Source organism: Triplophysa dalaica, chromosome 4 (genome assembly GCF_015846415.1).
Source record: "Triplophysa dalaica isolate WHDGS20190420 chromosome 4, ASM1584641v1, whole genome shotgun sequence".
NCBI classification, from domain to species: Eukaryota; Metazoa; Chordata; class Actinopteri; order Cypriniformes; family Nemacheilidae; genus Triplophysa; species Triplophysa dalaica.
In genome coordinates this window covers 3,717,657-3,778,604 of record NC_079545.1, presented here as the reverse complement: position 1 = coordinate 3,778,604, position 60,948 = coordinate 3,717,657, and the positions used below count along the sequence as shown (strand labels likewise).

At 37.3% G+C, this 60,948-nt stretch overlaps 1 protein-coding gene and 1 long non-coding RNA gene across 3 annotated transcripts; one reads left to right on the top strand and one right to left on the bottom strand.

Annotated features, from left to right (window-relative positions):
* Positions 1–523: 523 nt before the first annotated feature.
* Positions 524–27,485, bottom strand: hip1rb (huntingtin interacting protein 1 related b). The gene is made up of 32 exons (XM_056746763.1): positions 27,102–27,485; positions 14,544–14,607; positions 14,186–14,328; positions 13,055–13,111; positions 12,713–12,799; positions 12,318–12,394; positions 11,081–11,142; positions 10,503–10,643; positions 9,501–9,558; positions 8,881–8,956; positions 8,621–8,779; positions 8,403–8,455; positions 8,202–8,274; positions 7,179–7,362; positions 7,012–7,100; positions 6,799–6,915; positions 6,612–6,713; positions 6,309–6,503; positions 6,060–6,207; positions 5,883–5,969; positions 5,668–5,775; positions 4,536–4,672; positions 4,121–4,231; positions 3,920–3,978; positions 3,750–3,780; positions 3,514–3,576; positions 3,211–3,311; positions 2,871–2,976; positions 2,001–2,124; positions 1,809–1,870; positions 1,491–1,718; positions 524–1,408 (listed from the first exon to the last, which is right to left on the bottom strand). Exons 1-32 carry the CDS (start codon positions 27,192–27,194, stop codon positions 1,400–1,402), a joined length of 3,204 nt encoding a protein of 1,067 aa, XP_056602741.1. The 5' UTR covers positions 27,195–27,485; the 3' UTR covers positions 524–1,399.
* A 13,167-nt stretch (positions 27,486–40,652) lies between these two features.
* On the top strand, positions 40,653–42,579 carry LOC130419867 (uncharacterized). Of its 2 annotated transcripts, none has more exons than XR_008906553.1 (4): positions 40,653–41,856; positions 42,059–42,205; positions 42,287–42,378; positions 42,468–42,579. It is a non-coding gene; the product is annotated as an uncharacterized LOC130419867 (long non-coding RNA). The 2 variants fall into 2 exon arrangements; XR_008906554.1 differs by having other exon boundaries at positions 42,465–42,577.
* The last annotated feature ends 18,369 nt before the right edge of the window (positions 42,580–60,948 follow it).

The window sequence follows — 60,948 nt, the reverse complement described above, 5'->3', positions numbered from 1 at the left end:
TGAAGGTTTTCTGAACAGTTGAATTAAATTGATTTATACACAGTATGCTTATACTGCTGAAACTGTATCGTAGTACGGTAATGGAGGGTCAGGTGAAATCATGCTTCATCACGAGTGCGGTTGTTCCTGTAAACAGCCCCGTAAAAATGTAACAAAAGTGAAACCATTGCGCACAACAATAGAATAGATCTTTATATTGTTAGATAAATATGAACAAGAACATCAAGGGTGCAGTTGCGTTCATTGACAAAGTGAAATGTGAAAAATGAATTGAACTATGCCACGTCATACTTTGAAGTAGGCTATACGGTCTGTAACTTACATTTGATATTTGTAAGAAATATACTCATCACAGAGTGTTTAGTATACTGTTTTAATCCACATAAGCGTAAAAACTACTGCAGCTATAAAAGACACAATGTATATTTTTTAAGTTTAATAGGTGCACCTTTAATGGCAATACTGATCAATAACTGTACTCAATGAACTGTAGCACTTACTAATGTTGAGATGAATAACCTCATTTAATCCGAATAATCTATTTATTCAAATTTAGAGTAAAGCATATAACACATTTCACATTAAATACAATCTGTGCTACAGTGTCCACACATCTAACATTTATTGTTCATTTTACATTTATTACAAGGAACAGTCGAACATGAGTAAAATATAATCTATAGATGTGAAGAAAGAGACATTTCACCCCGATTCAATGAAAAACCTCCCAATTAAAAAGGCTCAACATATACAGTACTCTGTAGATATACACATAGTGTGGCAGAATTCATTTCATACCATATTACCCTTATGTTTATTGTAACACGAATACGTTTTAAACACTTTATAAGAATCACACATAAAACAATGTATGCGAGAACACTTACAGATTAAAAATGTATTGCAATGATGTTGTTGCTGACCTGAAGTCAGAAAGCTACTCACTATTTACCCGAGTACATTCTATGTGCTATTTAAATAAGACAGTTAATAATATCTGTAATCTAAAAACAAGAAGGGTTTGAACATTGAGGGGATCTCAGGGGGACTGACTCCAGGGAGTGAACTGCAAGGTGGATTGAGTTTCAGTTCAAAATCTATGTGCAATGTCAAACGCTCTGTTATTTCTTACATAAATATAGTGGGATTCTATGCATCTAAATATACCCCTAATCCCCGTGCAAATCTCGGCTACTTCCACCAAACAATAGTGTAGCTCCACATCTAAGATAAAAAGGCACAAGTAACCCTCAAATGTACAATGACCTGTAGGCTACGGCAGCACATTTCAATGAGCAGTCACAGAAAGGGTTAAAAGTGGGGGGGGGGGGGCTGCAAGAGGAGGATAAAAATGACCATGATTTCACGCAAGTCTTCAAATATCTTCGTCAAGACATGCTCACCTGAACTGTAGGCAAGAGACAGAAAATATTAGTCGAGGTGCCAATGAAAATCAAGATTTCTGGTATGTTGACCTAACCTATAGTTACCATGCTTTTAGAAGGGATGTTGGGTTTCTGTGCGAAAGCTGGTTTCTTCATTAGAGTGGGTTTAGATGGTTTGGGAGATGATGGGGTAGCATATGAGGAGGTCTGTAGACCGTTGTCCTGAGCCATCGGCTCCAGCGGGACACCTGCGATCTCATAGTGCTTCTTCCTGAGCTCACCCAAACGCAGACGCTCATTACCCAGCATGGACTCCAGCTCTAAAACCTTTACCTGTACGTTAAAATGATATACATCATATCAGGTGAACACACAGAAACATTGCTTTTATTTGGTTTGTCACTATGAATCAAATAATCAAACCTGTGTCTCCATTTCTTCTCTTCTCAGCTTGATCAAAGACATGCCGGAGAAGTTCATGGTGTCTTAACATTAACACAAGAGCAGAGAACAACTATTAATTTAGTGCAATTAACTTCAACGTTGTCATAGCATTGCACTCTATTTCTTAATGAAGAGGAAACAGGAAGTATGACCCTGTGACATCACACTGACCCTTGTCCTCGATTTGTTCCAGTCCCGTCCTGGTGGACGCCACCACATTAGCAGCCATTTCATTAACATGACGCGAGGCCTGTTGCAGCACACCCAGCCTCTTACTGCTCGGTTCTGCTTTCACCTGCAGGGACACATAGATGTATTCACGCCTTTATTTACTTATTATTATTATTTTAATATACTACTATATCAAAATACTTCTGTTTTGTTTTTTTGTGACTCCATTGTTTAAGTAGTTTTCTTTCAGAGTTTAGCTGTCTAAATTCCATTTTTGATTTTTAATTTAGTTAAAATTCCATTTTATTTTTGAGACCCATTAAATTTTTATTATTCTACATACAGAAGGAATAATTAAACCTTGAATGTTGTGAATTCTATAACAAGTATAAAAAAGGTTATTGAAAATGGTTAATGTTTTGGAAATTAATTATATGTTTATCTTTTTATTTTGTTAAAAATATTTTATCATGAACCCTGTATTGTATCAAATTGTAATCTGATAATTAGTATATCGCTGCTGTCCTTTTGAATCCTTGCATCTCCATATTTTGTGATTTCTATTTTATGGCATAAATCATTATAATTATTCACCCTTTGTATTTTTCACGGGGTTTTGCAAATATTTAACTAATAAAAAGTATTTTAAAGGGCTTGTAAGCTTTGACAGCACAGTATTTAAATTTAATGTTTAATGTTTTTTCCATTTAATGAAAATCTGCAAAATCTGAAGGATTTTCTGACTTCTGTTTCGAAAGGACAGCGACGATATCATAAATATAAATCTTGAGTTTTATTTTCTAATACTTCAAACCCTAACTCTACTTCACAGGGAGGTCAAATCACTGATATTATGATTAAAAGTGAAACCTTGGAAGCTGCAACAAGTTGTGCCGTGCTGGCAGCGATCTCATGAGAGCACACGATCAGCTCCTCATATTTCCCCGTGTGTAACACCACCTTATCTGCAGAATCCCTGTGAACAAATCATTCAAACATACACTATGAATTGTACTGTGACCAACCTCATAAATATTCATTACATCACACTTCCACGTACACTAACACTACATGCAATATGAGCTTAATGTGGGACATGCTGAAAAATAATTATGGTCAGACATAATGTCCAATATTTTGTTAACCCTGATGCTTAACATTTTTTTTTTCTTAGCAAAATTTACAATTAAAACATAATTTTTATACATACACCATCTGTGTCGCACCCCATCCTACGGCTTTAGAAGCAGATATAAGACCTTCTGTCCAGCGAGAGTTACGAGCGTAAAAATCTTTCACTGTTGCACCGCCCTGTAACAAGAAATAAATCTGTTAACTGAACAGTGAATGTTACACATACAACCAACAGTTTAATGATACGTTATAGTAATATTAGCCCCACACCCTTTTATAAATATCTTCAATATAAGCGTTTATTGTATAAATACTGTGGGTCAATTTCAGACAGTATAAATGGAGATTATAGATTATAAAATAAAATCCAAGCCTTTACCCTTCCACTTTCAACAATCTCCTTCTGCAGATCTGTGGATGCTATCACTAGCATACGGATGGCCTGAAAGAAACAACATTTTTAATGTGATGATACAATAATACAAGTTAGTAATAATAGCTATTTGCATTCTTTATTCTTATAGGACACTAGATGTTATTTATTCATATTCCTGCTAATCTACTGTCTGACTGTATAAATAATCTGCGGGACAGTTGAATTTTTTTTTTAGTTACCTTCATAAGATCAGTGCAGCTAAACAGAATTCTGAAAGAAAAATATGAATACAACATTAATATAAACAGTGAATATATTTTAGAGCAATACAGATGAATGCACATATACAAACACTTATTACTAAACAATTTGTAGCTGTCAACAAAACAAGGACATCAAACCCACTGACCTCTCATTAACTTCCAATTTAACTCCTGTTGTGTCCTTCCTGGCTTGATTCATCATTTCCTACAAAACCACAATTCACATCAGGACCAAAACATCAGCAAAGGCCAAAACGTGCAGTGTGTGTAGAAGCATCAGTAACACATTATAAATATTATTATAAATTTGATAGATTTATGTGTGTAATGAACGGCCGTGTACTCACATCTATCCTCCTAACAGCCTCTTCGATAGCAGCAGAGGTAGCAGCCATTTCTTTCTCCACCACGTCACCCAACTCATCTTTCCCTACATCCATTCCTTTTGGCCTCAAATCCTGAAGCAGAGAGAGTATAAGATAAAGTTATTAACAATGAATGTAAGCAATATAATTTATGAGCATTTTAAAGAGAATGTTTGACAGGAATTTAGAGAAAACAGTATTTATTGCTGATAGATTTTTGTTTTGCCCAGAAGCACTACCGCAATGTCCTGTATGCCAGTAAATTACCATCAAAATTGCTGTCTATGTAAAGCTTCTGAAAGGGTTCACTGGTGATTTTTACATTTATTTTAAAGGTATCTGCATTAATAGACTGTAGACAGCAATGCAACCACCAAAATGTGGGGGCATTTCTCACCTGTCCTATTCTGAGGATCTTCTGAACCGCTGCTCGAATCGAGGCGGGATCGGCTCCCCTCAGAGATGATTTTGATTTAAGGTCTCTAAGAAAGTGCAGACTCTGTGTGGCACAACCCCTACAGTGCTCTGTCAAACCTGCACAAACACACAGAAGCGTTGAAAATAAGCCAGCACTCGACATTAATAACATTTGTTATGAATTTGTTTCTGCATGAAGCATTACTGTAGAACGTAAGATAGTAAACTATAGTAATATTCCTAGATACTGTAGTGTTTTTGAACAACACTAAATATTAGTGTAAATACAAGTACACAAGAGTATCTACTACAATCTACTGTGGTTTTCGATGGTTAATACTAGAATACTTTAGTATGCTTCGGTTTACTATGGTTTGAAATTGACTATGGTTAATACTAAAGAATACCATAGTGTACTGCAACTATAGTATACTACGGATTACTAAATACTATGGTTTATACCACAGAATACAATAGCATAATACAGTTTGCTGCGGTTTGCAATTTACCATGGTTGATACTATAGAACACTATAGTATAGAATCGTTTACAGTTTAGTATGGTTTACACCACAGAATACTATGACAGTTCGGTGAGGTTTGCAATATACTATGATTAATGCAACCGAATACTATAGTATACTACAACTATAGTTGTACTATGGTTTACCGTTTACTATGGTTAATACCACAGATTATATGATATAATACAGCTTACAATTTTCTATGGTAAATACTAAAGAATACCGTAGTGTACTTAAACTAAGGTATACTACGGTTTACTGCTGTTTACAATTTACTATGGTTAATACCACAGAATGCAATAGTATGATAAAGTTTGCGGAGATTTGCAATTAACTAAAGTTGATACTATAGAAAACTAAAGTATAGCACGGTTCACAATTTCTTATGGTTAACACCACAGAATACAATACTATACTACAGTTTACTGCGGTTTGCCATGTACCATGGTTAATAATACTATAGTATAGTAACCCACACCATAATTCCATCTGTGTGGGTAAATAGTTTTGATAAATCCATAAATAAAAAAGAGAGTAGGCCTGTCCAGAGTTTTGCTCGTCCAGACTATCAAAGAAAGTGTGTATTTACGGTCAGCTTGGTCGGTAGGGGCCATGTTTGCCGTGGCGCTTCCGTTGGTTATTGTGTCCGCCGCGAGATGAGAGAACTTAGTAAGAGCCCTAACCAGACCGCCAGCATCTAAACCATAAACAAAGTGAATATGAATTAACACACACCCCCAAAAAACACAAATGCATACAGTACAATTACACAACCAAAATGCTGAGAGAGCTAGTAAAAATTACCCTTCATATTCTTCACAAACTCGGAGTGGCCGGCTTGAACTTTATCAACGGAAGAAAGCGTGGCCTCGGCCCGGCTGATGAGGTAATCTGCAGAGAGGTGGTCAGGTTTAGGAAACCATCCAAAAATAGTTCTTTCTGGGTAAAAGTTTGTGGACAAAGTAGACAGGGTCACATTACCTGGGGAACTGGCACATCGGATATGCAGCGGGTCATCAAGTTTGGCCACAGCGTCCTGAATGATGTTCTCAGCCTCAGTGACGGTGGCCTGAAGGAGAGAGAACTGCTCCTCCAACAACTTCTGCTGGAGCTGTTCCTCACGACTTGACTGCAACCACACACCCACAAATACACCAGCAAGCACTTTAAAACTCAGACCTTGCTTCAAAAACACATGAAAACATTCTATGTTTTTAATGCAGGTCGTACATTCTCTTTGAGTTTGCCCTGCAGTTCTCCCAGCTCCCTGATGCTTCTGTCCCGTTCCTGCAGGAGCGATGACTCTTTCAACTGAGCCGCCTGCTTCAGAGACGAGAGTTCAGCATCCTTCTCGCTCACAGAGCGCATCAATCTCTCTTTCTCTGCCTGTAGAGCAGCCATAGAGCTGTTCATCCTCTCTCCGGTCTGAAAGAGGAAAGCACAATGACGTATTTTGACATAAAATTAAGCATCTTTGTTTACCAAAAGTATTACAGACGTTTGAACCGGTTGAACCTGAAAGATGTGTCTTACCTTCTCAGTGGACTGCAGTGAAGCTTTGACTCTGTAAATCTCAGAGTTTTTCTCTTCGAGTTCTCGTCGCAGTTTTTCCATATCAAACTTCTGCTCTTCCATCTGAACACAAACACAATATTTAATTCAATCCTTTGGGATTTTGCTCAGTTCGTGTAAATAAGGATTTTTGTGTGCGCTTTCTTACCTTGATGTCAGCCTCCTGTCTCACACTCTCGATCTCAAATGCTAACTGTTGTTTGGTTCGTTCCACTTCCTCTTGAGTCTGCTGTGTGGCTGACAGCATCTTTACAGTATCTGCGCTCTTCACAAGACAAAAATACCACGTTTACATAGTCCATATAGTTCATGAGTCTTTAAAGTGCTCATATTCACGTAACCATAGTAACCATAGTCATACCTTTCGGAGAAGTTCAGCATGGTTGGCGACCAGTTCGGCGTGTTTCTCCTTCAGTTTATTGTAGCGCATATCTGTTGCTTGTGCTCTCTCTGTGTGTGAGAGAGTCGTGGGATTTAGTTTGTGTTTGAGTTTGTTGAATCCGGTGTGTTTATGTTCGTGTGACTCACTCTCGGCTTCTGTAAACGTGGCCTGTAGGCTCTCGTGCTCAACGCTGCGGTGGTGGTATGACTCCAGCTCTATCCGCAGCTGTTCGTTCTCCACCAGCGCTCGCTGTTTCTGCATGCGCTGCTCCTCCAGCTCAGCCTCCAGACTGTTGATCTGTGACTTCAGCTGCGTGATGTATCGCTGAGCCTAAAACACATGAACAATACGGACAGACATTTCAAAATTATTTTCAGTAGATGAATTTACTATTAATAGGCATGTGTTAAGCTAAAGTGGTCGTTTCGGTTTCGTTCTGTGAACTAGTAACAAAATTTCTTCCCAAAAGTTAAATAAAAGTATTGTTTCCGTTTGCATTGATTTGCCAAAAAAGTAAACTGGAGAAACAAGATAACAAAAAAGATGCCCTGTATTTTTTAAGACCTCAAATACTGCAAGCAAACAAGTTCATGTTCACTTTGATAAAATTTGTTTGTGTATTTAGAAAAAGTTCAAAATTCTTTTTCAATATGATAACCTGGATTTTGATGACAGATTTTATGTGCCTTGTCATGCTGTCAATCATTCACATTGTTTTTGGATGACTTTATGTCACTCCTGAGGTTTGAATTTGTTGAAACTTGAGCGACCACAATCCATATGGAAATGCTGATGAAATTTAATTTGGAATGGTTTCTTAATTTTTCCGTAGCTGTTATAAAAACGTTGTGGTCAGATGAAAAAAGGAACATCTGGGATGACACGAGGGTTAATAAAATTTGGAGAGAATTCATATTTTTGATTGAACTATTTCTTTAAAGGTTATTTAATGTATAAAGCTATTCTGGTCCTGTAAAATCGGTCACACAGACATGGATAAACTCGAATGTTGTGGACATGCAGGTTGGTGTTCCTCTCAAATTCCAAACCAATCATTCAAAATTCGGTCTCACACATACATGTTAATAAACTGAAGAGAAAAAATCTGCTGTGTAGATTACACCGTTGGTCAGAGGCGTGTTATGGTACTTTAATCTCATTCCTCTCACCTCTCCTTTGATTTTCTCCAGCTCGGCTTGTAGCAATTCAATTTCTCGCTTCAGACGTTCGATTTGCAGGTCACTGTGAAGGAGAAAACACACTCTGCTTATTATTTTTAAAACTTTTGTCTACCTCATATATAAAACATATCATTGACAATTCATCTCAAACACCGTTTTGCAAAAAGTTCATATTTGAATGTTTCCTACCGATCATCAAATCCATTATTGGGTGGTCCGAATGCCTGATCAAATATGTCAGCCTTTAAAACATATAAAAAAAAGAAAATATTAGAGAAGGAGCAACTGCAGCCATATTAAAAGTGGAAACAAGAATACACATATAAGAAAACAGTCAGACAAGTAAACCGTCCTATAATCCTCAAAATGTGAACGGAAAGAAGCCGTTATTTAACTCGTGATCTTACCATTGGCTGAGAGTTTGTGATGGTCGCTGCTTCACTAACATCTATCAGAGGCTCGGGATCATCCTCCTCCAGTTCTTCAGGCTCCTCGTTATCTGGGATGACAACCATGGGTTTAACGTGCTCCGCTAGAGCCGAAGCACGCAGAAAATTTGGCGGAGACTAAAAAATAAAGAAAACGGTCATTTAAAAGTTTGAATAACCATTAAGCTTACTGTGAATTAAAAACAAAAAATACAAAACCAGATCAAGTGTTTCCTTACTTCAGGCAGTCTGGGGATCTGGATGAGCCTCTTGAAGTACATCATGTCTCGTGCTTTATTCAGGAACGTTTTTAAGCTACAAATAATCATATATTTAATAAGTAGTATTAAACGTAAAATAGTAATTAACAGATTTTTCTCTTAAAGGAATAGTTCACGCAAAAAATGAAAATTCTGTCAACATTACTCCCCTTTGAGTTATCTGTATAAATGTATTTGTTCTGATGAACACAGAGAAAGATATTTGGAAGAATGCTTATAACCAGACAGATTTTGCCCCCCATTGACTACCACAGTTGGAACTAAATACAATGGTAGTTACAAGTGCCCAGAACTGTTTGCTGTCCTTGTGTTAAACAGAACAAAAAAAATGATAACATTTTTTTTACTACTATCTGAGTCAATTGGTGAAAGATCTGTTTGGTTATAAGCATTCTTCCAAATATCTTTCTCTATGTTCATCAGAACAAGATGTTTATACAGATTTGGAACAATACGAAGGTGAGTAAATGATGACAGAATTTTCCTTTTTGGACACCACCTGTTGTATCTAATGTGTGAAACATAGAACAACTCTAAAGAAAAAATTCTCAGTGTTATGTGGAAGTCCCTAAATGTACCTGTGAAACTGATCATGGAAGCGTTCGCGGTGCCCTTGAAGTGTGTCTGCTGGTAAACCTGCCAATTTCAAATGTTACAAATGTCAGTTACAAATGTAACACCGTGTTTACAACAGACGCTCTGCGATGCGACGCATCACTAGGATTGTTCTAATGGGATTGCCGCGCCACGTCCAGTGTGGACAAAATGTTAAATTATAATAGGTTCTAATGGGTTCTATTGTCTCTTGTCGCGTCCCATCACACTGCAGCCGGTGTAGACACGGTGTTAAGGGTTAAAAATGAACAAAAACTGTTATTGAGCAAGCAAATTAAAAACATTACTTGAATACTGTCACAATATGAAAACCATAAGCTCATAATGATTTTATAATTTATAATGATTTTATAGGAAATATCAGTTTGAATTTATTTGAATTTATTTGACTTCAATCCATATAAAAAATACCTAAAGTAACCTGCAATGTTTCAAACAGAGATGGCGATAGAGATGCTAAAGTTTGCAGCTTTCTATATTATGACTCCTAATGGCAGTGTAATGATATAGAGAAATGAGACACCACACAATCAAAATTTGTAATGTATTTTATCAAGCTTTTTTTACTATGTCTGTCTTTCTCAATTGTAATTTAAAGATCGGGCAACATGCTATTCAAGGCATTCTGACTTCTTTACACTGTTAAACATGCTTGCTTCATGCTACATGGTCAACTTGTTAAATTGACTTGGACATATGATGCAGTATTTCTGTGCTTTATACACTCCCCTAGCACTCCAACGTGTTATAGTAATACTGTAATAATCCTACAGTTGTATCTCTTTTACAAATTTGATCAAACTAAATACTTTTCGAAGATACAACGAATGCAATACAACTGTATAGGTCTTCAAAATTAATATGAGATTTTCAGAAACTGTGTGTTACCCGATCTTTAGACAAATGATTTAGTACATTATTGGCAGAAAAATTGAGGTAAACACAAAAATAACGGAGACACTTACAGGCATGGAGTTTGAAGAGCAGTTTGACAGTATAGTGATACAGATGACTGCAGTCCTGGATGACCTGGATGAGAGGAGCTAGCTTACACTGACCTGATGTCAGTGTTGAAATTGCAATAGACATATTGAGCTGGCGAATCACTAAAAACAAAATACAGAACGTAAAATTACTCTCAGACTAGCATGCATGAACAAGCCAGTATTATCCATGAGATGCAAACTGTAAATAAATACATAGACTGACGGACCGTGATTCATTCTGAAAGGCATGGTTCACCCAAAAGTAAAAATTCTGTAAGCATTTATTTAACATCATGTTGTGCAAAATCTGTAGATGACTTTTCTTTCAATATTTGTTACATGAACAAATAAAGATAAACGCATACAAATGCGCACACATAAACAAGAGCTTTGGGGCTAAAACCCTGGTACCGTATCATCAAAATAACTGACTTCAGGTCATTACATTATTGAAAATCAACACAGCTATGCAGAAACAGGAACATCGTGTGTATCATGTTGAGTGCGTGTTAAATCAAATAAAGCAATGTTCTATTGAAAAGCCGAATGCCACTCACCTGCTTCTGCTAATCGAAGTTCGGTGTCCATGTAATCAAAGACTTCAACAGTAAGCTGGAACCTGGAGACACAGAAAAAACAACTTTTATAAGTTCATGTCTTAAATATAATAAATGGCCTGTAGAAAATAAAGTGCCAAAAAACCTGGAAAGATTATCTATCCCCCTTCATTGGACCATAAGAGGTAAAGAAGACACGTACACAAATTAGGTTTAAAGTTAGTTTAAATGGCTTAAAAACATTTTTTTGTAAATGTCATATGTTTTTTATTTTTTTGTTATTGTTTGTAGTATTTTTAGTAGGGCTGTCAATAGATTCAAATTTTAATTGCGATTAATTGCACACTTTTCGTGCAAATAACTGTGATTAATCACACACATATATTGAAATTAAAGATACAGTAGGGCTAGGCGATCTGTTTAAAAGCATTATTGATAATCGACTTAAAAATCATCGCGATATACGATAATATCTGGGAATTTGTTCCAGACCCGCCAAGTGCTAAACAAACACACACACACATGCGCGCCAAGCACACAAACAGGTAGGAAAAAAACAGAAAAGAAATAAACTCCTCAAACACTTGACAGTCTTTACTACTAAATACATGAAATACAAAAGAATCCTCATTAAAGCTACAAAATCACATTGATTTCTTCTTTTCTTTTGTTCATTGATTTACATAAGAGACAGGAGTCACAGCAGCACGTTTAAGAACGTGGCCCGTTTAAGAGCTGCCACTATAAGCAGGTCTAATGCGCTTCCTATTTTCACAAACACATACTACTTTATTTAACGCGTTGAAGACTGTACTTGCGAAAATACCAGACAAAATGTGCTTGCTGGCATAATCTTGTGTGTTTATGTTAATAAAAGAAAAGTTAATACTGGTGCTTTGTCTGACAGATTTTGACAGAGCCTTAAACCCATGTGTGCACCAGACAGGACCGATGTCGCCTTGAGCCGTTATCCACAGCCAGAGGCTGTCAATCTATACCGAACGTGTCAATACAACCATTTCAAATCGCACCTAAATAGTTTAAAGGAAAAACAGATGTTGCGTTAATGGCGTTAAACATTTTTAACGTGTTAATCTAAAAAGATTAATCGCCTACGTTAACTAATTTTTTGCAAATGCAATCATGTCTAGAGCACTGTAGCATTTCTAAAATCTACATGTTGAAATATAAGACAAACAAAAACAACCAGAAAAGTAATGTAAGAGATGTAATGTACACGTTATTGATGTCTGTTCCTGCCGTACGCTCCAGGAGTTCATCTGTGACCTCTAAACTGCATGGGATTTCCGAATGCTGCAAAATGAACCAATATAGTAACACATGAATGTTGTGTTCATGCAATTTTTGCACTTTTGTGCAATACTCTATAGCACAAATTAGAAGTAGTATTAAAAGGTAATTTGATTATGAGCCGTTTCAGACTACAGACAAGTGGGCCTTTAAAGGCAATACATGCATTGTTCTATATCAATTTGATGTCAAGTTATTCATGTGGTTTCTAATATTTAGTTATGAATTACTACAATTCATCTCAGCTCTAAGATCTGCATGTATACACTGAATAATCAAAGAACATAATCAGAGAAATGTGTAAAGACATTTATAATTTACCTTAGTGTGAAACTCCATTTTGTTGCAGAGGAGCTTAGAATATACAGAAACCAGCTGTGCATATCCATGTCTGTCTCTGATATTATTCTGAACACAGAAATGGATGATCAGACATCAGTCTTTCTTTTTTTTTAAATCCACAACATGAACTTAAATATTATGTTTTTGCATTAAAAGTCAATTGTTGTTGTCAAGGGGAAACCTTGTATCTCCATATTTGATCATTTTCTTCATAAAAACGTTTTATTGACCCCCCTTCTTCAGGGTCTGTTAATATTTTAATCTGACAGCGATCATATACTCTTAATTTATATGTGAAGGTTTACATGCAGCCTGACTTACCCAGAGCAACCCTGTTTCAGCAACCCCGCTGTAGTGTCTCATACAGTCTTGTAAACTCTGAATGAGACAAAATGACACACTGAATCCTGAACAACAAAGTGTGTTCCAAACAACAAATGCATTCATTCATTCAAGGCAAAAAAAATTGTGATAGAAGCTTAATGTAATAACAGTAATTTTAACATTGCACATAAAACTTTCCTGTAGCTCAGTGGTAAGAGCATTGCGTTAACAATGCAAGGTTGTGGGTTCGATCCCAGGGGATTGCAAATACCTATGTAAAATGTATAGGATAATGCAATGTAAGTCGCTTTGGATAAAAGCGTCTGGCAAATGGCTAAATGTAAAACTAAGTTGGTACTGTATTTTAATGACTACGAAAAAAATTGAAATAATTGAAGTCTGTAAAATAATCTGTATTTATTATTCTGGACAGAGATAAATTCCGTGCAATTGTTTAAATGCGCTTAAATCTATGCAAGTCTATTATTGTGGTAATCAACCATAACCCCGCCCCTAAATTGCCTTTTAAATCGAATAGTGATTGGTCGATATTCATGCAAATCTGACAGACATTTCCTGTCTAAACAAGTGGAGCAGAAAACCAGACCTAATGCTGATGGTATCTGCATGAAACTGTCCATTTACAATTCGCCATGGTTTAAATGACAATGGTTTAAAAAGAACAGGTTTGCTGTTGGTGAAACAGAGAAATACTGATGGTGTGCTACAGATAACCGCTGTGACTGGTTGTCTGTTCGGTTACAAACTTCAATGTCTTTAAAAAATGTATCACAAGTCAAGCCTGGAGGCCAAACATGCTTTGTTGATTGTGGTCAAAATAACAGAACTTCATGTAGCTGTGCATCTCCTGTTAAACAGCCAGTCGAGCCAACTACAACGAACAAAGTTATATATATTTTTTTGTTGAGAAACAGACCATTATGTAGCTGAATGTACAGAAAAGCAAAAGCATTTTATAGCCTTCAAATATGTATGGCCTGTACATTACTGAACTCACTAACACTGTTCACTTTGAATCCTAAGTAGGTAAAAGAAAATAAGATGTCAAAAGTGAGGGATAAAAGACAGAAACGAGCGAATTTAAGTTTGAAATAAAAGCATGCTTACGTTGCGATGGCCATCTCGCAGGATTTTGTGTACTACATGACAGAACTTCCAGCTGAGGATGGAACTGCTGGGCAGGGGCAGGCCCATGGCGTAGGACCAGAAGGTGTACGCCCCCTTCTGTCTGTGAGTTCCCAAAATAATTCCTGAAAATGTTGCTGAGGAAAAGACCTGACACGTTTCTGAGAAACACATAACATTCTTCCTCAGGTCTCTGTTATTTAAAAAAAAAAATTAAACTGAAGACAAATAAGGGCTAGTTCAAACAAAAATAAACAGGTCTTCATTTCAAACCAGGTTCTGCATAAACCCTCTTTTGAAGAAAATGAAAGAAAACAGTTAACAGATTCATTAAGGATACTGCGAGCATGTTTCTCCTTCAGCGGTGTCTCTGTAGAATTGATGGCCTTACTGATACTGCTGAGCTATTGAGAAAACCAAAAGAGAAAAATACAGGGTTATACTGACATAAAACTTCACATTTTTTCTTTGCATTATCCCCTGCATCAGAATTACAAACACATAAGTAAACACACAACAGATAGACACACTTGTCTCAATACGCTCCAATGCAGACTTCCAGGACATCAGATTAATTTATAGGGCCCAGTCTTTTCCTGTCTAAGAGGCTTTCATTGTGTATTTGGGTGGTTTAACAATGGATGTTCATGTTTCTAATAAAATAAATGCTTTATATTTCTTCTCTTCTCACAATAGGTCTGGATTTCTTCCTGTCAATGTAAAGTCCCTCCTTCCGAAACGCTATAATTGGTAGAAGTCCCGGTTTAGAGCATGTGTGTGAAGATGTCCCACCAATACCATATCAGCGAGCTTCCGCTTCTCAGACTGTTGTGATTGGTCGTTCCCCCTCTCTGTGCTTCATCAGTTAAAAACATGCGGATCGATGAAAATGTAACGGAGGTATGCTAGTGCATGTGTAAACGTCAATCTTTGTAAGAGATCGCACATTTTCTTCCTACTATGGCGAGGGAAATGACACCTGACAGAATGGTGTCAGACCGGTTATATTAATTTACACTAATAACAGAAGCGTTTGTTTTGCCTTTTTATGTTGGACCCGAGTTAGATAATACGATAATAACTTCTCCAGCGGCTCTTCCTCTTCTCTAAGGAAGACCTCGTCTATTTTTTGACGTATTCCTGTGGGCGGAGTTTATTAAAAACATTCGGAATGGAGACATCTTGTACCCGGGAAGTAGAGGGCTATAGTCTGATCCAGCCGTTCTCTGTAGTCCTTGAAAAGCGAATTCTGTTAAAGACAATATCTCAATTGGCACTGAACTTTGAGCTTTATCATTCTGCAGGTATTGTTTGCGCTCTAACAGCAACATTACACACTAACTAAAGGTTGAAAATGTGATTGCGGGGAATGTGGCCTATAAGAACAGGCATATCAACTTAGAATACCAAAATAGCTAAATTAATAGTAATGTTGCTTAAAACAATGTAGTGTAAAAACATTAGAAGCTCATTTTAATATCCTAAAACTACATGCCCTAGGGTTCTTTAAACAGATTCCTAGCTGGTTAAAATAAGCAAGCTTGTACTGGGTGCGTCTTATGATGACTCAAGTACACGCACAGTAAAACCAGACAGACACAGGGTGTGACATGTTACCTCTTTTGTATTCTCTGTGCTTGCAGAATTTGTTTTCAATTAGCAAACCAGATTTATGAAAGGAAACAAGTGAAACTGTTCCCTAACAGCTGCATTCAAATGAATTCTTTAGCTTTTTCAAATTCCAATGATGTAAAAAATGTTTGCATAAGCAACTTTGCCTAAAAAGTGAGTCCTGTTATATGTAAATCTGGTAAACAAACAGACGGTCAAGAATAGCAGTTAAATAAAACATTCAAGCCAAAATAACAAAGTCTCTCGTCTTTTCCATTCTTAAGTTCAACACAAAAATCCTTATTTAGTGCGCAAATGAAGAAGGGAGCTTCAAATATATTTAGTTGTTGCATGCTTTGTAATATGTGACGTCCTCATGTTCATTATGTTACCATCTCCTTTGAATTATTTAACAAAGTGCTGTCCCGCATTCAACTGCTTGGGCTGTTCTTGAGTAAACTCAGTAAACACTGTGTTTTTCAAATGCATTTTGTCATGCAAAAGCATTTTTACTGTTACAACGCTCACATACGGAAGCCAAGGGATGGCATACTCGTGGATTTAAGAGTGTTTGAATGCAACATCTGTCAGTCTTTGGCTCATTAACGTGCTGGTGAGATAGTGCTGCTCGGACACAGAACGGGGGGGGGGGAGGGTTGGTTGGTGGGGTGAATGAAAGCACGGGGTGGCACAAAGGGGGAACTGTGTCGAAAGAAGCCTGTCAGTGAAGCTGAAGAATCGGCCTGGATCAATGCCCAACACTGGCACTAAATCTCAGACAGATGGTCAATGAGAGCACTGCCTAATGGCAAAATCTTATATAGTTTGATGAAACAGTAAGAATAGACAGGGCTCATGCACATTTGAATAATTTGTATAGATTGCATAAAATACGGAACAAAATTCTATATTTAGATACACTTGTCCATGTGTGCTATTTCAAACCGGTTAAGTGACAGATTCAAAACCACCCTATTAAATAAATAATGTTTCTACTTTATCAGTTCCAAAGCTTGGGCCGTCTGTTTTTGCAAAGTTGACCTAAGAACTTTGACCTTAACAACACACCTACAGAAATTATCATGTAAACCATTCGTCTCAATCGCTCTTTCATTAAATCTGAGAATTCTGCCCTTTCTCAATATCTGTCACTATCTAGATTAAAGTTTTTTATAAACAGGAGTCTAAACTAAAGAGAAAGTTAGAATGCACAGAAACATTCACCATTCGATTAGATTCTTAGTACGACCAATGAAGTGATATTTGCACACATGCAAGTCAAATCTAAGCCATCAACATGTCTTTAAAACCAAATTAAGCTCTATACGGACACTAGATGTTTTATATGGATACATGGGTTTCTATGGGTTAGTTAGCGATTTTCCTTCCATCTGAACCTAAAATGTTGGTGTTTTGTCAGCTGAATTACCTACGGTCTCTCGAACGAACACCAAGATCATGTGGAAATTTAACAGTTGTTAAATTCCATACCGTTGAATTTGTAAAAAGTGTTCAATCCAAAATTAATTTAGTAAATGTGATCTCCAAAGGCACCGTTACTGTTCGATAGCTGTTACACTCAGAAAAGAACATTTTCATGCATTTTAAAGCTGGATTTAAAACCAAAATGATGGAAAAGTCCTTTCGAAATAGTTCAGCACCTCTCCAATAAAGCAACCAAACTAACATGTTCTAAAAACGTTAGGGGAATATTTAGAAAACATCTTTAAATCTTAAAAAGAGAATGTTAACTAAACGTTTTTAGAATGTTTACCAATGATATATGTAATGTTGATTAAGTGCACTTTTAAAGGAAAGTTTTTGATAACCTTGAGAGAAAGAAAAGTTCTGAGAACGTTCCCTGTTATGTGCGAAGTGGGAGCTGATAAGAACAAAATAAAGAAAGAGCAGAAAGACAATAACATCTTAATGGGCCATTATCAGTTCAGAAATATATCTATATACAGTACATACATTATAAAATTGTACAAATGTACAATTATTGTATTCATGTAAATTATCATGACTGACTATGTGAGAGGAGGTTTGGGTAACAATTACTGTAAGAATACATCTTTTTAATCCAAAAAAGTTATATTCTCTGATAGCTCATTCTCAGTATGCTCTACCAGTGGAAATCGCAACACAATCTACTAAAAATCAGAAAACTACAGAATTTTACACAGTATACAACTTGAAAAGATCAAGAACAATTCTGAGATACAGCAAACGCAAAACAACTTCATGTTTCTCATGTGACCCAAGTTAGTAATAAAATAAATGGCATCATACAAAGCTCTACAAAAAGGGACACGTCTACTCTGTTATGTGCTCTATAAACACATAACACAGGACCATACACAGAATCGTGACTGAAAAGGTGATATAAGACACTTGAGTCTTACTGTACCTGCTCATCCCTCGTCTTTACCAGTCGGTCCGTGTGCTTGCTGGTGCCTGTCGGGTACATGTTCAGACTGACGGAGGTTTCTGCTGTGTGGTGTCGAACACTACCAGTTTACTGCTGCTCTCTATCAGCTTAATTCAACAGACTGAAGCTATGTGTGGCGGTGAAGGTCAGAGGAAAAAACTAAATAAACACTATAAAACAAAGAACACCGCTCAAACTACAGACTGAAGGAAGTACACACTTACAAAACTATGGATGAATAATGATGCATTAGCGGAAAGTTTCTTGCACTTGATTTGGCAAAAACAACAGTGTACAACAAAAAGCAAACGTTTATAAAATGTCTGAAACAATCTGGGACCTATATTTGTATGTTGAAAAGATATTTCAGCCCAAAATAAAAAAAATCTGTCAGCATTTATTCAGCTTCACGACGTTCAAAAGCTTTATATGACTCTTTTCTTCTATGGAAATCAAAAGAAGATATTTTAAGTCAACAAAATAATATTCTAGTTACTCCCCTGCATGTCTCTGACTATTTCTTTATTGAGTTCACTATTACACTTCCTGTAATCTCACCTCCCACGTCTAACCCTGTTGCTTTCCGTTGTAATCTTACCTCCCTCCCTCCTTCTTTTCATCTATGGTGTCTTCCTCCCTACCCACCAAAACCCTTTACTCATCTCTCAATCTTGAGGAAGCTCCTGATAGTCTCTGTACAACCTTTAACATCCTGTCTTGACAATGTCTGCCCTCTTACCTCTAGGCCTTCACGTGCTACACTCTCTTGCCCCTGGCATTCTGAGACTATTTGCAACCATCGGACCAAGCTCAGGGCTGAGGAGAGGAAGTGGTGCAAGTCTAGAGACCCTGCTGATCTCTCAAAGTATCAACATCTTCTTAACTCCTGTGCTACTGATATATCGGAAGTCAAAACCAAGTTTGTTTCAAACAAAATCCAAACTACATCTAACCCGTGTCAACTTTTCTAAACATTCTTCTCTCTTCTCTGTCCCCCACCTCCCAGGCAATAACTTGCTGAATGCAGATGACTTTGCAAACGTCTTTACTGATACAGTGGAGACCATCAGCTGGCAATTCTCTCCTCAACGCATCCCTGAACTCTCTCTTAACCCTTGCTATCCTCAACTCCCTTCTTTTTCTCCCCTTTCGGAGACTGATGTCTCCAAAATTCTCATTTCCACCCGGTCTACCTCATTTAAACAAGCCCTGGAAACACCTTTAACCAAGAAACCAACACTAGACCCCTCTGTGGTCAGCAACGATGGACCAATCTCACTCCTGCCAAGGCTCTCGAAAGGGTAGTATTTAAGCAATTCTCTGCCTACAGCACAACCTTCTGGACAGTCAACCATCCGGCTTCAAGAAAGAACATTCTACTGAGACCACTCTCCTGTCTGTCGTTGAAACCTAAGTCAGGCAAGGGCCAAATTCTTGTCATCTGTAATTATTCTGCTTGATCTCTCTCTGCATTTGACACTGTAATCAACCAGATCCTGGTGTCCAGTCTCTCCAAACTGGGCATCTCTGGAACTGCACTCTACTGGTTTGACTCTTTTCTCTCACAGGCAGTTCCTTTAAGGTATCCTGGAGAGTCGAAACATCCAGATCTCACCAGATGACAACTGGAGTTCCTCAGGGATCAATTCTTGCTCCTATCCTCTTTTCTATGTAATGTATACCGACTCCCTGGGATCATTTATTAAGGCACATGGGTTCTCATACCATGTACAGTCATGTGAAAAAAATAGGACACCCCATGAAAGCCTGTGAGTTTTTAAACATATTTGGATATATGGATATTTATTATCAATTTAAAGCAATACTAAGATATTCAAGAAATATAACTAAACGATTAAATCTGAAGAAAAGACTTTTAAAACTTTTCTCTAAAATCTCTTTTAAAGAAACAACAATTTGTGGTGTGAAATCAGCCATTCCACTGTCCGGAAAATAGTCTACAAGTGGAGGACTTTCAAAACATCTGTCAACATGCCCAGGTCTGGCCGTCCAAGCAAGTTCACCCCCAGAGCAGACCGCAAGATGCTAAAAGATGTCACCAAAAACCCTAAAATATCATCAGAGGAACTACAGCAGGCTCTTGCTACTGTTGATGTGAAAGTACATGCCCCTACAATCAGAAAGAGACTAAACAAGTTTAACTTTAATGGGAGGTGTGCAAGGCGGAAACCCCTGCTCTCTAAGAAAAATAATCCACTAAATCCACCAAGAACTGGCTGAAAACTAAGAAATGGAATGGCAGAGTCAAAGCCCAGATCTGAATCCCATTGAGATGCTGTGGGGTGACTTGAAACGGGCTGTACATGCAAGAAACCCATCAAACATCTTGCATTCTGTGTTGAGGAGTGGGGTAAACTTTCCTCAGACCGATGTCAGAGACTGGTAGATGGCTACAAGAAGCGTCTCACTGAAGTTATTTCAGCCAAAGGGGGTAACACTCGCTATTAGGGGGCAGGGTGTTCTTTCTTTGTCCTCAGTTGGAATTAGAGGTCGACCGATATGCGTTTTTCAGGCCGATACCGATACCGATTATTTCCATGCAAATTAGACCGATAACCGATATTTTGAACCGATATATATATGGTGTAAAAACGTAAATTTATATAGAAATTAAGAACACATGCTCTGAAACATTTGAAATATTTTTAATTCTGACTGAGAAATCTTAATCATAACACTTATATTAATACTAATAAAAGAAAGAAGGGAGCACCCAGCAGAATTCTGTGAACATTTTGTAAACCACAAGCAACACAGTAAAAAACAACAAGCAACAAATGAAAAAATGAATTGAATGTAACAAATTATATTTATTTATGGAAAAAAATATGTTCTGATGACTTTAACATTGCATACAATACTTTTCAATTAATCATTATGCTAATCATTGGATTAACTAGCACAATTTGAATTTATATATTAAGTGTAAATAATTGAATTGCCTTCATAGCTTTATTGTGTATGTTGTTGAAAAGACCGCAATATTTTCATGAAGCTATAACATGAGCATGAGAGCGCTCTGACTGAAGACCGACGATTCAAGTTCTTTATGCTTTAAAATGTCTTGTATTTTTGAAATGGCGTCATTTTAAGTGACGTGCAAAACGCCAGCTCGATCAATTACAAGAAACGCGTGTGCAGTGTGCTACTCGCTTGCAGAGCAAATCATTGTTATACTGAGGATGTGAATTATATCTACATGATAATAATGCGTAAATCCCGCGGAACCTGCAGGAAACCCGCAAAGCTGCTCCGAAATTCAGGCACTTATTCTATTGAAGTGTTTTGCATCTTCAGTGCAGTGGATTGAGATTTATTTCAACGTCTGATGCTGCTTTACCTCATAGAGCATGAACCCGAAGCAGCGCTTTCGGTGTGACAGTGAAAAAAGACTTTCTGTTCCGCAGCCTCCCGTGTTGATTGGCCGGACTCATGACTTAGTCCCAACAAATCAGAGGGGCAGTGGGCGGGCATTACTCTAGGCAAACCCCTAGAGTGACGTGTTCCGACTGCTCTCGCTAAATCCTTGGCTGCGTCAGAGCCAAAAAGCGCATTTCAAAATTAAATGACTTTATCGGCAAATCGGCTTTGAAAATGATCGATATCGATTATCGGCTAAATCCTTAATATCGACGCCGATAATCGGCCAATTCGATAATCGGTCGACCACTACTTGGAATACACATTTTTGTTGAAATCTTTTGTTTAATGAGTAAAACATAGGTTATTTTTGTTGTTTACCTGCAATTAAATCACTTTATTTTCCAGACAAAAATAAAAACAAGATTAGCCAGTGATATGTAAGATTTCTTAATAAAGAACAGAAAATTGAATGGGGTGTCCTAATTTTTTCACATGAATGTATATGCAGATGATGCACAGTTTTTTTCCATTTTTAGCCAGATGATCCCACCATCTCTGCCCGTGTCTCTGCCTGCCTTCTGGACGTCTCTTCCCTGATGAAAGAGTACAACTCAACTTCTCCAAAACAGAACTTCTGGTTATACCGGCCCACCCCATCATTTGAACACCACCTTACCATTCAGCTCGGCTCCTCGCCTATAACACCTACCACGTCTGTGAGGACCCTGGGGGTGATGTTCCACAACCAGCTTTCACATCCCAGCAACCACTCAAATTTGCAGGTATGTGCTCTACAATATCAGGAAAATCAGGCCTTTCCAGTTGGAGCATGCCTCTCATCTGGTCATATCAGGACTGGGCTACTGCAAATCTCTACCGGCCGGCCTTCCAACCCATTGGAAGTTGTTCCATCACAGTGAGGCACCAAAAGTGTCTTGTATATGAAAAAAATCTTGTTGTTCATTCTCTACCTTACTTGAGTTTAAATACAGAGCATCTTCCCTCCATTTCTCAACAGTTTTCTAGCATCCCTCCTCCACCTTTTCCACATTTACAATCTGTTAGTCTCAAACCGGGAGGGATAATCTGGGTTCTGGCCTAATCCCGAGCGTGGGCCAAAAACCGGACTGGGAGGCCTCCCCTCGGTCAGCTCACCAAATACACATATTTTTACCCTTTCATTATATGTAAGTGTGAACTCGTGAAATGTAATTATAAGGGAATTTTATGGGTGAACTATCCCTTTAAATCCATGAAAAACTGAATAAATAATTATATAAAATCACTTATCTCCACATTACATCACAAACACATTTTTTCCCAAAAAAATACCTTCACTATGTGTACCCCTTTCACATTTTACCTCCTATCTTTATAAGTCACGGAAATAACAAAACAAGTAAGCCACTCCACACGGACAGTAACCTGAGCCACGGATGGCTTTGTCCTTCCTGTTCTCAGTGAAAGGGACGTCACAGTATAGCATGCTGAATGAGAAAGGACAACTCTGTAAAACTGAAGGGCAACACAAGCACATTCTCTATTCTGTCTAATTTTACCTCCTTCACTTACCAGGCTGCAATACCTGTTTCTCTTATTATTCTGGGCAGAAGCACATATGCTTTGTACTTCGAGAAATGAATTGCCACGACATTCAAGGCCTACAGTACAACAACTAATCATTTCAACGTGATGTTATTTGTTCGTACAACTTCTAGAACTGCACAGACAACAGAAAGAAAACTCACCCAGCCCCAAGTGCAAATAATTGGATTTAGTGAGCAAATAAAACAGAGTAATTGACTCATGGATAGTAAACTTTCTCATCTATTGTAGGGTAGAAAGTTTATGATGGACCCTGCAGGTCAACATTTTCTCAGTTGACATACCAATGAATGTCCTGTTTCTAAAGCTTCAAATAAAAAGCACTCACAATTTCAGAGTTCTGAAACGTTTTACAGGGAAATGGGAAATAGAATATTCTGACGTTTGTGAAGTGTGTTATGCAAATATTTAAAAAAACATAAAAAGGGCTTGTTATAAATCTAACAGGGGTGATTTACTTTGATGAAAACAAAGTTCAGAGGAGGACAGTATTAAAGTATTTTTAACTGAAGTGCATTTTTCAAGTATCTGTACTTTAAGTATCTTCTTTTACTTGGGAATAAAATACTTAGTTACATTAAAAACGTAATATCATACTTTTCACTTCTCTATTTTATGTTGTTTTTTGCCTTTAATACTAAAATATTTCTACTCAAAAAAATGTACTGGAATAAACATAAGACAGTGCTAGATTTTTTGTGAATTTAAGAAAAAAGCACAAAGTTTGGCAGGATGGCAGTATGCTTTTTTGTGCTTTGATGCACAAAATCAATCAAACATTAATTTACAAAATTTGTTAAGAACAGGATATATCTTTTATAATAAACAAGAAAACAAAATAAGACAGAATGTAGTAAAGTAAATTTTGTCTTAAGCAAAAACTGTCAGATAAAGAGCAAATATACATACTTGAGTATAGCAGCGTTTCCCATACATTGATTTATTCGTGGCGGCCTGCCGCACTATCAACACTGACCGCCACAAATAGATTTAGCATGTATCCCCTTTAAATTTGTATTTCACTATTTAAAACAACTTATTGGTTGTAGAGTTGCGATCAGTCAAAGATATTACTGATGGAGAAGACGGTTGACTTAATTTATCAGGATTTAACAAAAGGTTAGCAATATTTAGCTCCGTGCATTTTCCCATATTTCTGAATTTGCGCAGGATTGTTTGCTCTATACATGATCTACAATAAAACTACTACTTGCATTTAAAATAAAAGAAGCGCTTATGATACGACAGTTAAGGTTGTGAAGTGAACAAGACAAATATTTATGTGAATGGTGGTTGTGAAACACCAGGTATTATTGGGTCGTATTCAGTCAATATTTTATACTCTGTTCATGTCTGGGAACGGAACAGACAATATGTAGGGGGGTCCTCGACTAAGGATTTACATAGTCGAATAAGAATTGTCAAGTCTAGCCTATAGTAGATTGATGGTTGAATTGCGTGCATGTGTGTGTGTGTGTGTGTGTGCATGCATGAATGTGTGGAAGACACCATGTGGTTAACAAGGGTACAGCGCAGAGTGCAGCGCAACATTGATGCACAAAATCAATCAAACATTAATTTACAAAATTTGTTAAGAACAGGATATATCTTTTATTATAAATAAGAAAACGAAATAAGACAGATTTAAGTCACAATATGCAAAATAAATGCTTGTTTAACAAAATGTCTGAAATGCAGGGGAACATATATTCAAAACACAATAATGAAATGAATGGACATTTTTCCTTAAACATCAACATTCAAATCATGCTTGGTTCAAATATGTACATTTTCAGGTTAATTTAAACCAAAGGTTGGGTTTGCCCATATTTAACCAAGCCACTTTAAAGGGTGTTCTTGAAACGCTCGGAGGTCTAATAGCTATTTTAGCAATAGGTGTGTACAATTAACTTGGTAAGCACTGCTTTATTAATGGCACGTAATGATTCAAAGCAATGTGTTAACTTTGCATTAGCTCAGCAGTGTACACCCTGTTCTCTCTTATCAGCATCTACCTTCTGAATCAGGGACGTCCTTACATTAGGCCTACATACATTCGCCTTTGGACACCTGCTTAACACAGAGATAACACAAAGGGTTGCCCGGCAACTTAATTCATCAATGCAGGACGACCCAACTCACGTGGGAGATTACGACAAACCGACACAAAACACACAGAGCGCTAAAGTAAACACACAACACACTATGTGGCATATCTGACCTTGCACTGCCTACAAGTAAAAACTTATTTCTGGTGGTTTGTGTAAGAATGTAACTTGCTTTCAAAATCAAAAAAGATTGCATTAAGTCCAATAGCCTCAATACTCTAACCGGTAGCTTTATGCATATACGGAAAAAGGGATTTGAAAATGTTTGTATGTAAAACTAAATATGTGTAAAACACTATATTTAGATTAATAAACTAATCGTCACTGTCATACATGACTGCCTGTGTTCCGACCCAACCCTTGATCATTTAAAAAAAGATACGTGTTGACAAGATTACACACCATGGTTGAAGAAACAAGAACCTGTCAAACCAGGCTGCTAGACAGTCATAACCCTAGAAACACAGACGCCTTTAATGATCACATGACTTCATGTCGTAATGAATTATGGTTCCTGTCCTACAACATTATGGTAAAAATTACTATTTTAAAACTTAATAATATTATCATAATATTCAAAATTGTCTGTCTTTTTTAAATGCAATGCACCTCAACCACAATATAAAACACGGGAGATCCATTTAACACAAAACTGTGGGCATCATGTTTGATTCTCTTAAGGGATAGTTCACCCAAAAATTATGTCATTCCAGACCTGAATGACTTTCTTCTGCAAAACACTAAAGAAGATATTTCGAAGAATGTTGGTAACCAAACAACATTTGTCCCCAATGATTACCAATGTTTTGACTCCAAACCATTGAGACGTTTCTCAAAATAGCTTCTTTTGAGCTCCACAGTAGAAAGAGTCATATACTGATTTTGAATGACATGAGGGTGAAAAAATGTATTGCATTGTACACTCCGAACATATTTTAGTTCATTCAGCAGGGAACATACATCAGCAGAAAAACATTACATAAATACTAATGGATTTAATGGTTATAAACGTCCTCTGTAAATCTTTGCCGGTACTGCGGTGACGTGTTATCTGGCCAATGGGAACCAAAAGATCACCATTGAATCCTGAAATAAGGCCTAAAACACTACATACATATTAAAATAACTAGAACAATGTACACGTATGGGTTAAAAATGGCATTTGTAATGGAAACCGAAACCATGTTTTTGTCACGTATTACGATATAAGGAGATAGTCGAGTCAGTAACTCAATATATACGCATCTCTTCACAGCACTGGCCATAACAAGCGTGCGTTGTTTATAGTTCACATAGGCCCATTTCTTCTTCTCTGACAGAATCTATGATATAAACCCCACTCGCAGGTAACGTTATGCTACATATATACATTTTCTGAGGTAAATGGTAACGTCGACACGCCGAATTCAACGTTTGCAGCTTTATTTTCGTTCGCGCGAGCTCAACTTTCTATCCGCGCAGGTGAAGGACAGGTGTAACGAGTTCCCATATTGACTTCATCTCCACCGAAACCAGTCCAACTCGTCGCTAAACCTCGTTTTCAAAAGAAAGCCAGCAATGGTTGAAAAACGTTGCATAAAATACAATGCATAATCTAAATGGCCGAAATGTTGTATGAGTGCGCTATGATCGGTTGTGCGTTATAAAGTGTGGATGCACATCCACAATAATGGCAGTGAAATACCTCACAATGTCGCTTAAATCCTGTCGACGCGAGCAGAGCGTTGACATCAGATCATTCGCGACGGGTTAAACATACCTGCTGTTTCTCAAAATGATCCCTCTCGGCTGCTAGACTCGTTTCTGACATTCGGGTCTTCATCCTCGACGGAACCTGTCGTATCGAATTCATCTTGTACGCCGATTCTGTGCGGTTTTAACCGCGGATTACAGACGTGTGGTAGTCCAAGCGTGCGTCGTTTAATAATCCAGTGCGCTGTAAATTCTGAGGGGTTATCAGGGAGGACTGGAGACACCGAGGGAAGAACCTTTTCTGAGTCGCGTTACAGCAGCACTGATGTGGTGGGTGGAGAGAGAGAGAGACTGATCTGTGTGTGCGTGTCTCTCGCTCACAGTCACTCACAGTAACTCACAGTCAACAATGAAGTGTTGAATCGTCACTCTAGTGCTATTATGCGCTCAGCTCCTACTGCATCCAACCGTGTCACAATATTCAATAGCTATTTTTGGATGTCTCGAGAATTAAATACAGTATATGATGCATTGTAGTCAATGTACTGTATACTTTATTTCCTGTTATCTTTTCTCATATGTTGTGGCATGACAATATTCTCTGATTTTCAGATTCATAACACTGCTTACGGTCACATCCTTGCTTCTGGAAGGTTTAAAACCGAAGAATTTCCCACCTCGAATATTTTCAGTCCCACACACTGAAGTGTCAAAGTCGCAGTGTCTTAACAAATCGCAGGCCTTGCGGTTAACAGAGAGGATGAAGTGCATCTTGGGTTTGCTAATGAAACCTTCACCAGGAATCGATACAAAGACCAATTATGTGAAATGACATTAAGGGCAAGAATCTGTGGGCCTGGTTATGGTTAATGATTCTCAGGTCTCAGATTATACTGTTAGCAGTCTGGGAACGTCCATATCAGGTTCATTCAGTAACCAGCGTGGAAGGGAAAATATGTTTGGATGTATGCGAGCCATTGTGAGTAATCTGCCTGGAGGTGAGAGATGTAATGTTTAAAGGAGTCTGTAAAGGCTTAGAATGGAGTTTAGAATAGGATAGCACCACTGATAAATGTGTCAGAGGTTCTAGTGTTACAGAGAACTGAGAAAAGCACCTGACACCTGCACAACACAACATTAAACAAATCCTCAAAACATCATTTAATACAGTTTAACAAAAACAAGGTTTTCCTGAAAATATATGCTGTGTTTGAGTTCACGGCATTGACTATTTTTTTTGCAACAACATTTTTGTTTCTGATTAATGATCATAATGTGAAAGTCCTCACTAACTCCCATGTCACACCTTATCGTGCAAAAATGCAAACAACTTCAAGCATGCGAAATGACTTTTGAAGTGACGCCTCTCCCACTTTTATTTGAGAAACACACCCATATTTTCATGACGTACACTTGCACGTGGTGGTTTATACTATGTGAACTGAAATACGTGCAAATGCATAGAAAAGAGCGCATCTATGAAGAGTTCACAAACTAGAGAATGCCCTTTTACTGTGAACCAGGTAACTGAATAGCTACAATCTTCCAGTCTTACACAGCGATATCTTCGTTGTGAAACGCCTGGTGGTTTTGAATCAAAATATATTATATATAGCCACATATAAATCATGACTGATGCAGAACTATACAAAAATTATGATAATCAATTTAGGCTATTAAAAAAACAAAGCAGCAGGAACTAACCTTCCTCCTCAAAGTTTTTATATTAATTTGAGACCCTGTAAACAATACAGGGTTTCGTTTTAGTAGAGATCCACTGTTATATCAGCCAATAAAAGCTATTTTCACACAAATGATCATTCAAAAGAGGACATGAGCATGCAATGAATTTGTGCTCTGTAAATAGAAAATATTAATAAACATCACCAACTTGACGTTCACTATTAATAATCTATGAAATCATAACATTTCGAAAATTAAGAATGTTTGTGTGATCTTCAGAATTTTAATAATCAGCTACAACATAACATTGAAACATGAAATATTTAAGTCTTTAAATAACTTTTTAACAAGCATTTGAAAAACAAATTTGTTGTGTGAGTTGGAATGAAATAATAAAAAATAACAACATGTAATACATACATACAAAAGAGTGGTTTATTAAATATGATCAAATATGTTAACACATAAACATATCTTTAGCAGAAGATAACAAACATGGTGCAGTTCTGTACAGAATGAAAGCTTCTTCATTACAGTCTCTTTAGTACTTTGTTTATTTCTTTGTGCCTCTGGATTCCATTGTTTTCTCCAAAAACTCCTGAAGGACAATGGAAACCTTTTGTACATTGTCTACTAACACAATAAACAGATCAATGACGATGAAAAACATCTCAAAGTGAGTTTGTTACCCTGACAGCATCAGAAGCTTCTCCTCCCTTCAGCCTCCTCTTCACTGAGAACACATGTACATTACACTTTACATCTTTTCTAATTATATTCACTGTGACATGCTGACAGATTTTCGATAAACTGCCTTTCAGATTAATCTGAGACTCAAAAGGATTATTTGAGAAGCTTATAGAGCCCAGAAAAGTGTTTGCTCTTTATTAAATTCGTATTAAAGACACAGGCAAGTTATCATGACCGCCCCCTTTTGGCGGAGGCCAGTACTGCACCATTTTAAAACTGCAACAGTAATAATTTAAACAGGCTCAGAAAACACATAAATAATCACAAATACACATTACACTGTGGATACATGCATGTTTACCACATTAACTATACAAACAACAGCCTGAAAGACTTACTCTCAACTTATTTGTAAGAATAAACACATGAAGATGATCTGAGATCCTCTGAGACCCAGTGACCTTCATTAATGAGACTTTTTTATACTTTATATGTGTCTTGTTTGAATCATTTATAGTATAATAATTTTAGTTAAAATTTCCTTTAAAGACTTTATTTTTTCCCCAATCGTTAGTCTTCAATATTACCTTCAACTTTGATCATAAAAACCTTTCAATATTAATTATTCAGATGTTTGTGTAAAACTCTTATACTGACACCTAATTCCCCATCGGCATTAATTATTTATCAATTATCAACAATATCAAATTTCTCATAGACAGCTTCAAGCTATCAGAAATGTCTTATATTTTTAAACTACATCACTTATGATTTATTCACTGATATTATTTGTATTGTTTAGTTCAGTTCTGCTCATCAAACTTAAGATAATAAGTGTTATGACACAGGTTAAATCATAGGAACATAAGAGAAAATGTAGAAGATCAAAACAATTTACAAAGGAAAGAGCATCTGTGTCACAGGAACAATAAAGTTGTGACAAATTAAGATTTTACTTAATGGAGCTGTTTTTGTAAATGTATTTTTTTTTAATTATCTGAACCCTTCTTAATATCATTACTAACAATTATTTTGATTATTACCATAAACAAGTAATTATAATTAATACTTCAGGTCAACATTTTTCACATTTATACTAACGTAAACAATGATCAATTGTTACCATGGTTACTGCATTTTTTAATTATTTGTTTTGCCTTCATTTAGTTTGGTTTGATTCAGAGTGTGTAGTTATTAACTTTACTGATTTCTTTTCATTAATTGTTAAAAATGGATCAAAGGCGGAAATTGTTCATGTTTGCTGGCTCGGGTAACATCAGAGTGGACATCAGCCATGAGTCCAGGTAAAGAATCACCAGATTACACAACAACACAAACAAATATAGTGTAGCCTATTTCAAAGTGTCTTTACACATTCCTTTCAGAGGTTTGATTTGTGAAGGAGTGAAACTCCCTCTTCTCCCACGTCCACGTAAGATTTCATAGATGTTGTGTGTGTGACTTTACTTCAAATCAAACATTACATCGAAATCATTTTTATCTACATTTAGCAAAGAAAGAGTTTAAATTGAAGCCTCCAGTGGACCTGAGGAGAAGCAAAGTGACAGAAGAAAAGGTAAGAAAATTACTGTGCTGTGGACATTCATGTTAAAAAACGTTATTTGAGTTGTCAATGAAGACTCTTTACGAGGCCAAAGATTACAATATAAATGTTGTTTACTACAGTTTTTAACTGTGAAGATAAAAATTGTGAAATGCATATGAAGAAAAGATCGTATTAAGTAATCCTTGTGCTTTTACAGTTGACACTTCCCAAACTCGCCATTAGGGGGCAGCATGAGAAAAAGCGTCAGATGTGGCGCCCCCCTGTGGTGACTATTGGGCCTTCATCTGCAGGTCTGGATCCCCCCGGAGGTGAGTGAATATGTCACATTGAAGTCTTTACCCCAACTGTGTTAGATATCATAGTACGTTAGAGAATCTTGTAGGTTTCTATAGTCTCTTAATAAATTAAAAGTCCAGCAGCAAATAATCCGCTTTGTTTGCAGCATCACTTCCACGTCTGGAAGGTTTTAGACCATCCAGACCAATCCAACCTCGTCTAGCGATGGTTGGACACAGGAGGACGTTCAGGACTCAGGTATATACCTCTGAAGACATTCAGATTTGAATGTGATGGTTGTTTGACTGTTACTGTGTTTCATCTATTATTAATATCTGTGTCAGCAGTCAGGCAAGAACCTGGAGCTCATGGTCACCAACAGTCCTGGAGCAACACGAGGGATAAGTCAATTTATTTAATGTGCAAAAAAATTAAAAAATCTTACAAGCGACAACAAAAAAACTACAAGGGTGCAAAAAAATGAATTATGTGCAAAAAAAATGTGCAACAGAAAATATTTATGTGCAACAGAAAGAAAACTATGTGCAAACAAAACGGACAATGTAGAAAAGAAAGAAAAGCTTTATGTGTATCTGTTTATGTAAAAGTTATTTCCTTATAATATTTGTTTATACATTTATGTCTTTAATAAATACTATTTATGTTTTTAATTTGTGTGTTTCGTTTTTTGAATGCCATAAATATGCAACACAATCCTGTGTTAAATTACCAAGAACAGATCAAACTAGTTTTTAGCATTAACTCTACTATACTGTAAATGATCTGTGTTTGTCATCTGAGCTAATATTTCACAGATAATTCAGTTTTGGCAACACATACAAACAAACACTTTACACATGAGAAGATTTGTTTATCTTTAAAGGTTTGTTAAACAAGCATTTGTAAAACATTTGTTGTGTGTGTGGGACTGATCCAAAATAACAACATGTTATAATACAAATGTAAAAAATGTACCTTTTGTACATTATCTACTAACACAATAAACAGATCAATGACGATGAAAAACATCTGAAAGTGAGTTTGTTACCCTTACAGCATCATAAGCTTCTCCTCCCTTCAGCCTCCTCTTCACTGAGAACACATGTACATTACACTTTACATCTTTTCTAATTATATTCACTGTGACATGCTGACAGATTTTCGATTAAACTGCCTTTGTGATTAATCTGAGACTCAAAAAGATATGTATGTGCTGAACTGATACTCAGAGCTGAAGTCACAGTTTTTATGTCTTGTTAAAAATAAGCTTCGACTGACCTGTTTTGCTGCACGAGGGAGTTCAGAAGATCTTTATATCTTTATCACTGTTAGTGTTTGTGATCAGTTGCCTCTTCAGGTGAGTGAAGTGTTTGCTCTTTATTAAAGACCGAGTTCAAACCCGCCACATGATCAAGATCACCCGTGGCCTTGTAATGGAATGAATAAGGATTTGTTTAAGATCAAGTTCCCCTCAAGTTCACCTGCTTCACCTCACATTTGTTCCTGGTTTTAATATTAGTATATTTTACCATCGTTACCTATCACTGACGTTGCCGAATTATTTATAACCTTATATTCTAAACCTATATTAATTGAAACGTAACGCCGCTAGCATAGTATTAGCGTGTTAGCTTGCCTTCTGTTTACACTGTGGAATACCATCTCCCCCTATTTGTCTTGTGTGCTAACTGTTTCTCTTTTTAAGCGTATATACTAAGACTCATCAAGCAACCTTGGTAGGTTAGGATTGCACTTCATACCCGCTGAGTTATGGCTTCTATTGTTGTTGCGATTCGGCCTTCCATCGCAGAAAGAAATCTCAGAGACAAGGGTTCCAGGAGCCAAGAGTTTAAACTTTATTTACCCGGGCAAGCAAAGTGGGATATTCAGAGTTCATCTGAAGTGATCCAACACATCTGACTCCATCTTTTATAAGTGATCAGACTCATAACATTTGCTTTGTTAAAATGAACTCACTGTTTAGAGATACCAGCGTTCTTGACTCTGTGCAACAAACCAAACTTCCTTATTAAAATTTATGTGTGGTGTATGTGCAGTTAAGATAAGCTGTTTGTTGTTCATGCAGGTGTTCAAGAGCTCAAACTTATAATAAATGAGGCCAATACCCAATATTATTTCAGAAGAATACATGAAACCTATGACTAACTAAATGTATAATTTATATAAGAAATCTCAATACTACAAAAGAAAAAAAACACCATATAATCCCACCTTTGAGGCTGACAAGCCTCACACTCCAACGAAATGGTATCTATAAAAAGGAAATTATAGACTATTATAAATTGTAACATCTAAAATATCAAAAAATTCAATAGTGCTCAAATAGATTAATAAATTGTGTGTGCATTCAGTTAATGATAAAATACTTAGGATAAAGTACTAAGATGAAATGATAGGTAGGTTCAAATAATACTTCGGTTACGAGCAAGCAATATATATGTAAAACGAAATCCAACCTTCTATAAATACTTCATAACATGAGTATTTCTGTTTTTAACCCTCTAATATGCATCAGTTTCTTTACCCTTTTTCAGGTTGGTCCATTAATGTGTCAAAGGTAGCGCTGAGTCCATCGTTGATCTATCGTTTGCTGCAAATTGTTGATCCTTTGATAACAGAAATGTTGTGTCACTTAGTTTGTCGAAGTTCTTTATGGCGTTAATCATTTCATCAAGCTTCACAGTGTCATTTGGTGCAGTTTAGGGTTACATTGACCAGGTGTTTGCTTCTCGTGTCAGTAAGTCTGGTTCTCTCTAAAACCGTCTGGACGATGCTGTCTTCAGATTTAAAAGTCACTGGCCCTGTACCATTGGTGCCACCACCTGCTGCTTTTTAGATCAGGTTCTTTAGCTCACTTGGTTGGCAGCTTCTCAGAATTTACAATGACAAATACACATATGTGCACCAGGTGCACTTACATAACAGTTTTGGTTATATCAATAAAATAATAAATGAAAATTACATGTTATATGTTTTAGATGCAAAAACAATAAACAAAATATAATACACACATGTGCACCAAGTGCACTTGCATTATAGTTTTTGATTATAGAGCACTAGTGATTAACTGAAACATCAAACATTTATCTAAATATATCGAAAACTATTCCCACGCATAGTTATACAATTCTAAGCTCTTCTCCCTAACTGTCCAAACAACAATGAGTAATTCATGGGACTCTTGTCCTTTTAGACATTCTCATCATATTCCTTGTATTTGTTTATAACAGCTAACATATTCAGCATGTTTTCTTCAGTATTGTAATACGTACTTAATTCCATTTTCAACATCCTCTGTTTGTCTTTAGCTTTCAGCTCTTATAACTGGTAAAAGACAGCAAAATATTACAGAAAATATAGTAAATCCTATTGCTGCAAAAACTCCTATCTTAATCAGCCATGAAGTCCATGATCCAAAGATCGAGTCCAGCCATGTTCCAATTTATTTGTCTGAACATCATTGGCTGTCATTTCGTCTCTTAAGTTTCTCAATTTTTCCATTACCCATCAGGGGCAGTGTTGTTTGACATGTATGTACAACAGTCCTCTCCAAACATTACGCATATGCCCCCTTTTTCTGCTAAAAGCCAATTCAGTGCTTGTCTATTTTGCCAGGAACATGCCTTGTCTATCGTTTCCCAAGGAAACATAGTAATATCCTGCAGCAATTTCACCCTTGCACATAATCCATTCCAATTTTCAGGCAGTGTTGGTCTTAAATTCTTATCCCCACATACCCCCAAATAATCTGCTATGGGCACACCCTGCTTTTCATATGGTAAGATTAATTGATATGCTAATGTTTGATTCTCAAAATTGTGTCTGAGGGAAACCTGTCATTCAAATATCTTGCTTGTCCTTTTTCAGCAAACATTTCTGTATTAAGATGCCAAATCGTTACACAATTTCCTGGGAACATGCCCATCTGTGCCTCATTAGAATTGACTTATTACCTATTTTATTCAACATTTATTTATCAAGGAATCATTTCATTTAAATTAAAATCTTTTACAATCGCATATGGTACTCAAATGGTTAAGTTTCTGCAATTTGCCGCCAATATGATTGGTTTTGCCTTCTCACTTAAACGTTAGTTGTTTACATCTATGCGGATAGCTAAGTATAGTTTAATATTATGACAACCGATTGTTTTATATGCATTTTTCCAAATTGATCTCAAACATTGTTTCTGTGAAACCGTTAGTGATAAGTTCTGCTGTTTAGGGCAATGTAAAATATATATATCAGGAACATGATATCAATTTAAAACAAACTAAAGTAAGTCACTTAAACATTTTCTCAATTTCTTTTGTTTGTAGCAAGCTATATCTAAACCATAAATGTGCTGATATGGAATTTATCCATACTCTAGATTCCTTTTAAACGTACAGTAATACTGAGTGGCTCATTGTACATTCTTTTTTTATTTCTAAGAAAACTGATCTTGCTGTGGACCACAATAGACAGTGTTCTTCATTGTTGTCATTGTTATCACAGTGTACAAAACTATAAAAACGATATATTGTTTAAAGAAGTCAAACGGCGCTAAACTTTAGTGACCCAGTCTATTATGCAAGACTATATTAAACACTCAACAAAGCAGACTCAAAACTGCCCAAAGATGATTTAATCAACAGTTGGACATTTTGGCCTGACTGGACAGTGAATTCAAAGACAGCAGGTCTTGGAGCTGTGAGGCCTAGAATAAAAGGTAGCACTCACTTTATCAACAAAAATGTATTAAATTTCTCACAGAGCTCAGCTGACAGCTCCCTTAAAAGCTTGAACTTTGGATTAATTACTGAATCTATTGTTAAAAATAAAATCCTAGGTCTATGAAAGCGTAGAGATCAGGTCAGAAAAATATTTTCTATTAGAAATTTGATAAAAAAGTCTTGACGTGAAACATGACGTCCCAATATATAACAGACCCTTTATCACATAATGAATTAATCCAATTTACTCACTGTGCAATGTGTCTGTAATAACTCCATAAAAGGGAAGGAAGGAGTCGGGAACCGGAAGACATTTCAAAACATTTAATAAAGTAATATAACAGCTGGCGGCCCCTCACGGACGACCGCCGGCGAACCAAACACAAACACAAACACACGTTCGGACCCGGTCCGGTCGCTCGTTCATTTTATATACTCCCAATCTCCTACGTGATTCGAGCCCGGTGTGCGCACAGCTGGTGCTCATTCACAATTACTCACCGGACTCGAACAACGGTCTCGCCCCGCCTACTCTACTACAGTGTCCATTTACTGCATTAGATTCATCATGAATTGCAGTGGGTTACTGTCTTTCATACACCGTCAGTTCCCAACAGCATGTGTCAGTTTGGTGGTGTCCACTTGACAGTTGTGAAGCTGATTGTTAGTAAAGCTGACTCAGGAGCAATTGGTCATGCAACCGTTCCAAAAAATGTCCTTCATAAGTGTCACGTGTAGCAGGTGTAGAAGCACACGACAAGGAGAATAATTCCAATAACGGCGTTTTTCATATAGGAACAGGAGCACAAACCAGATCTACACGACAAACATAAATAATAACCGACATCAAACAGAGGGAGACACAGGGCTTAAATACAATGGAAAATGTAATCAAGGGAAACTAAAACAGGTGAGGGACTAATTAACTAATAAAGAAAACAGACACGGAAGGAAAAAAACAATCAGGACATAACACAACTGTGACAATAAGAGCCTCTAAAATAACACAATGACATAAGTCTACCTGTTTAATAGAGTGTAAAGTTTTAATTTTGTTGGTTTACATATGATAGTTCATTAAAGAGAGATTTAGAAGGTGCAGCTCTCAGATAAGTTGACATAGTAGGTATTTGATTATTATTTAGACCATAAGGATTACTGAATATGGGCTGTAGAAATTATTTATAAAAACAAAACTTTCTCTTCCTATGCCTGTATTTGTGTTCAAATCCAACCCATTATTATTTCAGGTACTCTTTAAATATCTAATCATATCTTAGTATTTTAGTTATAATTCAAAGATCATACAACTAGATCAACCAATTCAAAGATCATTATCACTTGTGAAGCCCATAATTCATTATAGGGGTAATATTAATCATATTTATCATTATTCATTAATTATATTATAATCTTATATCAATATGTCTTAAGTAATATTTGAGTAATTATGGTAATAAATGTGAACCTTCTTTCCTGTTGGGCACATATAAATGAAAAGGTTTCCAATTATCTAGATTTGCTTAGTGCTGGAGCCCTCTACAACTCTCTTTTTCTTGAGTTCAGCTTCATCTTGCTCTTCCTGTGTTGTAAAACACAGTTTACAATATATTCTAAAATTCTTTATGTGGTTTACAGTTCAGTCTGATTTACAGTTCAGTCCTACTACGGCTTCCAGTTTGAATTTTACTGGAAGTGGCAGGGTGTCAACAATGGCATCTCTGAAGAGTACTCCCATAACCGGGTCTTCTTCAGGGTTTTTCTCCAGCTCTTTTTTCCATCTTTTGCACATAGGTGGCTGTTGATTGTTTATCAGGCTTGGGCATTGTGAGACTTGCAGGTCACTATCCAAGATCTCTTTGAATGGGTTGCTTGTAGAGAAGGTTACTGATGCTGATCTTCTAAGTCCCCCCCCTTCTCCGAGCCAGGATGGCTGTGGCTGTTTCTTCTAAACAGATGTTTTCAGACATCCATTTGTATTCTCTCCTTTGGCCAAACTTGGAATATTCTTGCTTCTTCCTGTTGTTCGGTCACCAGATCTCTCTCTCTGCTGGTGGCATATGGTATTTTTTTGTTGCAGGGTTGGTGTGTTTTTTCATTCAATAGCGAATGTCTCCCTCTGCTGGTGTCATATGGTATTTCTCTGTTGGCATGTTGTAATGACGTTTCTATGCTCAGAAAATCTCTCCCTCTACTATCTTCCGGTACTTCTTTTCTTCTATGCTGCCATTACATTTCGTCAATGTATCTTGAGAAATGTGTATTCTTCAGACTGGGCAGGGTTGCGTCATCTTCCATGGACCCCGCCTCCGACATGAAATCTGGCCCCTTGCTGTATCTTAGGTTTTTTCTTCTCAGTGCTGTGGATGTTTTGTCCGGCTCTCGAGCTGTTTGTTCATATCACTGTCTTCTAGCCACCTCTAGCTCTGCAGATACCCCAGCATAAATGGATTTATAGACGGGTGTAGCCTTCTACTCTGCTTTCCCTCTCTGGTGGTACTCTGACGTGATGGGGCCCAGGTCAGGAAGGAGACAGAATGGCATAACCAACTGTCTGCTTGCCGTCTCACCCTACAGAATACACAAAATATACAACATGTAATAATCCCTTCTCACAAACACCATAAAATAGAGACTCTGTCTGTTCCCCGGATTAGCAAACATAAGATAATGCGTCATCCTTTTGAAAGTAATTCAAAGTAATCAAATTTAGATCAACCGGAACCAGGAACACATCCAGCAACAAATGATGTACTTGTTGCATCAAAGAGTGCAGCACAGTACTCTACTCTCAGCCAGTCTTGTCTCTTTGTTCCAAGGTTTCCGCAGGATGCAGTTCATTCCCAGACCTGATGGCAGAGCTGAGAATGGGAAGCGGTGACCTGACAAGAGCTAAGATGATAGAGCTGGATAAAGGACGCGGCAACTTGATTCGATTTTCATATAACATTTCAAATGCTATTACATTGTTAATGATAATCTTAAATCTATAATTTAACTTATTACGTTTTTTTATTTAGCCTTTTTGTGCAAGCACAGTTGAGCTTGTGCAGAGGAAGCAGCTTTTGCCAGAGGGGAACTGGAATCCCCTGGTTGGGCCTGGGTTCTCCTGAGGTTTTTTTTCTTGATTGGAGTTTTGGGTTCCTCGCCACCGTTTGCATATTGTTTTGCACTATTTGCCTGGCCGGGGGGCTACTTTAGAATTCAGAAGATAGACATAATTAATATTGCATATAAGAATTTATAGTCCGTTTAATATTTGACCTTTGGTTCTCTCTCATTTACAGTTGAAAGAAAAAGTATGTGAACCCTTTGGGCTTACTTGGATTTCTTCATAAATTGGTCATAAAATGTGTTCTGATCTTCACAACAATAGAGAAACACAGTCTGCTTAAACTAATACCGCACAAACATTATACGTTTTCATGTTTTTATTGAACACAACATGTAAACATTCATAGTGCAGGGTGGAAAAAGTATGTGAACCTTTGGGTTTAATAACTGGTTGACCCTCCTTTGGCAGCAATAACCTCAACCAAACGTTAACTATAGTTGCAGATCAGACCTGCACAACGGTCAGGAGAAATTTTGGACCATTCCTCTTTACAAAAGTGTTTCAGTTCAGCAATATTCTTGGGATGTCTGGTGTGAATCGCTCTCTTGAGGTCATGCCACAGCATCTCAATCGGGTTGAGGTCAGGACTCTGACTGGGCCACTCCAGAAGGCGTATTTTCTTCTGTTGAATCCATTCTGTTGTTGATTTACTTCTATGCTTTGGTTCGTTGTCCTGTTGCATCGTCCATCCTCTGTTAAGCTTCAGTTGGCTGACAGATGGTCTTAAGGTTTCCGGCAAAATGTCTGTATTGTGTGTTTGGAGCATTTGTATGTCAGTCTTTTGTTTTTTTTCACCTTTTTCTTGTTTTTACAGGTATATGTCTTTAGTTGTTTTACTTGTATTCAATGTGTCTCATGTACAGCTGCTTTGTAACAATGTAAAAAGCGCTATATAAATAACGTTGAGTTGAGAGTAAACACACGCAAGTCACCATGACCGTCCCCTTTTGGCAGAGGCCGGTACTGCATTGTTTTAAAACTCGGTGTGCAAAAGTAATAATTTAAACAGGCTCAGAACTAGAGCTGCACGATTAATCGTTAAAACCCACACGATCTCATTATCTTTTACACTATTAACTTGCACCTCGGACTAAAGTAATAACGTTTCAATATTTGCTGTTTCTGCCGCAGAAGTTAAAATTAGTATTATATGGTATGTAACGTCAAAAACAGTCTTCTCAAAACACACTATCATTATGTCTGTGTCAAATGATCACAGAAGTAACGTTACTGGGATAAAAACAACAAAGTGTTATGACACAAATATATGGGAAAATATGGTAGATCAAATCAATTTACAAAGGAAAGAGCATCTGTCTAACAGGAAAAATAATGTTGAGACAAATTAAGATTTGAATTAATGGAGCTGTTTTTGTAAATTTAATTTTTTTAATAATTTCCTTATGATCTGAACCCTTCTTAATATCATTACTGACAATGATTTTGATTATTACCAAGAACAATTAATTATAATTGTAGTGGAGTAGGCGGGGCCAGACCGTGGTTCGAGACCGGTGAGTAATTGTTACCGAGCGCCAGCTGTGCGCACACCGGGCTCGAATCACGAAGGAGATTCAGAGTTAATAAGAGAACGAGCGACCGGACCGTCGATGAGAAAGGACCGGGCCCGAACATGTTTTACGTTTGTATTTGTGTAGTATTCGCCGGCCGTCGACCGCGAGGGGCGGCCGGCTGTAATTTTTACTTTTATTTGTTTAAATGTTTATTTAAATGTCTTCAGGTTCCCGTATCCTTCCTTCCCTCCCTATCATGAATTTCTCTACATTGGTGCCAAAACCCGGGAGGAAGGAGAGACATGCTGTCGGAGAGTCCTCGCCGCCGAGTGGCCTCGCGGTGCCGGAGAGTTCGGGCAGCGCGTATGAAGGGCGTCCGCCAGTGGCTGCCCGAAGCGGTGGATCTGGGAAACGGAAGTGCACAGTAGGGCCACAGTCAAAGCCTCGGTGGAACGGCCACCTGTGCCGCCGCGCCCCTGGGAGGGTGTGGGGTGGCTATCTTCCAAGCGGGGTTGTTGCCGCCGTCCGCCAGAGGCCGAAGCCTGCGTCGTCCGCCCAAGGGGGAGGAGCAGGGGGCGGGGAACACGCCCCGACTCTGCGCTAAAGGAGCCACCGCCGGCCGCCAGGGGGCGGACGGTCGAGCGGTCCACCGAGGGCCCAGGGCCACCGCGAAGGAGAGTACCCCGGCTGGTTGAGGAATGAGCGGCAGTTTATCTTTTCGGGGAACTGGACTATATATTTTTTTCCCCTCTTTCCGGTCGCTCCAAGGGCTCCCGTCTCCGTTGTCTCGTCCCGTCACTACATTTTATTAATTATTTGTTTTCCCTTCATTTAGTTTGTGTAGATTCAGAGTGTGTAGTTAATAACTTTACTGATTTCTTTTCATTTATTATTTAAAATGGATCATTCGCGGAAATTGTTCATGTTTGCTGGCTCGGGTAACATCAGAGTGGACATCAGCCATGAGTCCAGGTAAAGAATCACCAGATTACACAACAACACAAACAAATATAGTGTAGCCTACTTCAAAGTGTCTTTACACATTCCTTTCAGAGGTTTGATTTGTGAAGGAGTGAAACTCCCTCTTCTCCCACGTCCACGTAAGATTTCATAGATGTTGTGTGTGTGACTTTACTTCAAATCAAACATTACATCGAAAACATTTTTATCTGCATTTAGCAAAGAAAGAGTTCAATTTGAAGCCTCCAGTGGACCTGAGAAGTAAAGTGACTGAAGAAAAGGTAAGAAAATTACTGTGCTGTGGACATTCATATTAAAAAACGTTATTTGAGTTGTCAATGAAGCCTCTTTACGAGGCCAAAGATTACAATATAAACGTTGTTTTCTATAGTTTTTAACGGTGATGAAAGCAAAGGTTGTTTATACAATTGTGAAATGCATATGAAGAAAAAATCCTATTAAGTAATCATTGTGCTTTTGCAGTTGACACTTCCCAAACTCGCCGTTAGGGGGCACCATGAGAAAAAGCGTCAGATGTGGCGACTATCGGGCCTCAACCTGCAGGTCTGGATGCCCCCAGAGTGAATATTACACATTGAAGTCTTTACCCCAACTGTGTTAGATATCATAGTACGTTAGAGAATCTTGTAGGTTTCTATAGTCTCTTAAGAAATTAAAGGTCCAGCAGCAAATAATCTGCTTTGTTTGCAGCGTCACTTCCACTTCTGGAAGGTTTTAGACCATCCAAACCTATCCAACCTCGTCTAGCGATGGTTGGACACAGGAGGACGTTCAGGACTCGGGTATATACCTCTGAAGACATTCAGATTTGAATGTGATGGTTGTTTGACTGTTACTGTGTTTCATCTGTTATTAATATCTGTGTCAGCAGTCAGGCAAGAACCTGGAGCTCATGGTCACCAACAGTCCAGGAGCAACACGAGGGATAAGTCAATTTATTTAATGTGCAAAAAATAAAAATCTTACAAGCGACAACAAATAAACTACAAGGGTGCAAAAAACTGAATTATGTGCAAAAAATGTGCAACAGAAAATATTTATGTACAAAAGAAAAGCTCTGTGTATCTGTTATGTAAAAGTTGTTTCTTTATAATATTTGTTTATATATTTGTTTTCAATAAATACTATTTGTTTTTATTCTTTGTTTCTTTTTATGAATGCCATAAATATACAACACAATCCTGTGTTAAATCAGCAATCAATCAGTTTTATATTCAATATTAGCAGTCATTATATGAATGAATAACATGAGAAAGTTAATAAATATGAATTAAATCTTCAGAATCCGAATCAGCAGATTTCACATAAATAATCGGCTAAAGGTATCGCTGGAGAAATTTTCAATCTGTGCATCTCTAGTTTTTAGCTTGAACTGAACTATACTGTAAATGATCTGTGTTTGTCATCTGAGCTAATATTTCACAGATAATTCAGTTTTGGCAAAATATACAAACAAACATGTTAAACATCAGAAGATTTGTTTATCTTTAAAAATTTGTTAAACAAGCATTTGTTGTGTGTGTGGGACTGATCCAAAATAACATGTTATAATACAAACAAAGATTTGTTTATCACATATGATAAAATACTGTAACACGCAAACACATTTTTTCCATTAAGGTCTAGTTGAGGAGTAGAAAGTGTAAAACAAACATAAGTGCAGTTCTGTACAGAATGAAAGCTTCTTCATTACAGTCTCTTTAATATTTTGTTTAGTTCTTTTTTCCTCTGGATTACAATGTTTTCTCCAAAAACTCCTGAAGGGAGAAAGTTACAATGGAAACCTTTTGTACATTATCTACTAACACAATAAAGATCAATGACGATGAAAAACATCTGAAAGTGAGTTTGTTACCCTGAACACATCAGAAGCTTCTCCTCCCTTCAGCCTCCTCTTCACTGAGAACACATGTACATTACACTTTACATCTTTTCTAATTATATTCACTGTGACATGCTGACATATTTTCGATTAACTGCCTTTCAGATTAATCTGAGACTCAAAAAGATTATTTGAGAAGGTTATAGAGCCCAGAAAAGCCAAATCCACCCATAATGCCAAAGAAAACAGCTCACATTTATGTATGTGCTTAACTGTTACACCTGAAGTCACAGTTTTTATGTCTTGTTAAAAATGAGCTTCGACTGACCTGTTTTGCTGCACGAGGCAGTTCAGAAGATCCTCCACTATATCACTGTTAGTGTTTGTGATCAGGTGCCTCTTCAGGTGAGTGAAGTGTTTGCTCTTTAGTAAATTCGTATTAAAGACACACGCAAGTCACCATGACCGCCCCCTTTTGGCAGAGGCCGGTACTGCACCGTTTTAAAACTCGGTGTGCAAAAGTAATAATTTAAACAGGCTCAGAGCGCACATAAATAATTACAAATAAACATTACAATGTAAATACATGCATATTTACCACATTAACTATACAAACAACAGCCTGAAAGACTTACTCTCAACTTATTTGTAAGAATAAACACATGAAGATGATCTGAGATCCTCTGAGACCCAGTGACCTTCATTAATGAGACTTTATTATACTTTATTAGGTCTCGTTTCAATCATTTATAGTATAATAATATAAATTAAAATTTCCTTTAAAGACTTTATTTTTTCCCGGATCGTTATTCTTTATTATTACCTTCAACTATGATTTACATTTATATTTATTTATATACACATTTTCTTGTGTTAATACCTTCCACCCATAAAAAAACCCAAAATACTACATTCATAATAACTTTTTAATATTAAATATTTACATGTTCCTATAACACTCTTATAATGACACCTAGTTCCCTACCCGCATTAATTATTTATCAATTATCAACAATATTAAATTTCTCATAGACAGCTTTAGGCTATCAGAAATGTCTTTGGCCTATTTTTAAACTACATCACTTATGATTTATTCACTGAAATTATTTGTTATGTTTAGTTCAGTTCTGCTCATCAAATTTAAGATAAAAACTTAAGAAAATAATCACCAGTTTACACAACAACACAAACAAATATAGTGTAGCCTATTTCAAAGTGTCTTTACACATTCCTTTCAGAGGTTTGATTTGTGAAGGAGTGAAACTCCCTCTTCTCCCACGTCCACGTAAGATTTCATAGATGTTGTGTGTGTGCCTTTACTTCAAATCAAACATTACATCGAAAACATTTTTATCTGCATTTAGCAAAGAAAGAGTTTAAATTGAAGCCTCCAGTGGACCTGAGGAGAAGTAAAGTGACTGAAGAAAAGGTAAGAAAATTACTGTGCTGTGGACATTCATGTTAAAAAACGTTATTTGAGCTGTTGGTGAAGACTCTTTACGAGGCCAAAGATTACTGTTATGAACGACTCAACAGTCAGATACAGGAGAAGGTAGGTTTTATTTGACCCAGCACAAAATGCTCATACAGGGAATAATAGACTCAAAGACAGATAATCTGAACGTCAAGTCAGCAAAGTCAATACAGACTCGAGCGTTCGGTCAGGATGTTCAGGGGACTGCAACGAGAGGTGCGTATTCCAGCAGGGGAAAAATAGTCAGAGACTCAACTCACAGATCAAAACGGGTCCGCCCAGAAAAAGTCCACCTGCTGCAGACAGGTAAAAAACAAGGTAATTCCACCCCCTGAGGGCCAAGGATAATTCCACCTGCTGAAAGCAGATCGTAGTTTCTTGGATAAGCAGAGAGCAAGACAAGGGTAGATTCCGGTTGATCGACTCGACTCGACTCGACTCGACTCGACTCGACTCGACTCGACTCGACTCGACTCGACTCGACTCGACTCGACTCGACTCGACTCGACTCGACTCGACTCGACTCGACTCCCCACAGGTGATTAAACCAAAACGGAGTGACATCGGACAAGAGAAGACACAGGGAATATAAGGGAAAGTGAGCCGGAAGAAAACAAGGAGCAGCTGGAGAAAGAGCGGGAAAATCAGAAAATCCAGGTGAAGAGTATAAACTAATGATGAGGGAGTAAACAAGGTAATGAGGGAAGTGGGTGAAACGCAGACACTGAATAAGTGACAAACTAGGAATAACAAAACCCACGTGCCCGACAAACCTAATAAGACACAGACGCTAGACCAGAGACCTGACAGATTACAATATAAACGTTGCTTTGCATATGAAGAAAAAATCCTATTAAGTAATCATTGTGCTTTTGCTGTTGACACTTCCCAAACTCGCCGTTAGGGGGCACTATGAGAAAAAGCGTCAGACGTGGCGACTATCGGGTCTCCACCTGCAGGTCTGGATGCCCCCAGAGGTGAGTGAATATTACTCATTGAAGTCTTTAACACAACTGTGTTAGGTATCATAGTACGTTAGAGAATCTTGTAGGTTTCCTCTAGTCTCTTAAGAAATTAAAGGTCCAGCGACAAATACTCTGCTTTGTTGGCAGCATCACCTCCACGTCTGGAAGGTTTTAGACCATCCAAACCTATCCAACCTCGTCTAGCAATGGTTGGACACAGGAGGACGTTCAGGACTCAGGTATATACCTCTGAAGACATTCAGATTTGAATGTGATGGTTGTTTGACTGTTACTGTGTTTCATCTGTTATTAATATCTGTGTCAGCAGTCAGGCAAGAACCTGGAGCTGATGATCACCAACAGTCCAGGAGCAACACGATAAATCAACTTATTTAATGTGCAAAAAAACAACAACTTACAAACGGTAAAAAACAACAACTTACAAACGGTAAAAAAAAACTATGTGCAAACAAAAAGGACTACGTACAAAAGAAAGAAAAGCTCTATGTGTATCTGTTTTAGTAAAAGTTATTTCTTTATAATATTGGTTTATATATTTATGTTTATAATAAATACTATTTATGTTTTTATTCTTTGTGTTTCTTTTCATGAATGCCATAAATATGCAACATAATCCTGTGTTAAATCAGCAATAACGGATCCAATTTTGATAATTTCTTACAAAAACACCTATTTTATTAAGAACCATAAAAAAGGCTTTGTAGTCAGTAGTTATATTGAATTACATTTAATAATAGTTATTTTTCCACAGTTAGCATGAAAAACTGTTTTTTGACCGTTAAGTAACAGTGATTCTGGAAGTCGACCTCTACTGAGTGTCAGAATCTGAAAAGTCACTTTTGGTTCACTGCTGTGGTTCTTCCACAAACCCTTGATCATTCCCTCCATTGGGCTGCTCATGAACATCTCCAGTGTATAAGGAATGTTAAGAGCCTCCAACTGAGCAAGATACACAAAGCACTTCAAATAATATCTGTTTAAAACAGAAGCGAATGAGACACAACCCTGCCGAACACAAGAGCTGAGAATGACTTGAGGTAAGCGAACAAATACATTTAATCCTCTGCTAAAAATGTATTTTAGTATTTATACTACACATATATTTTTATATTTAGAGAAAATCAAAAACTTATTTTCTATTTCTTTATAAACATGACAACATAAGGATTGATATCATATAAACAAAAAGGTCTACTATAAATTATGTAAATAGAGGTAAAAATGATTGCTACTAATGCTACTATTAAGATAATTAAGACACAGCAAAATGTAAACCGAAGAAAAGTCAGGACACCTTTGATGGGGTCATGAACTGGAGAATCACATTTTCTGTGAACCAGGTAGCTGAAACATTTAACTTTAACTTTCCAAAGCGAGATCTTTGGGGTGAAAGGTCTGGTACTCAAAAAATAAAATATAATACCACAGATAAAACACAACAGCCTGTGGCCTTGTAATGGAATGAATAAGGATTTGTTTAAGATCAAGTTCACCCCAAGTTCACCTGCTTCACCTCACATTTGTTCCTGGTCTTAATATTAGTGTATTTTACCATCATTACCTATCACTGTCGTTGCCGAATTATTTATAACCTTATATTCTAAACCTATATTAATTGAAACGTAACGCCGCTAGCATAATATAAGCGTGTTAGCTTGCCTTCTGTTTACACTGTGGAATACCCTCTCCCCCTATTTGTCTTGTGTGCTAACTGTTTCTCTTTTTAAGCGTATATACTAAGACTCATCAAGCAACCTTGGTAGGTTAGGATTGCACTTCATACCCGCCGAGTTATGGCTTCTATTGTTGTTGCGAATCGGCCTTCCATCGCAGAAAGAAATCTCAGAGACAAGGGTTCCAGGAGCCAAGAGTTTAAACTTTATTTACCCGGGCAAGCAAAGTGGGATATTCAGAGTTCATCTGAAGTGATCCAACACATCTGACTCCATCTTTTATAAATTGTTTTCAAGTTGTTATCACAGTTTAAACCAAACAGGTGTCCCTCTGCGCTCATAGTTCCGACCTACCATATTAGGATTTAATCGTAGCGCGAGCCTCTCAAAAACAAGTGCCCCTTTATCTTGACACTTTTCCGGGGGTTTCGGATGATACATGATTTACACTTGTTTTTATTAAAAATGGTTTAGCGATAATGAGCTACCCAGTGTCCTTGTTTGTATGCGATTTAATTAAACTTCTCTACAAAAGTGTGTGGGGTGTACGTCTTAGTGTTAAAAGATATTTGGTGTGTGCAGATGTTCAAGTGATCAGACTCATAACATTTGCTTTGTTAAAATGAACTCACTGTTTAGAGATACCAGCGTTCTTGACTCTGTGCAACAAACCAAACTTCCTTATTAAAATTTATGTGTGGCGTATAATAATATAGATTTTATAAATAACTGGAAAAGTTTTGAGGGCAGACCTGACCTGTTGAAACGAGATGGTTTCCCTCCTCTCTAGAAATTTGGCACATAGTCTTAATAATGCTAAAGTCTGACTACCTAGGGCCCAGGTCAGGAAGGAGACAGAATGGCTTAACCAACTGTCTGCTTGCAGTCTCGCGTTACAGAATACACAAAATATACAACATGTAATAATCCCTTTTTACAAACAACATAAAATAGAGACTGTGCCTGTCCCCGGGATTAGCAAACATAAGATATTGCGTAAACCTCTTGAAAGTAATTTAATAAACGTTAAACAAATCAAACATGAACAAAATACAGATAATCAACTGTTACGACTCGGATTGCTTAATATTAGATCTCTCTCAAATAAAGCACTTTTTGTTAACGATTTGATAACCGATCATAAAATAGACATGCTTTGTTTGACAGAAACATGGCTAAAGCCAGATGATTATATTACTCTAAATGAATCCGTTCCCCAAGATTATTACTATAAACACGAGCCTTGTCTAAGAGGTAGAGGGGGAGATGTCGCTGCACTTTACAATAATTCTTTCATCACCTCTCAGAAGTCTAATTTTAAATACAATTCTTTTGAAGTCATGTACTTCACGTATCGACACCTAATACTAAGGACAAAACATTTTTAAAATTTATTTTAGCTATTGTATATAGGCCTCCAGGGCACCACACAGATTTTATTAAAGAATTTGGTGGGTTCTTATCAGAACTAGTACTGGCCGCAGATGGAGTCCTTGTCGTCGGTGACTTTAATATCCATGTAGACAATGATACAGATGCCTTGGGACTGGCTTTCAAAGACACTCTTAACTCCATGGGCGTTAGTCAACATGTGTTAGGACCCACTCACCTTCGTAATCAAAACTTTAAATTTAATACTTTCTTATGGTATAAATGTGGACGATGTTAAAATCGTTCAGCAGAGTGAAGATATTTCGGATCATTATCTGATATTATGTTTGCTTCAATGGCCTACGGCTGCAAATCAAACTCCTTGTTACAAATATGGTAGAACGATTACTTCAACTACCAAAGATGCGTTTCTCGATAATCTGCCTGAATTGTCTAAAATATCTAGCATGAGTAAAAACGTTGACGATTTTGACACTACTATTGAAAATTTTAACTCTACTTTCTCGGAAATATTAGACACAGTTGCTAAAATTAAAAATAGCAGCCCAACACCGTGGTATAATGAACACACTCAGACTCTAAAGAAAGCTTCCCGGAAAATGGAGCGCAACTTTAAGAAAACTAATTTAGAGGTATTTCGTATAGCATGGAAGGATAGTACTCGAAATTACAGGAATGCCATAAAAACGTCTAGATCCGCCTACTTTTCAACACTAATAGAGGAAAACCATCACAACCCTAGGATTTTATTTAACACCGTGGCTAAATTAATAAAAAATAAGTAGTCATCGACGTCAGATTCTGATTATCAGCATAACAGTGATGAATTTATGAACTACTTCACGAGTAAAATCCAAGATATTAGAGAAAAAATTATAACAATGCAACCTGTAGTGAAATCCGCTGAATAAACTAACTACAGCACCCCTAAGGAGAAACTGCAATTACTTTCTACAGTTGATCACGATGAACTGTCTAAAATCATTAGATCATCTAAATCAACAACATGCATGCTAGACCCTATAACTACAAAACTACTGAAAGAAATGCTCCCAGAAATTATAGATCCTCTTCTCAGTATTATTAGCTCATCTCTGACATTAGGTCATGTGCCTAAAGCATTTAAGGTGGCTGTTATAAGGCCTCTTTAAAAAAAAAAAAACTCGACCCTAAAGAACTAGGGAATTACAGGCCTATATCGAATTTACCTTTTATATCTAAAGTTCTGGAAAAAGTAGTTTCAACTCAATTATGCTCCTTCATCCAAAGGAATGACATTAATGATGAATTCCAGTCTGGATTTCGAGCATGTCACAGTACATAGACTGCTTTGATCAGAGTTACAAATGATCTGCTTTTAGCGTCTGACCGTGGCTGTATTTCATTATTGGTGCTGCTAGACCTCAGTGCTGCATTTGACACCACTGACCACAGCATACTTCTACATAGACTCGAAAATTACGTCGGCATTAACGGAATAGCATTGAAATGGTTTAAGTCTTATTTATCTGACCGTTTTCAATTTGTAGCAATAAACAATGAGGTGTCCCGCAAATCACAAGTCCAGTACGGTGTACCACAGGGCCCAGTCTTGGGGCCTCTGCTCTTCGCATTATACATGCTACCTCTAGGAGATATAATAAAGCGACACGGAATTAGCTTTCACTGTTATATTGATGATACTCAACTTTATATTTCCTCGAAGCCTCATGAAACCCAGCAGTTCAATCGAATAAAGGAATGCAAAGTTAACTTAAAAATGTGGATGAGTAACAATTTTTTACTACTAAACTCGGACAAAACAGAAGTGTTGCTTACTGGACCGAAAACTGCTATGCGTAACAACCAAGAATACTGCTTAACGATTGACGGATGCCCCATAAAATCCTCATCATTAGCTAAGTATCTTGGCGTTGTATTCGACAGTACTCTGTCATTTGAGGCCATGTTGCCAACACCTGTAAAATTGCATTTTTCCATTTTAAGAATATATCCAAATTACGTCATATGCTGTCACTGTCAGATGCAGGGAAATTAATTCATGCATTCATGACATCAAGACTAGATTACTGAAATGCACTTCTAGGTGGTTGCCCTGCGGGCCTATTACAAAAACTGCAACTGGTTCAAAACGCGGCAGCTCGAGTTCTTACACGTACAAAAAAGTATGAGCATATAACCCCGGTTCTGTCAACCTTGCACTGGTTACCTATAAAGCATTGCATTAACTTTAAGATCTTGCTTATTACCTATAAAGCCCTACATGGTCTAGCGCCGCAGTATTTGAATGAACTTCTATTGTATTACAGTCCTCCACGTACATTACGCTCTCAAGCGTCCTGTCAGTTGGTAATACCTAGAATTTCAAAATCAGGTGCAGGTGGTAGATCCTTTTCTTATCTAGCGCCTAAACTTTGGAATATTCTTCCCTGCACGGTCCAGGAAGCAGACACACTCTGTCAGTTTAAATCTAGACTAAAGACTCATCTTTTTAATCTTGCATACGCTACACCTCCATAATATTAATCCTCAGAGGATTTAGGCTGCATTATTTTGATCAACCGGAACCAGGAACACATCCAACAACAAATGATGTACTTGTTGCATCAAAGAGTGCAGCACAGTACTCTACTCTCAGCCAGTCTTGTCTCTTTGTTCCAAGGTTACCGCAGGATGCAGTTCATGCCCAGACCTGATGGCAGAGCTGAGAATGGGAAGCGGTGACCTGACAAGAGCTAAGAGGATAGAGCTGGATAAAGGACGCGACAACTTTGTTTTTCCTACAACATTTCAAATGCTATTAGATTGTTAATGATAATCTTAAATCCTTAATTTTTATATTTTTATTAAGCCTTGTTGTGCAAGCACTGTTGAGCCTGTGCAGAGGCAGCAGCTTTTGCCAGAGGGGAACTGGAATCCCCTGGTTGGGCCTGGGTTCCCCTGAGGTTTTTTTTCTCGATGGGAGTTTTGGGTTCCTCACCACCGTTTGCATATTGTTTTGCACTATCTGCCTGGCCGGGGGGGCTGCTTTAGAATTTAGAATTCATACTTGTATTCAATGTGTCTCATGTACAGCTGCTTTGTAACAATGAAAATTGTAAAAAGCGCTATATAAATAAAGTTGAGTTGAGTTGTATGTGCAGTTAAGATAAGCTGTTTGTTGTTCATGCAGGTGTTCAAGAGCTCAAACTTATAATAAATGAGGCCAATGCCCAATAATATTTCAGAAGAAACCTATGACTAACTAAATGTATAATTTTATATAAGAAATCTCAATACTACAAAAGAAAAAAACACCATATAATCCCACCTTTGAGGCTGACAAGCCTCACACTCCAACGAAATGGTATATATATAAAAAGGAAATTATAGACTATTTTAAATTGTAACATCTAAAATATCAAAAAATTCAATAGTGCTCAAATAGATTAAGAAATTGTGTGTGCATTCAGTTAATGATAAAATACTTAGGATAAAGTACTAAGTAAGATGAAATGATAGGTAGGTTCAAATAATACTTCGGTTACGAGCAAGCAATATATATGTAAAACGAAATCCAACCTTCTATAAATACTTCATAACATGAGTATTTCTGTTTTTAACCCTCTAATATGCATCAGTTTCTTTACCCTTTTTCAGGTTGGTCCATTAATGTGTCAAAGGTAGCGCTGAGTCCATCGTTGATCTATCGTTTGCTGCAAATTGTTGATCCTTTGATAACAGAAATGTTGTGTCACTTAGTTTGTCGAAGTTCTTTATGGCGTTAATCATTTCATCAAGCTTCACAGTGTCATTTGGTGCAGTTTAGGGTTACATTGACCAGGTGTTTGCTTCTCGTTTCAGTAAATCTGGTTCTCTCTAAAACCGTCTGGACGATGCTGTCTTCAGATTTAAAAGTCACTGGCCCTGTACCGTTGGTTCCACCACTTGCTGCTTTTTAGATCAGGTTCTTTAGCTCACTTGGTTGGCAGCTTCTAAGAATTTAGGAAGATACAATGACAAATACAGATATGTGCACCAGGTGCACTTACATAACAGTTTTGGTTATATCAATAAAATAATAAATGAAAATTACATGTTATATGTTTGTAACCGGGTGGTAGAGAAATAAAGCACAACACGGCAAAATAATATATTATGAAGGTTGAATCTGACTGCTGTTTACAAACAAGTATTACAGCGGTCGGTTTATGGGAGCAAAGGGGTAAACAAGAAATAAAAGAAACCAACCATAAAAGGGTTGAGACAAAAAGGTCCAATGTGTTTTACAAAAATTAAATGTCTTACATCTGCAGCTGCATGCAGGACCAGCACACAGCAAACACTTAACTCAGTTGGGTTATAAATCTCAGTAAAACAGAAGAAACACAAAAATATACTATACACGCAAATAAAACGAAACAAAATACGGTAGTGGCTGTGCATGGAAGATAAAAACACATTAATTAGCCACTTTACATCAATTATCAAAAACACATTACATTATACACCTGTACAATCATCATACATATTACATTTACAGTCCATATTCTTCTTTCAGCGCTATTAACAAAGGTCCTTTTTTTAGAAAGAAAGAATAAAACAGCAGCAATAGCTTTTAACCAAACTAAACTTACATACCCAAATGCTCGCTAGCACTCACCACGATGTTCACTCGCCACTTGCACAACCGATCCACGTAATCTATTATCAAACTTTCATTTAGACAGAGCAATATAACCCACAGGTAACATATATGGGTGTATATAAACACATACAAAAGATATTTACCCGTAATTACACCTATTCACCTAACATCAGATTGCGATGGCACGCATCACACAGTGAATTGTTCATGTCCTTCTCGCGGAGCCACGCATGCGCACACAGAGTCAGCTCCCCTTATGACGTGAACGGGAGAGAAATCTCTTAAAGGGCCATACACAAATTTTGCCACACAGCAGCAAAGTTTCATTTTCACCCCCAGGCCACATGTTTTAGATGCAAAAACAATAAGCAGAACAAAATATAATACACACCTATAATATAATATATCATATAATACACACTCGCATAATAGTGTTTGATTATAGAGCACTAGTGATTAACTGAAACATCAAACATTTATACTTGTTGATGTGAAAATAATAAAAAGTTCAACAAAAATCAATCTTACCACTTGCCTAACAATGTCTAAGGTAATATCTAAAACTATTCCCCCGCATAATTATACAATTCTAAGCTCTTCTCCCTTGCTGTCCAAAAAACAATGAGTAATTCGTGGGACACTTGTCCTTTTAGACCTTCTCATCATATTCCTTGTATTTGTTTATAACAGCTAACATATTCAGGATGTTTTCTTCAGTATTGTAATACGTACTTAATTCCATTTTCAACATCCTCTGTTTGTCTTTAGCTTTCAGCTCTTATAACTGGTAAAAGATGGCAAAATACTACAGAAAATATAGTAAATCCTATTGCTGCAAAAACTTCTATCTTAATCAGCCATGAAGTCCATGATCCAAAGATCGAGTCCAGCCATGTTCCAATTTCTTTGTCTGAACATCATTGGCTGTCATTTCGTCTCTTAAGTTTCTCAATTTTTCCATTACTTTTGTGAACAACCCATCAGGGGCAGTGTTGTTTAAAATGTACAACAGTCCTCTACAAACATTACGCATAAACCCCCTATTAATGCTAAAAGCCAATTCAGTGCTTGTCCATTTTGCCAGGAACATGCCTTGTCTATTGTTTACCAAGGAAACATAGTAATATCCTGCAGCAATTTCCCCCTTGCACATAATCCATTCCAATTTTCAGGCAGTGTTGGTCTTAAATTCTTATCCCCACATACACCAAAATAATCTGCTATGGGCACACCCTGCTTTTCATATTGATAGATCCAACTATGAGATATGGCTTGTAGATCTTATAGATATAAACTTTGAGTCCAGTTTCACTAGATCTCCCTCCGTCAGGAACAAATGAAACCTGGAGATATCAACTTCGTTGTGAGTCAATCCTTTAACCCAACCACCAGGGAGAAATAGAGCTGAAGAGAAGAACAGCAGGCAGGAGACAAAGTGATGTTAAATAGACAGACAAATGATTAATTGAATAATCTCAGTTGTGTATTAATGCTCAGTCAAGCTATGCCAAACTTCAACTGACCAGAAACAGATTCAATATGTGTTTTTAACCATTCAAGATTACATTATCAAAACATTGTCTCATGACAATCAGCATATATACTCATATCAGCATAAGACACAATACAACTCCCAACGAGGTTAAACAACAGGAAAGTAAGGAACAAATAATATGAATAGAAGTGAATAATAAAATGAATGAATGAATACATATGATGAATATTGTAATAAATGGCATAAATGAAATAGAATAATAAAATGAAATAAACAAGAAACAAGTGTATGTTTCTATCCAGATCTATCATTCCCCCCTCTTAATCATATATGAAATAATTAGATTATGTATGATTATACATTTTGATCTTTAAAAGCAAGCAACCACTCATAATCATGACAAAACATCAAAAACAAAAAGTTTGGTTCATCAGGCCATACTTTTCCCTTCTCCATGCCCTTTAAATGGAGAGGTCATTTTCTCGTTCATACCGCTTACTAGCATGAGAAAAGGGGGTGTGACTTGTCTCAATGTATTGTCGTCTGACCAGAATTGTACTTTTGACAAAACAAATAAACAACTTCAAAGTAATGTACAAGAGCAAGATGATTAACACCCCTGACACTACAATTGTTACAAATGCTGTCAAGTGATTCCAGATTGGTCCTTATATTGATCCGAACCATGTATCCCACTCAGATGAGAATATAACATGATCTTTGTTGATTTTAGCAACTTGTTCGTGTAGAACTTGAGCTAGATTGTGGACTGCTTCCTTTAGAATTGTCTGGCATGTAAGAACAACACTCAGTACCAATTATTTTACAGGCTCCTCACTGAGAGGCTAACATTATATTGAAAGCCATTCGATTTTGTAGAACAACTTTTCTCATTGCATACATTTCAACAGAGATGTTAGTGATAGACTGAAGAGTACTGGTTGATGTTTCCTCAAAAGCATTCCTGTAATGTCTGTACTTCAGTTTGTAGATCAGTCACTCCGAGGAATGGTACAAATCGCCCTAACCACTTTTTAACCAGCCTTGAAAAGGGAATGCTAGTACCTGTCAGGATTGACATAACATAATCTTCTGACACTACTCGAACTGCTGGTAAAACATAAGCCAAATAACACATTCCTCTCCATCCCTTAGGAAGGAATGGATAAGCTTTGTAACCACAAACAAAGTGTGTGCCATTAGGAACAACGAGTGTTGAATTTGTGATAAATGTCATATTACATTTAGAAACCTGAAAAGTCAGGTTTGGGTCAGAATTACTTCCTGCACCATTCCTTTCAAAACACCAGAAGAAAATGCCCTCAGATTTTACATTGAGTGCGAATTGGGTATTGGAGCCATATTATCATATTTAGGCAAAAGCCATGAGTTGTAATGTGGATAAGGACAACCTTTGTAGTAGCACATAGTGCTTGTAACCTCTAGGTGAGTATTCCAAGGAAAATTGACCATCCTAAAGACACGTCTGTGAGAATTTGATATTGTTAATGGTCTAACAACTGTGCATATAGCACCAGCTTTACCTTGTGATTTGGAACAATTAGAATTTCCAAAAACTAGTATAGGTGTACCCATTGAGGCCCCCCTGTAGTGGCTGTATTTCTACTTCTTCCAAATAAAACACTCTTGGCCATATATTCTTAACATCATCTTGATGTTTCAAAATTAAATAATCATACATTTGCAACAAATGAGCCGATAAAGTTTTTGATTTGTTAGAGGTTTCCGGGTCTCCAATTGGAGCACACCACAATTGCTATGAAGTAGCAGCAGAATTTGGACTAATGCTTGGTAGGAAAATTAACACAAATAACAAAATCCCTGTCATTTTAATTTGGTTAGTACCCTTCAGTGTGATAATTAAAAATCATCCAAATATTGAGTGTACACAGTTAAAGTCCAACTTGGTCTAATTTCAGGATGTTGTACCCATTGGTCAGCTCGAGTTGAAGTAAAACCTACAGCCAATACAGCATTGTCATATGACAGCAGTCTCAGGGTGTCTACCAGTGATCTGTGCAGTTAAAATTGGCTTTGTTCTTGAAATAAAGACAGATAATCAGAGTTCACCAACTCTTGATAACATGGTCTCTCTGCGTACTGATCTCGAGGTTGAAAATAGAGTGACGCCCCTCTTATCCAGTCTGCAGGTGGTTGACGCCACAGAGTGTCCTCTGTATGGTAAGGCCTGAATCTCTCTGCAAACTGCTTGAAGGCTGCTGACATCAATCTGTAAAAACAAAAATGAGAGAGAAGGGAGACAGAGGAGTTCCACATTCGAGGAAACAAATGATGTCATTAAACGGTGTTGAAGCGTTGACCTTATTTTAACAATTTTGACTCCCTTGCAAAAATCAAGCAGAGACGGAACGACTAAATTGTAGTTTGGTGTAATCTAATAACCCATCTCCCTCCCCCTATGTTCATCATGAGGGTGGCCCCCAAGTCAATAAAGGCAAGGTTCTTCTCACGACTCCATCCTACAGCGATACGCGGGCCTCATTTCGATTTTTGGGAGTATAAGCTAAAGCTAATTTACAGTGACTAATGTGTGTCCATTTACTCTTGCCTAATAATTTCACTGCAGAAGGTGTAACCAGTAAGACTACAAAAGGACCATCCCATCTTGCCTCTAAGCCTGAATGTTGCCGCTTCTTGAAATAGACCATTTCCCCTGGCACAACACTATGCCCCCCCTCTTGGGGCATTTTCCAAGCTTCCCGGACCAGTTTTGAGCCCTACATTAAAAGTGAATCCGACATTAAATGCACATCAGCCTCAGGAAGATACGGATTTCCTGGTAACAACATTGGTCGCCTTGTGATAACCTCAACATTTTCATTAGCTTTTTGTTTCCATCTGCTAATCTCATTCCAGTCGACCTTTTGCTGTTGTGCTTTTCTGCACCACATCTTAACCCTTTCCATCCTTCTTTCTGTGATCTAGGGTTTGCCATGCTCTCATACAAAACATCACCAAAAGCTTCCTTCAAATTCCTTCCGTCTGCGGCAGACAGATTCACTGAGACTATGCTGAACCCATCTCAGACTGACAGAGAAAACACATCGTTAAGAGCTTCCAGTAGAGCTAACGCTGCCCTCAGATCTTTTCTCACATCCCCAACCTCTTTTGACCATTTAAACACGTCTTTGGCGTTTGCAGGCACATAGTTGTAATGGACTTCATCACGACCCTGAATCTCAAGATCCATTAACACGTTTCCACCCTTTGTTTTCTGAATATAAACTTCAGTTTTCTTTTGGCCTCTTTCAACATCAACCCTCAAGGGTCTGAGTCTTGCCTTTGCTCCCTGAAATTCATCAGAATCAGTGTCTGTGTCATAATCAGTATCACAGGATTTAAGGATTTTCCGTTCTCTTACAGAAGGATTTTTTGCTTCTCTTTCTCCTTTTTACCCTCTTCAAACTGATCTTCGAACTCCTTGCACCTGTCCTGTAAAGTTGTTATTTCTACAGTCATTACTTCCTTATCTTCATTACAGTTTTCCACCTGGGATTTTAAATCATCACACCTATCTTGTAATCCCCTCAGTTTGCTTTCCATAACATCTTTCTCCCTGTTATGTGTGGCGGTGGGGTGATGGGACAGGTTCACAAATGAAACAGTTCATCTATTCCTAAAAGATCCGACTACGCCACCCAGGAGGGTTAAACCCAGGAACTAAAAGTAAAAGTAAACTAGAGCAGTCAATAAATCCACTATATCAACGTAAGAGACATACCAGACGGAAAGGACAGGCTGCAACTACCGCACACAAACACCCACAGGGAAAGATCCGGACGTGACGCATTACAGGCTGCTGCCAACCACATCTAAATAGCCGGCACTGGTCGCTGATTGGCTATCCCAAATGTCAATCGCCACACCTTCACTTCCTCGTACTGCCACATATGGTTATCTGGGTCTATTTTCATTTCCCATTTCATGCTTTTAGACAAGGTAACAAGAGTCCAAGGAACCTGCCTTGAATCTCTTTTCCTCATTCTCTCAATTTTTTTCCATACTGTCCTGATGTCATTAGGCTCCCAAATGCCACCTTTCTGAGGTTTGATCTTAAATTTTTCAACTATTTCTATCTCTCTTTGCTTAGTGTCAGAACATTCAGATAATTTATCTGACAATTCGCCAGCTATTTCGTGTAGTCTAATCTCTACATCACCCTTAGTTTCAGACATCTTTTCTTCTATTTAATTTCCTGACATCGCCACACCCAAAATGAACAATTAGAATCAATCCCCTTACACACACAGTGTTAAACCACGGTGCGGTTTAACTTTTGATTCTTTAGATTCTTTAGATGGAGATGACAAACAACCAACTCATACTGCTGTAGGCGCGCCCCAGTTGCAGCAGCACGATGAGGAGAAGACCTGCAGGGTTTCCCTTCGTACCTCTCGTCTGTCACAGGTTCGGTTGTTCAGCTGTCATTCAATCCTGCCGACAACGCCATATGATAGATCCAACTATGAGATATGGCTTGTAGATCGTATAGATCTAAACTTTGAGTCCAGTTTGACTAGATCTCTCTCCGTCAGGAACAAATTACACCTGGAGATATCAACTCCGTTGTGAGTCAATCCTTTAACCCAACCACCAGGGAGATATAGAGCTGAAGGGAAGAATAGCAGGCAGGAGACGAAGTGATGTTAAATAGATATACAAATGATTTATTAAATAATCTCCGTTGTGTGTTGATGCTCAGTCAAGCTCTGCCAAACTTCGTCTGACTAAAAACAGATTCAATATGTGTTTTTAACAATTCAAGATAACAGTATCAAAACATTGTCTCATAACATTATTATGGACCTTGAGATGGAGACCAACGGATACTTGTATCAGCATAAGACACAATACAACTCCCAACAAGGTTAAACAACAGGAAAGTAAGGAACAAATAATATGAATAGAAGTGAATAATAAAATAAAGGAATGAATACATATGATGAATATTGTAATAAATAGGATAAATAAAATAGAATAATAAAATGAAATAAATAAAGTGTATGTTTCTATCCAGATCTATCATTGTGGTAAGATTAATTGATATGCTAATGTTTGATTCTCACAATTTTCCATAGCTATGATTTTTAAATTGTCAGTTATTGTGTCTTAGGCAAACCTGTTATTCAAAAATCTTGCTTGTCCTTTATCAGCAAACATTTCTCTATGAAGATGCCAAATCGTTACACAATTTCCTGGGAACATGCCCATCTGTGCCTCATTAGAATTTACTTATTACTTATTTTATTCAACATTTATTTATCAAGGAATCATTTAATTGAAATTAAAATCTTTTATAATCGCATATGGTACGCAAATGTTTAAGTTTCATTCTCTGCAATTTGTCGCCAATATGATTGGTTTTGCCTTCTCACTTAAACGTTAGTTGTTTACATCTATGCGGATAGCTAAGTATAGTTTAATATTATGACAACTGATTGTTTCATATGCATTTTTCATATTTGCAACACAGATGCAATATTTGTAGAGGACAGGACGAAATCGAGATTCTCACAATGGCCACTTTCAGACCAACGGTCTTACAAGCAGTCCTGTGTCCCTTTAAAGAACAAATATATAGTAGTAAAAGGGGTTAATACAAAATCTTTAATAAAAGGATAGTTGCATTCGCATATTTTTGTGTGGTTTTCCTTCTTGAATATTCAGAGTCATTTGTACTATTAGAGACATTTGTTTTGGCATCTCGCAGTTACCATCATCATTTAAAATCATGTCTGTTGAAAGCTGTTCATTTCTCTCTAATTTTACTTCTTAATTTAGAATTATACCAGTGATTATTATACTTATTAGGATTAGAATAATCGTTGTTCCACGCAGTCC

What these genes read in the sequence shown, in the direction of transcription:
- hip1rb (XM_056746763.1), bottom strand. Translation starts at nt 27,194, where the DNA reads ATGAATTCGATACGACAGGTTCCGTCGAGGATGAAGACCCGAATGTCA. An exon ending in CTGAAACAGGGTTGCTCTGG is followed by an intron (nt 12,800 to 13,054) that starts GTAAGTCAGGCT and finishes TTCTGTGTTCAG; the next exon opens with AATAATATCAGAGACAGACA. An exon ending in TGGGGTGCGACACAGATGGT is followed by an intron (nt 2,977 to 3,210) that starts GTATGTATAAAA and finishes ATTTGTTCACAG; the next exon opens with GGATTCTGCAGATAAGGTGG.